Source organism: Macaca fascicularis, chromosome 4 (assembly GCF_037993035.2).
Source record: "Macaca fascicularis isolate 582-1 chromosome 4, T2T-MFA8v1.1".
In the NCBI taxonomy this organism is placed as follows: Eukaryota; Metazoa; Chordata; class Mammalia; order Primates; family Cercopithecidae; genus Macaca; species Macaca fascicularis.
In genome coordinates, this window is record NC_088378.1 from 172,935,835 (window position 1) to 173,007,923 (window position 72,089).

General features: G+C 48.4%; 1 long non-coding RNA gene across 1 annotated transcript; it reads left to right on the top strand.

The window, feature by feature from the left end:
- The first annotated feature begins 2,679 nt into the window (after positions 1-2,679).
- On the top strand, positions 2,680-24,773 carry LOC135970723 (uncharacterized). Its single transcript, XR_012434503.1, has 6 exons — positions 2,680-2,931; positions 5,403-5,471; positions 7,491-7,688; positions 7,943-8,034; positions 19,809-20,407; positions 21,910-24,773. It is a non-coding gene; the product is annotated as an uncharacterized lncRNA (long non-coding RNA).
- The last annotated feature ends 47,316 nt before the right edge of the window (positions 24,774-72,089 follow it).

Genomic DNA, 72,089 nt, shown 5'->3' on the forward strand with positions numbered 1-72,089 from the left:
TAGTCATCCTTCTCTTCTTGGTTGGTGCCGAGAGAGATAGAGAGAGACAGAGAGATCTTTTAAATGGGGATTTCTTTTATAGATGTAAATTTTCCTTACACAAGTGTAACTTCTTCTCTGTTTTCAGAACTTCCTTTTTTAGCATTTTTTTTCAAAGTAATCAGCTCAGAATAATTCTTATGCAAAAGGGACATATTTTGGGGTGGCATATTCTGGTTTCTTACCATCATATTTTGGGGTGGCATATTCTGGTCTTACACACTGTCTTCCACCAGCAATGAAAAGAGTTCTTGTTTTTCCTCCAGCAATTTGTCATTTTTTTAGAGTTTAGCCGTTCTAACAGATATAGACCAGCTGTGCTATCTCATTGTGGTGGTTTTCAGTTCTCTAGTATGTTGAGCATCTTTTTGTATGTTTACTTGCCATCTGTAGATTGTCTTTGGTGAGGTGTCTGTTCAGAACTGTGTGCATTTTTAATTGAGCTGTTTAACTTATTCTTTAGTTTTAAGAATTTTGTATATATTTTGAATACAAATTCTTTCTCAGATCTGTATTTTGCAAAATTTTTTTTCAATATGTGGCTTGTCTTTTTGTTCCCTTAACAAGGCCTTTTCCAGAGTATAAACTGTAAATATTAAGAAATCTACATTGTCATTTCTTCTGTGTATATCAACCTTGTGTGTCATTTGTTAAAAGTCATTACCAAACCCAAAGGCACATAGCTTTTCTTCCATAGTTTCTTCTAGAAATTGTATAGTTTTGCATTTTTAGTGTAAGGATGATTTTGAGTGATTATTTGTGTAAGTTGTAAAGTTTTCATTGACATGCATATCATTTCCTATGGTTTCCAATAATCGTTCCCTCACTATTTTTGGGAAGGACACAGGGTAGTGGGCTCTGTTAGAGCAGATAGATGGCTAGACATGAACAGGAGGCGGAGCTCCTGAAAAAGGGAAAGTCTGGGAAGGGTCACCTGGAGGGACCACGAAAAATTCACATTTAGTGGCATCTGTAATGCTGGAGTGGATGGGCACTTGTCAATTGTGAGTAGGAGGGAGAAGAGGTACCTATGCAGAAAGAAACACCCTACAACTCCTCTTAAGATGCCCCAGTCATCATTCACTCAGCAGTAATAATGTCACAATACTGCTGGCTACATGCTGATAAGGACAAAGGGGACATTCTTAAAAGAAACCTGGCACCATAAGTACAGATTAGGGCAGAGAAGGACATTCAAAAGAGATAGGCACAGTAGATACAAATGTGACTGCTGTCAGCCTGCCTGGGATGGCGGGAAGGAGCCTGGTGCCAGAGTGAGTTCGGATTGATCACCACACATGTGCCTCAACCAACAGTGAGGAGGTCCCACAAGCCTAAGTGGGGCAAGTTGGGGACCTAAGGCAGTAGCAGGAAAACCAGACAAAGAAAACAGGCGGAGACTTGAGACAGAGGCAGGAATGTGAAGAAGTCCAAAATAAAATTCCCTGCACAGGACTCTTAGGCTGCTTTCCTGCACGATCAGCCTACTCCTTCCTATTTTTCTACAATAAGCTCTTCACACTGTATTTTTTTCAATGAAGTTATCTGCCATCTTTGTACTGCCTCTTGGTGAAAATACTTCTTCCAAGTTAGACAAGAACTGGGACATCAGCTCTCCCCAGTAATAGCTCCGTTTCAGTTTGAATTTCCAGAACTGATGGCGCTTAATAACTGGCGCTCCAACGTTAAGTGATGCAGAAGGTGGCCAGTAGGGGGCGCCAGCCATCACACCTGGAGCAAGAGGGCCCTGCATAGTCCCCATCTGCCTGTAGGTGTTGTGCTGCAACGACACTGCCAGCAAGAGGGCCCGGCAGTGTCCCCAGCTGCCAGCAGGGGGCGTACGACGACTACATTGTGAGCAAGTGGATCCTGCAGTGTACTTAGCTGCCAGCAGGTGGCGCACGGGCACCACACCATGAGCAAGAGGACCCTGCAGCGTCCTGGTTGGCAGCAGGGGGCGTGCTGCCACCACACTGAGCAAGAGGATCCTGTAGTACCCCCAGCGGCCAGAAGGGGGCGTGCCCCCACTACAAGGCAAGCAAGAGGGCCCGGCAGTGTCCCCAGCTGCCAGCTGGGGAGCCAGCCGCCACTTCACTTGGAGCAAGAGGGCCGGGCAGTGTCCCCAGCTGCCAGCATCGGGAGTGCTGCCACTACACTGTGAGCAAGAGAGCCCTGCAACGTCCCCAACTGCCAGCAGGTGGCGTGCCATCACTATACTGCGAGCAAGAGGGCCCTGCAGTGCCCCGGCGCCAGCAGGGGGCGCTGGCCACCACTGTAAGAAAGAGGGCCCTGCAGTTGCTGTAGTCGCCAGCAAGGGGCACACTGGCACAGCACTGTCAGCAAGAGGGCCCTGTAGTGCGCGGCTGCAAGCAGAGGTCACCAGAGCCCGGCTTTTCAGATTACTGATGTTTCGCCCGTCTCCGCCGCTCCCCTCGCAGCATGCGTCTCTGCGCCTGCGCCTGCGCCGCGACCCTCCCCCCTCCCCCCCACCGCGCAGGCGTGGGACTGCGCTTGCGCCGCGCTGGCCTGCGACTCTGCGCCGGCCTGCGCCGCGCCTGGCGCGCGACTCTGGGCCTGCGCCCGCGCCTGGCGTGCGACTCTGCGCCAGCGCTGGTGCTGTACGTTTGTGAGGGCGGAGCTGAATTCTCCTCAGCCCAGACACTGAGAGCATCGCGAGGGCGGAGCTGTGTTCTCCTCTGCACAGACCTCGGGGGTACCGTGAAGACAGAGCAGCGTTCTACCCTGCCCAGACCCTGGCGTGGGGGGCACCGCGAGGGCGGAGCTGCGTTGTGCTCAGCACAGACGTTGGCGGCACCGCCTCGCTTTGGGACAACTCGGGGCCGCATCCACAGTGAATAAAATACTTCCTGTTTCTAGCCCTGAATAACGAAGGTCAGAGACTACTTAGAATGGTTCAGTGTGGAAAACGGGAAACCGAAATCCCCTCTGAATCCTGCGCACAGAGGTTCTCTCCACCCAAGGGTTAGGGTTAGGATTTTAGGGTTAGGGTTTTAGGGCTAGGGCGAGGGCGAGGGTGAGGGTTAGAGGGTTAGAGGTTAGGGGTTAGGGTCAGGGTCAGTTTCGGAGTCGGGGTCGGGTTAGGGGTTAGGGTTGGGGTTGGGTTAGGGTTTGGTTCCATGTTAGGATTAAGATTCGAGTTAGGGTTCGGGTTCTGTTTTGGGTTAGGTTTAGGGTTAGGGTTCGTGTTCGGGTTAGGGTTCGTATTTGTTTTCAGGTTAGGGTTCAAGCCGTTCTCTTGCCTCAGCCTCCCGAGTAGCTGGGGTTATAGGCACCCACCACCATGCCCAGCTAATTTTTTTATTTTTGGTAGCGACAGGGTTTCACCATGTTTCCCAGGCTTCTCTAGAACTCCTGACATCATGTAATCCACCTGCCTCCGCCTCCCAAAGTGCTGGGTTTACAGGCATGAGCCACTGTGCCCAGCCTTCACTTTCTTCTCTGAGTCAGAGATCTCTAGCAAGATAGCCTTTTCACAACTTTTATTGCAACGGAAGTATTTCAGAACTTTGTCAGGTTAAACTGTTACGGATATGTCTGTTTTTCTATGATACACTGAATTTAGGAATATATGACTCAGTAATGAAAGTTGATCTGGCATCACCCTTGGCATTTGAGTTCCTAGATGGAGAAGGGTCTGTTTTTCTGGCATGATCATGTCTTACAGGAATGCAGCACCCCAAGAGGACCCTAGCAATTGGGAGAATTTTGTTTACATGACACTAAACCCCAAATAACCTTAAATTCTAAATAAAAGTTCCAAGGGTAATTTGTATAAGGGTCTTGTTTTTTGTTTTTTGTTTTGAGATGGAGTCTCACTCTGTCACCCAGGCTGAAGTGCTGTGGCATGATCTTGGCTCACTGCAACCTCCACCTCCCGAGTTCAAGTGATTCTCCTGCCTTAGCCTCCAAAGTAACTGAAATTACAGGTGCCTGCCACTATGCCCAGCTAATTTTTTGTATTTTTAGTAGAGACGGGGTTTCACCATGTTGGCCAGGTTGGTCTCAAACTCCTGACCTCGTGATTTGCCCGTCCCAGCCTCCCAAAGTGCTGGGATTACAGGCGTGAGCCACTGCACCCAGCCAGTGCCTTGTTTTTAAAGAAAATAAATTATATGACAGGTTCGTTTCATATACATCTATATATATATAAACTATACTCGTGAACATTTTACTCAACATTTAAAAGTCTTTAAGACCTTTCAATACATAAATCTTACATAACAAAATCTAGCAAAAGTGTATAAAATCTAAACACATTTCTAAAAGAAAGGGTGAGGCTTTCAGGGTGGCTATGCTGTGTTGGATATGGGCAGTGTTCTCTCTCTCTTGTGGTTCTGCTTATATGGCAGTTCCAGCTCACAAGAGCCCTCGGAGCCTGTCTGTTGGCCTGCATCCTGTGGCATTTGGCAAGTGAGATCTGTTTAATATAAGGTGTCCATAAAGCCAAGATTATGATATCTAAAAATAATCAACACTAATTCCCCAGAAATTTTGTCTTTTTTGACCAAGCCACTGGTGCAACGTGGAGTCACTGCATTATATGCAAAAAGAATAATGCCCTCACTCCAGAGTCTGAACCAGAACTGACCCTTGGTGGTGATTCCCCCTTTATTCTAGGAGGTGTTAACATTAGCTATGGCAATGTAAAAACGGTGTTTCTGGACCTCCCGGGTTCACGCCATTCCCCTACCTCAGCCTCCCGAGTAGCTGGGACTACAGGCGCCTGCCACCTCGTCCGGCTGGTTTTTTTGTATTTTTTTAGTAGAGACGGGGTTTCACCGTGTTAGCCAGGATGGTCTCGATCTCCTGACCTCGTGATCCGCCCGTCTTGGCCTCCCAAAGTGCGAGGATTACAGGCTTGAGCCACCGCGCCTGGCTTTGCTTATTTCTTTTATAATAACTAAGTCATATAAATTGAGCTCACAAAAATATTTATATTAATAAAATTATAATTTATCATTTGTAATGTTTGAGTTTTTCTTGTACATTTTTATATAGCAAGAAAAACAGTTTTTACTTTTAAAAATGGTTTTTAAAAAATCAGAGCAAGCCTAAACCCCTTCATTTTATAAATACAATAACCTGAGGCTCTTCATTGCTGGTGACTCACACAGGCACACACTCAGCATTGCTGGATGTCAGCTCAGGATCCAGAATGCATTTGAACAATTCATGCTAAATTAATAAATGCACTTTAATATAGGCCCATATTAATCCCAAAATAACTAAACCTGTGGAATTTGTAAAATAAGATGTTTATGAATGAGGACATGGCATTTTGACTTAGTTCTGATTCCCACCTTTCTGAAAGCAGAATCTACAGTCTATTTTCCCATTGCTAGATTTCAGAGGAGAGCCTGGTGTCACTTACAGCAGACATTGCAGATGCCTCAGCATTTCGGATGATGACGGTAAAGACCTTCTTTGTTTCAAAAAAACCTTTGTTTTCCAGCTGAGAAAACACAGGTTGGATCTAAACTCAATCCTCCTATTGAAATATTTTAATGACACTGAAAGAGGTTGTTGCATTTGGCAGGTGCAGGTGGAGCTGTGCAGTCCTGCACTGAAGCCCTGCAGTCCTGACTTCTGAGTGGAGCTAGAGGAGAATTATATTAATGTGTTTGCACTACTTGCTCAATTGTAAAGCATAACAAATATATTTAAGGCATGTTTTTAAAATGAGAATAAAATGGTTTAACAATGTTTATACACCTATTTTAGTTATTACATTCTCTAATCTATTTTTATCCTCACAACCATGGAAGCGCTCCACCATCTCCATTTCAGAAAGTAGACAGTAACTGAACAACACTATCTTCTTTTAAAAAACATTTATTTCATTATGAAAGTTTATGGTTTATGTAATTAATACCTTTTTGTGGTCTGCATTCAATGGGTGTGGGCATCTGCACACTGTCGTGGGTCCACCATTGTGAAATCGCACACAGTGGTCTCACTGCCCTAAACAGCCAAGGCTCTCTGCCCATCCATCCTTTCCTCTCCCCAACCCCTGTCAACCACTGATTATTTTGCTATCTATGTAATTTTCCCTTTTCCAAAATGTCACATAATGCCCACAGCAATGAATGCGAGTTTCTTTTGCTCCACATCCTCACCAGCATTTGCTGTTTTTGGTCTTGTGGATTTTGGCCATTCTAATAGGTATGTAGTGGTATCTTACTGTTTTCTTAATTGGCAATTCCTAATAAGACATTATACAGAGCATCTTTTCATATACTTAATTTCCATCTGCATAAATGTTCAGCTTTTACCCATTTTTAATTGGGTTGTTTGTTTTCTCATTGAGTTTTAAGAGTTCTTTGCATATTTCAGATATGAATCCTTAGATATAGTTTGCAAATATTTTCTCACAGTCTCTGGTTTGTCTTTTTATTCTCTTAACAGTATCTTTCACAAAACTAAAGTTTTTTTATGTTAAAGTTCAAGTTCCCAATATTTTTCTTCATGAATAATGCTTTTGGTGTTGTATCTAAAAGAATCACCAAATCTGAGGTTATCTAGAGTTTTTCCTTATGTTATCTTCTAGGAGTTTGAAAATTTTGCATTTCATATATTGATCTAATATCTACTTTGCATTAACTTTTGTAAAAGGTGTAAGGTCTGTTTATAGATTTTTTTTTTTTTTTTTTTTTTTTTTTGCACATGGATGTCCATTTGTTCCAGCATCATTTGTTAAAAAGACTCTCCTCTCTCCATTGAATTGCCTTTGCTCCTTTGTCAGAGATCAGCTGGCTGTATTTCAGTCTGTTTCTGGGCTCTCTGTTTTGTTTCACTGACTTATGTGTATATGTCTTCTGTTTTGCCTTCAGTTTAAAAAAATGTAATTGCTACCTCAATTTGCTTATGAATTCTCATTTGTAAACAGAAGAGCGTAAATTAATGCCTGAGTATATTTTAGGGTAGATGTTGCCTTGAATACAATGAGCAGAATGAGTTATAATTTTAAAGTGAATATAAAAATTTGACCATAGTGGTAACAGATTTGCGAACTAGTGATATCAATGACAGTCCATTGCAATATTGCTTCATCCTTTGGCTCAGCTCTGCTTCACACCAGGTAACTACCAATCCCTTTTGTGATTAGTTCAAGGATTTCTGTGGGGTGGAAAGTAGAAATACGATATCAGTGGAGGGAGAGAAGGCAGTTTCCCAGACTGGGAGCAGTCAGATCTCCAGTGGGTCCCAACACTGCTCTGTGGCAATATCTAGAGGGTGATGGAAACAGAGACAGGGTGCAAATGAGGTGGGTGCTGGCCCTAGGGTTCCCAGTGTTTCCTGGTTCCCATGGTCTATAAGACGTCTGAAATGAGACCTTCCAGGCTTTGGGGGGCCCCTGTGGAATTGGAAAATGAGGAAGTGAGCAGTGACAATCTAGACTGATTATTAGAGGTACGTCTCTCATTTTTCAGTAACCAAGGAGCCTTTGATTAGTAGTGAAATTGTGGCACCCCAACAATGGTGGAGTGGAATATCCTGCTACTCTGGAGGGGTGATGGCTCAGGGTCAAGACTGAACTAATTAGAAAAAGAAATGCACTCCAGGAATATCAAGTCCAAAACGAAGCTCTTCAAACCATCTGGGAAGAGAAAACAGCATGACAAGGAAAGGTATATTTGTCTGATCCCAGGAATCAATATAAACATCCATGATAACCCCACCTATTTTTTAAATATATGATTTGGATGAAACAAGAGAAAGAGACTGATTGTTGCTGAGTCCCTGCTGCAGTCCCAACACAGCTGGAGATGCCCTGCTCCCCTGCTCCCCTGATCCCCTGCTCCCCCGCTCCCCCGCTCCCCCGCTCCCCCGTTCTCCTGTTCTCCTGCTCTCCTGCTCTCTTTATTTTGTTGATGCTCATGAGGACCCTGATGTCTGAGGAAGAAGGTTCCCGTCCAGCTCTGCCCCTGGTGTGTCACGTGCCGGCCTTGTCAACGCACACGAGAACCTGACAGGGTGAGTGTTATAACCCCAATCATAGAAAAGGAAACGTCTCTAAAGTCTTTAGCATCTTGCCCGAGTTCGGACACTTAGCAGAGGCCTGAGTTTAGATGCAGCCCCGTCTTGCTCTTTGACAGCCTCAGCACCACGTGCCCTGGGTGACCCACGCAGAGTCACTGACAACCCTCTTGGTTGGCTCATGGCACAGCGTGGAGCGAAATGGCCCACTGACTTTTCCAGACACTTTGACAATTCGTGATATAGTTTATGCGGTCACTCCCAGTGAGTTCTATTGTTCAGTTTAATAGAATACCTAATTCTGTGTTTATTATGAATAAAGGGAGATTTCTTGTGGTTTTTAAGAATATGAAGGATATCTATTTTGTATACAAGTTGGAAGTTCCAATACTATAGGAAGCATAAGTGCAGGTTTTAATGATGGGTCTTTTATAAGACTGAATTCACATCAAACTGAATCAGTAACTCCGGCTGTATGAACAGGGTGAGACATTAAACATTTAATGAAAAGAATTCCTTTCTTAGGTTACAGCAAGGACTAAATATGTCTAATTATCATTCCCGCTAAGAAGATGTATTGTGATATTTGCAGTTAATCACTCGTTCAGTTCCAAGGGTATTTATTAATTGTCTGCTCTGGGCATAACAACAATTGGAAGCAGTATGTTCACATGAAAAAAAACTTACCTGAGGCTCTAAGTCACAACTTTCCATGACCAGCACACATTTCTGATTTGAAATACATATCTAAAGCTTCAAATGCATAAATAGATATCCCAATCTAGAACTAAGTTAATAGTTGCTTAGAATTAATTGTTTAAATTATCCTGGGAACCAGAAAGATATGTCTACATGAAACAATAAAGGTTATATTAGAATTAATAAACTTTAGAAGACCATTTTAATCTTAATATATAAGCATACTAACTAGGCACACTGTTTAAATACATCTGCAACCTACTATTTTTAGATTTAGGTAAATCATTAATCCTTAAATTTGGAAGATTCCAGTGTTAGAGCTCTAGACTATGAAACTTGGAAGTTTTTCTAAAATTTTTGAGTTTTTATCCAGAAATACATATTTTCCTGGCACTGAGAACTGCAAGAAATTTCACTTGGAGTCTCCAAATAGTCAGCCATGTGTGATGTCAACATCAGTGTAATAGATACTATCACAAACATCCTGTGACTTTTATTTTTTTTATATACTTTAAGTTCTGGGATACATGAGCAGAACGTGCAGGTTTGTTACACAGGTATACACGTGCCATGGTGGTTTGCTACACCTGTCAACCTCTCATCTATGTTAGGTATTTCTCCTAATGCCATCCTTCCCCTAGGCCCCGACCCTGCAACAGGCCCCCGTGTGTGATGTTCCCCTCCCTGTGTCCATGTGTTCTCATTGTTCACCTCCCACTTATGAGTGAGAACATGCGGTGTTTGCTTTTCTGTTCCTGTGTTAGTTTGCCAAGAATGATGGTTTCCAGCTTCATCATGTCCCTGCAAAGGACATGAACTCATCCTTTTTTATGACTGCATAGTATTCCATGATGTATATGTGCCACATTTTCTTTATTCAGTCTATCATTGATGGGCATTTGGGTTGTTTCCCAGTCTTTGCTATTGTGAATAGTGCTGCAGTAAACATACGTGTGCATGTGTCTTTATAGTAGAATGATTTATAACCCTTTGGGTATATACCCAGTAATGGGATTGCTGGAGCAAATGGTATTTCTGGTTCTAGATCCTTGAGGAATTGCCACACTGTCTTCCACAATGGTTGAACTAATTTACAGTCTCACCAACAGTGTAAAAGTGTTCCTATTTCTCCACATCCTCTCCAGCATCTGTTGTTTCCTGACTTTTTAACGATCGCCATTCTAACTAACTTGAGTTGGTATCTCATGGTGGTTTTGATTTGCATTTCTCTAATGACCAGTAATGATGAGCCTTTGTTCATATGTTTCTTGGCCACATAAATGTCTTCTTTTGAGAAGTGTCTGTTCATATCCTTCACCCACTTCTTGATGGGTTTTTTTTCTCCTTGTAAATTTGTTTAAGTTCCTTGTAGATTGTGGATATTAGCCCTTTGTCTGATGGATAGATTGCAAACATTTTCTCCCATTCTGTAGGTTGCCTGTTCACTCTGATGAGAGTTTCTTTTGCTGTGCACACGCTCTTTCGTTTAATTAGATCCCATTTGTAAATTTTGGCTTTTGTTGTCGTTGCTTTTGGCGTTTTAGTCATGAAGTCTTTGGCCATGCCTATGTCCTGAATGATATTGCCTAGGTTTTCTTCTAGGGTTTTTATGGTTTTAGGTCTTATGTTTAAGTCTTTAATCCATCTTGAGTTAATTTTTGTATAAGGTGTAAGGAAGGGGTCTAGTTTCAGTTTTCTGCATATGGCTAGCCAGTTTTCCCAACACCATTTATTAAATAGGAAATCCTTTCCCCATTGCTTGTTTTTGTCAGGGTAGTCAGGCATCCTAAACTTTAAAATTTAAGAACTTACATTTTTTTTAAAGTAACTGGCAACTGACAATCATTTAAAAATCCATAACCTAAAAAAATAATAATTCCTCCTAAGTTTTCAACCAAGAGAAGTGAAAATCTGTTGACACAAAGGTCTGAATATAAGTATTCATAACAACTTTCTTCTTAATAGCCAAATATTTTTAAAATAGTCTATCACTGAAGAGTAGATAAGCTGTAATATATTCCTACAACGGTTACTGCCCAACATAAGAATGACATATACACTGGAAATCACATGGACGTATCTCAAAGGCATTAGAATACATGAAAGAAACTAGGTATAAGAGAATATTCTATATGATTCCATTTATATCAAATACTTCTTTTTTGAGATAACATCTCACTCTGTCACCAAGGCTGGAGTGCAGTGATGTGATCACAGATCACCGCAGCCTTGACCTCCCAGGCTCAGGTGATTCTTCAGCCTCCTGAGTATCTGGGACCAAAGGGGTTGGGACCAAAGGGGTGTGCCACCACACCTGGCTAATTTGTGTGTGTGTGTGTGTGTGTGTGTGTGTGTGTGTGTGTGTGTGTGTGTTTTAAGAGATGGGGTTTTGCCATGTTGCCCAGGCTGGTCTCAACTTCCTGGGCTCAAGTGATCCCCGCTTCTCAATCTAGTGCTAGGATTACAGACCTGAGTTATTGCATGTGGCCTGTATCATATTCTAAGACAAACAAAACTAGAGTGAAAGAAAGCAGCTGCCGGAAGCTGTGGTGTGGGGCAGGGGTCACTGACTACAGCAGCATGCAAGAGAATTTTGGGGGTAATGAAATGTATTTTAATGGTACTGTTGTGTATATGACTATATGTATATTTGTCAAAATGCATTGATTTGTACACTTAAAATTACTAAATTTTGTTATATGTAAATTAAACTCAATTAGATAATAAAAAATAAACTTTTGATCCTGAAAAAATACCTACCTACATACAAACTACCTCTGAAACAAACTACTTTTTCAGAATTTCTAATTTAAATATTCAGAAATATGAATGATGATGATGAATTTTAACAAGGCTTACATAATTCAATTCTGTTTTGGATCATGTCTGAGAAGCATATTAGCTGCTGGACTTATTTGGATTTCCTTACCTCCTTTGCATATGAAAAAATAAGAGGTTGAGACAGAAACAAGATATGTAATTTATGTACAATGAAACTTTCTACTGCCCAGGAGATGAGGCTTTCTATTGTCCAATGAATTGTGCCTGGCAGCACAATTCACTGCTTCACAATTCATCGTTCTTTTTACCCTCAGAGCATCCTTGAAATGGTTGACTCAACCATGAGAGAAACACTGTAAAAATTCTCAGATGCAAAGTCACAGTACCAGCTTCACAGAACACCTGCAGGTGCAAGTAACTAAAAATACAGCTCAATTTTACTTTAAATACAAGGGAATTTATTGACTCAGGTGGGTAGTTCAGAAGGAGGCCAGGCTTCAGTGTGAATCTGAGCACAGAAGCTCATGGATGCTACCAGGACTCAGTCTCTTCCCAATTTTCTGCTCTGCCTTCAGTGAAGTCAGAATAATTCTGCATGTGGCAAAATCTCCAGGAACAATTTCTGAGGTTGCATTCTTCACCAAAGAGGGAGCATGAACAAGCACACCCTTGTTCCTAACAACCTAGCGCAACTTGTATTTGACTCTAATTGGAACAACTCAGACCCCGCCCATCCCAAAGTCCATTAGGGGGACCAAGGGAGTGCTTTGTGGCACCTGGCATGAGCCTCAGTTATGCACTCACTTTGGAACCAGTAACTGTGACACAGGGTGAGACAGTGCTGGTTAAGTCAACCGGGACCCACCCCATGTTTCAAACCACGTGACTGAATAATTCAGGGCTCTGTTAGGAAGGAGAAAGGGGGATGCTTCTTAAATAGCACCCACCACTCAACTACAATTTAATTTGACAGGAACCCGGAGGCCCTGCCATAGAAATCTCTCACAGTTGCTTGGAATGAGAGCACTCAATACAAAAATCCTATGGTAGCAACCCTATGGCCTCAAGGGCGCCACGTAGTTGGTGTGGAGGGTGGGGCAAGGAGGGTGGGGAAGGGCTCAGGGTCTTCTGAAGATGAAGCCAAAGAACAGATGGCACTGACTTAGCAGAGTGGAAAATGTTTAACCCCAAGAGATTCCTACAGAGGCAGCTAAGCCACACCACAGACTCCTAGAAGGGCTTGTGTGAGGGTTCCCAAGTGTCTAGGTAAGCTGAGGAGATGGTGAGGCAGACACAGAGGGTCGGTTCAAAGCACATTGGGAAGACTGATCCCAAGACCCCTCAGTCCACACTGGCAGTCAAATGCTCCTCCCTGACATCAGAAAAAGAAACAATTTATTTTCTTCAGATACTGAAACAGAACTTTTCTAAGCTCCAGGACACTGGATAATGCTGCTTATGCAAAGACAGTATTTAGTGAAAGCCAATTTACTGAGCAGGGAGATCAGCGGATTCTTTCTCCCTCTTGGCTCCCAGAATGCTGGGATCAGCTTGTAGTCTTAGGAGATTGGCGATCTCTTTTTGGAGAGGATCTGCAGATACCAACATTTTCAGGGTTTCCTCAGGTCCAGGATTGCCAGGCTCCTGTGGACTCTTCCTTTGGGGAAGCAAAAGAAGACTCCATCTGTACACACAGAATGCATTAATTATATTTTCTTATTTTCTGTTTTCTTGATGCTCTAGCATCTAGTCTATACTGGGAAAAGATTGTCTTTCCCAGGACCAGCCAATTAAACTACCAATTCAGAACCCATACTCCTAACCACCTACTTTATCTAGCTCTGATACTGTAGGAGACAATACCGCCCTTCCTTAATCACCACAGGGTGAGGTACTAGACAACTAGAAATGGCCCCTATGCCCCAGAGCCTGCTGAAGCTATTAACGCTGGGCAGCCTAAGCCTGCCTGCCCTGCCTGCCCTTGCTGTCCCACAGAGACTACAGCAGAGGATCCTGCCCGTGCCTTCCCCTCTCCTGCCTCTGCCTGGGGCGTCCCTGTGCCTTCTATTTCTAGGGATCTATGAGTTTGAATGGGACAGTCACTTCCATGTCTCCAGGTCTTAACATCCCTGGTTAAAACAAATTCTGAGTACATTTTAAAACATAAGGCTTCCAATGTAATCTTTAAAACCCTTATATGGACAATTTTAAACATATATGTAAATAAACACGAATATAACCAACCCCTGTATATCTATAACCCTTCAGAACAACAAGAAACACATGGGCAATTCTGTTGTATTATGGCTAAAAGGTAGCCATGGACACGAAATGAAGACAAGAAGTCTTTGGAATAAGTGATCCCATCACAATGAATCAATTTTCCATTGGAACATATTTTTACAAAGTCACTGTTTTGAAAATATTTAGCCATGAATTGAAACAGAGTCTGTAAGGTTTTTTTTCCCGGTCTAAGGCGAACAGCATTTTAGAGAATGAACCAGGACACAACTACAGCACAAGAAAAAAGTATGATAATTAAGTTTACACATATGTGTGACTACTCTAACAGAAAACATGTAAAGAGCATTTGTTTTGATTTATATATCAATCTGTACTGTTTAATTTTTTGTGTCATAAATGCTCTTATTTAAAAAAACAGGACTAGTTAACAGTGTCAATTACTAGTAATTCGTGGTATAAATAATTAAACAAAGAAGTATTCAAAAATTATAACTGTTTTCAATAAAGTTTTATTTTACATCATTTTTTTTTACTTACTCAGAAATTGCCCCCCCAAAAATGCAGAGATTTCCCATGTAGCTGCAACCTAGTTTCATCTCTTATTAACATCTTCTATCAGTGTGTCTCACATGGCTTATTAATATCTTACATAATTTGTCATAGTTAATGAACCAATACTGATAGACTATTATTAACTAAAGTTCATATTTCATTTGGATGCCCTTGGTTCTGTCTTACTCTGACCCAGGATCCCATCCAGGATCACGCATGACATGTGGTCATCACGTCCCTGTGGGCTCTTCCTGGCTGTGACAGTGTGTCAGGCTTTCCATGTCATGATGACCTTGATAGTACTGAGGAGGATTGGTCAGGAATTTTGTAGAATGTCCCCCATTGTCACTGCATGTTCTCAAGGTGAACTGTCACCTTTTATGTTCACTTGAATCATTTGGAAGAGCTACTGTTTGTCAGGTTTCTCCACTGTGAAGTTATTTTTCCTCCTTGCCCATACTGCATGTGTTCTTTTGGAGCAAGTCACTGTGCAGAGCCCACACTTACGGAGTGAGGAGTTGGCTCCACATTATTGATGGCTGAGTGTCTACATCAATTACTTGGAATTCTTTTGCAAAGGAGATTTCTATGCAACTCTGTTTTCTTATTCACCTGTGTATACAAATACAGACACCTAGATAATTACTTTCAGCTTTAATTATTATTCAACACTACAATTCATTCCTGTGTTGGCCATCAGTAGCTGTTTTTATTGGCTATTATTTTTCTTTGATATATTTTAATTTTTTTTAGTGCTTACTTTCTGATACTTCAAGATTATCCCGACTCCTATATTTACTGTCCCAGTTCTAGTATCAGACATTTCTTCAAAGAGCCTCATTCCTTTCAGAATGGTAGGAAAACTTACATCTGGCTGCCGAATGAGCACATTGTTGAATGAGCACTTGTTCCTCATTAGCAATGCTAGGAAGTATATGTGTGTGTGTAACCTACCTATACACACCTAATTATAAAGTTTTCTATGTAGAACTGTGTGTATCTATATTAAACTAAACATAAGTTTACGTTCATGTCTCCACCTCTGATCTAATAGCACATGAATCATTCTAGCCTTCTCCCCTTGCTAATTTGTAACCTCCCACTTCAACAGTGAGAAACCTGGTTACTACCATCTGCGACTTATGTAAGTCATTGTTTTATTCCAGATACAGATACTGTGGTTTTACAATTGTTCACAATTGCTTCTGTTGGAAAGAATTTTATAAAATAGAATCCAGTGATGAAGTATAGTTTGTTTGCCTTCAGCATACGGATTCTATTAATTTTCAAAGGGACTTAGGTCAACACCATTTTCCCTACACCTTCAGTGAGTTTTTTCCTACATTTGTGTCTTAGTCTGTTTTGTGCTTCTGTAACAGAATACCTGAGGCTGGGTAATTTATAAATAAAAAAGGTCCTTTTGGCTCACAATACTGGTGGCTGGAATGTCTGAGATTGGGCAGTTGCATCTGGTGGAGTCTCAGTCTTTTTCCCCTCATGGTGGAAAGTGGAAGGGGAGCAAGGGGTGCACCAGAGATCACATAGCAAAAACGAAAGCAAGAGGGAAGCCAAGGAACCCAGACTCTTGTTAACTACCTACTCCTGCAGGAATTAATCCATTCCTGTGAGAGCAGAACTCACTCATCCCCATGGAGAACATTAATCTATTCATGAAGGATCCGTCCCCATGACCCAAACACTTTCCACTAGGCCCCACTGCCCCACACTGCCACATTGGGGGTCAAATTTCAACACAAGTTTTTGCAGGGACAAACCACATCCAAACCACAGTAATTTGTAGCATAGTTAAATTATTTTTCACATGATGTATTCTGTCCTGGGATACTCCACATCCTGAGTAATTTTATTTAATTTGAATAGAGTTTGATTTACCCATTTGGTTGTAAAATTCTGCATATTTTGACCAGTGCATTGTGGTAGGTATCCCACTATTAAAGTATCATATGAAATGCTTGAAACCCCCACCCCATGGAGCCAATGGTTTCCCATCTGTGTAGTTTGCTTTCTGCAGTGTCTCATTAAATGAGGTCACACTGTGTGTATTCTCCTCAGACTGTCTTCTTCCACTTAGCAATGTGCATACAAGATTCACTCATGTCTTTGTGTGAGTTGATAGCTTGTTCCTTTCTATGGCTAAATAGTATTCCATTGCATGAATGTACCACAGTTTGGTTATGCATTTTGGGGAGCAAAACCTACCTCTTCTAACTTTGTTCCAGGGTTGGAGACCTTCAAATTAACTGACAATAGATACATTAGTAGGAGAGACAATACTTGGCTTCTTATTCCACAAGTATTATTGTGGGACAAAATTCATCAGATGGCAGGATCCAGTTTACAAAGAGGTAAAAATAGCCCAAAAACAAGAAACAAGACTAGAATCTGATAACCCACAATAACTATAGCTTTCCTTAAAAAAAAATTTTTTTTCAAGACGGGGTCTGGCTCTGTCACCCAGGCTGGAGTGCAAAGGTGCAACAATCTCGGCTCACTGTAACCTCTACCTCCTTGGTGCAAGTGATCCTCCCTCCTCAGCCTCCTGATTAGCTGGGACTACAGGCACATATCATCGTGCCCATCTAATTTTTATATTTTTGGTAGAGACGGGGTTTCCAACATGTTGCCTAGGCTGATCTAGAACTCCTGGCCTCCCAAAGTGCTGGAATTATAGGCATGTGCCCCCATGCCCGGCCAAGTTATAGTTTTCCATTGAAACATAAAGTTATTATCTGTAGTAACCATCATTTTTGACCATAATCAAAGTAAGACTATTCTTGTTTTAAATTTAAGTATAGTTTTGTTAGATTTTGCTTGATTATTTACGTAAGTGCAGCAAGAACAGGAGACGACCACATAGGTGCTTTCAAGTTTCTTTGCTGGAAGTTTTCATACAGAATCTCAGATTTGACTTTTAAAGGCCTCATTCAGGCTAAAAGCCAAGCTAAGAACATACTATCAAATTTCAGCTGCAGTCCTTATAGCTTTGTGTGAATTCCTCTTTTCTTGAGTCCCCCCAAATATCCCTAAATTCCTGGGCCTACCAGGAAATGACCTTCTTTACTAACCTGTAAGGCTGTGAACCCTGTAATGTAAGTATCAGGCTGACTTTTCTCAGAGTGCTGTTGGGAACGAAGTTTTTGGTGTTCTAAAAAAAAAAAAAAAAAAAGAATTAACATGGGAACAAATAATCTCTTAGCAAGGCGAGCTTTACTTTCTGCAGAAAGGGCGCTACTCAATAGCTGTCCAGCCACAAGAGCACACCGAACAAAGGAGACAGAGTTACTTATAACCTGATGTGTCTACCCTACTGCTGTGTCCAGTTACCATTGGCTGGAATAGGACCTCACATTTTACACTTTACCCAATTGGCTATTAGTTTAAAACTTTCTTAATTAGGTAAGGGGAATAGAACAAAGAAAGAAAAGGAAGTTGCCAGGGATAGTTAAGGAAGCATCTCCAAATAAGGAATGGCATACAGTATGGGCTGGGGCTTGTCTAGTTCTGTCCAGGCATGCCAGAGCAAGCTAGAACAACTGATTTGGAACACACACACACACACACACACACACACACACACACACACAAATAGTGGATAGCAATCTTATAGTAAGAAATTGTGACTTTTTACAATCTTTGAAGAAGAACTTTCCCATTTCTCACAGTGCTTTGTAAGCATTGTCTCCATAATAGTCAACCTTACTTCCTTAAAATTGCTGGTCATAACTGATCTTAGGTACACTTCTAAAATATGATGTTCCAGTAAAAATCTTGATAATATAACCAAATTTTCCAATTATGTCCTGTTATAAGGTGAACAGATTCTTACTGGACTTTTGCTAATAACTATATCATCATGAAAAAAAGAGTATTCAGTAAGAATTTCAAAATTCTGGAGAGATTAGGCAGGGAAAAAAATGTAAACGCTTCATTTCTGTTTACAAAAGTATAATCTACCAAATTGTTGTAAGTTACAGTTAAATTAAGAGAAAGAGATTTCTTAAATTCAGAAACTAGAACATTAAAGAACCAGCAATGCTCTAAAAAGCTATAATATTATAATCAGTTTTCATCAGTTCATTCAGTGCCACGTAATCAATTCCAGTCTTGCTGGATCTTGGGTTAGCAGTCTCATGACCCCATCAATTTCTCCACCAGGCTTCTGGAGATCTTCACTGAGTCAAGTGTATGGTCTTAAAGTTATTTAAGCAATATCATCAGAAGTCTTTAACCAGAGTACCTGTCATACTCTTTTCCATGAGTATCAGAGGGAGTCCTGTATCGGAGATGAACATTCTGACCTGTAACTGATCGCAGGAGCTTTCAGGAAAGCATCAGGGGGAAATAATATCTAAATGACAAAGAGTATGAAATGGCTGTGATTATACCACAGTTGACAAGGATATTTGATTTTTTCTGTGGCATGCAACATTTATTTATTTATTTATTTATTTAGAAACAGAGTCTCGCTCTGTCACCCAGGCTTGAGTACAATGGCGTGATCTCAGCACACTGCAAGCTCCGCCTCCCAGGTTCACGCCATGCTCCTCCCTCAGCCTCCCGAGTAGCTGTGACTACAGGTGTCCACCACCACGCCCAGCTAATTTTTTGTATTTTTAGTAGAGATGGGGTTTCACCATGTTAGCCAGGATGGTCTTGATCTCCTGACCTTGTGATCCACCCACCTCGGCCTACCAAAGTGCTGGGATTACAGGCATAAGCCACTGCACCCGGCACAACATTTAAAATAATAATTGGAATTATGACTCATAACTCTATACTGGCACATAGCATGGATAAGGAGGACATTGACAAATTTCCAGGAATTTTATATAATTTCTGAAAACAACATTTTACTGATACAAATATAACACAGGGAAGGTTAGATATCTCTTTTTATTTGTATTTTTTGCAAGGTATTCTTTATAAAAAATACATCCTACTTTACTTGTGAATCATGCCCTACTTTTCTTGCATGCTTTGCATAGAGTTGTTTCTAGTTATTCTATTGCTTCTAGTAGTTTTATTTACACATATGGATTATAATTTTAATACTTAGTAATCTTTTATTTTCCAGAGAAAACTAACAAGTGAACAGTTATAAACTGTCATATATTAGCATTCCATAGTAGGTTAGAAAATGTATGAGTATACCATCTCCCAACATCTACATGGATGTGTTTCCTCATCGTACAATTTCTCATTGTGGTAGACAAAAACATGTTTATTAATGGTCCAAAATATCTTTAGTCTTTCTGTAAAAATAAGAAGCGAAAATTATATAAACTTTAATTATTTATGTTCAGTAATGTTTTAGTATTGTATCTTATTTATAAATGGTCTAGATATTTAATGCAAATCTTTTACTTAGCTTAACTTTAAGATTAAAAATTACCAAAAGTATTTTGGAAACTACTATTAAGCAGATTTACAGTAAACAAATTATTTTTGAAATAATGTTTTTCGCTTTTCACAAGATGGCACCGAAAGTGAAGAAGGAAGTTCCTGCCCCTCCTAAAGCCAAAGCCAAAGCCAAAGCTTTAAAGGCCAAGAAGGCAGTGTTGAAAGGTGTCCACAGCAACATACAGAAAAGAAGATCCGCATGTCATTCACCTTGAGGTGGCCCAAGACACTGCGACTCCGGAGGCAGCCCACATATCCTCGGAAGATCACCCCCAGGAGAAACAAGCTTGACCACTATGCTATCATCAAGTTTCCGCTGACCACTGAGTCGGCCATGAAGAAGATAGAAGAAAACAACATACTTGTGTTCATTGTGGATTTTAAAGCCAACAAGCACCAGATTAAACAGGCTGTGAAGAAGCTCTGGGACATGGATGTGGCCACAGTCAACATCCTGATTCGACCTGATAAAGAGAAGAAGGCATATGTTCGACTCGCTCCTGATTATGATGCTTTGGATGTTGCAACAAAATTGGGATCATCTAAACCGAGTCCAACTGACTAACTCTAAATATATGTATATCTTTTCACCATAAAAAAGAAATAATGTTTTTCATAAGAATGACAACTTAATTAGAATCAAATTTAAAAGCTTTAAGATTTTACGTTTCTAGTAAGTATAATATTAGCTTATTTGAGTAGAACTCAAGCAGAACAGGAATTTATGTTTGTTTTATATTCGATAGTGGTAACTTTGAAGACATAGTTGTTTTATTACACCAAAAATATTATATTAACCTTATTTAACTAAGTTTTATCCAAATCGTGTTAACTTAAAAAACATTTGACCAGTTCCTATATTTCTAGGAGTTTGGTGAATATTTATTTATAAATGCTTATGTTTTCGCAAGCCAAGTTAGAATAGAACACTTTTAAAGAATTTTATAAATGAATTTTGCAACCCTAACCTGAGTTAAGAAAATATCACATATACATAACACACATTAATAGACATACAAACACAAATAGAGATTTCATAGCTTTCATCCTGAAATTTCAGGCATGAATCAGGCATAAATATTCTGATGGTTAATTTTAGACATCTACTTGATTGGATTAAGAGACACACAGCTGGTAAAACACAATTTCTGGGCATATGTGTGAGGGTATTTCTGGAAGACACTGAGATAACCCTGACCCAATGTAGATGGGCACAGATATGGTTTTGCTGTGTCCCCACTCAGATCTCATCTTGAATTGTAGTTCTTATAATTCCTACATGTCGTGGGAGGGACCCAGTTGGAGGTGATTGAATCATGGTGGTGGTTACTGCCATGCTGTTCTCATGATAGTGAGTGAGTTCTCATGATCTGATGTTTTTATAAGGAGCTTTTCCCATTTGGCTCAGCACTTCTCCTTGTTGCTGCCATGTGAAGAAGGACGTCTTTGCTTCCCCTTCCACCATGGTTGTGAGGCCCCTCCAGCCATGTGGAACTGTCAGTGCATTAAACCTCTTTGTTCTTTATAAATTGCTCAGACTCGGGTATTTCTTCATAGCAGTGTATAAATGGATGAATACAGGCACCATCCAATTGGTTGAGAACCCAGATAGAACAAAAAGGAAGAGGAAAGGGGAATTATCTCCTTCTGAAATGGAAACATCCTTCTTCTCCTGCCCTTGACATCAGAACTTTAGGGTCTCAGGCCTTTGGCCTCAGAATGAGAGTTACACCATTGGCTTCCCTCATTCTGAGTCCTTTTGACCTGGACTGAGCCATGCTACACTTTCCTAGTTCTCCAACTTGGTGATAGGCTATCGTGGAACTTCTCAGCCTCCATAATTATGTGAACCAATTCCCCTAATGAGTCTTCTCTCATCTATCTATCTACATATATCACATTGATTCTGTCTTTCTGGAGAACCCTGACTAATGTGATTACAATAATACAAAATTTACTAGTTTATACACAAGACTTGGTTTTTGTCTTTGCCCCATTTTTTATTTGTATTATAACTGTGTTTCTGGAAAACAGAACAAGTTTTTACCTTCTTCATATGAGGGCTAAAGCTTTTTTCTCGCTAATAATTTTGGAGATTTGTAAGATTTTCTTTTGTTTTGACATACAATCTTACAGAGGCTGAGAAATAACTTTTTTTTCTGTTTTATTTTTCAGCCCCAGGTGTTTGCTTTTGCAGATTCTTGAGCATGTTGAGAGCCTCCAAGGCATGGAGCAGGGTGCCTAAAGTTTCAGTGATTGTAGGGAGTTGAGAGACTCAAATGGGAAGAGAAAGATCTAAAAGGAGGCAGTTTGGAAGATAAAAATTTTCTCAAAGGAGCCATTTAAGTTCTAAATAATTCTTATTCTTAGTAAAGTCATGCAAACAGGAAAGGAAGTAGACAGAATTAGCTCCATATTGGTGGAACACATAGTCAGCAGAGGTTTGAGAAGGGAGAATTTAGTCAACTGAGAAGTTCCCATGAAAAGAGCAAGATCAAGATCACAGAGACACCATGAAACAAAAAGCCAGGAATAACTTCCAACCCAAGAGGAGAACACAGAGGCCTCAAAACCAAAGCTAGGATAAGAAACTTGTATCCCAAGAGTTACCTTCCAGACAAAGAAGCCTGAGATTCCAACCCAGCTTCACAGAGTACTCACTCAAAATGTTACTGAAACTGTAGGCTTTTCAATGACTTAGCCATGCATGCAAAAGGCATTCCTTAAGGTGGTACAGAAGATGGAGCCCCCCTATCCAAAGATAGCCAAGGAGAAAGAAAGACCCCTGTTGGCAGAGCCAGTGGGCAAAGGCAACAGAAAAGGAGACAAGAATCCTAATGGAATGAGATTCTTTCAGATTTAGGATCATACAAACTCCTGAGAATTGGCAGGTTGACAGCCATAAATGGGCTACCAACATTTCTACTCATTGGATTACAAGTTCTTCAGCATCCAAAATGATTAACAAAATGACAATTTCATAAATTTGGAAAGGAGACATTTCTTTATTTTTATGGTTTTTTTTTTTTTTCTTTTTTTTTTAGAGTTTCACTCTTGTTACCGAGGCTGGAGTGCAATGGTGCGATCTCGGCTCACTGCAACCTCCACCTTCTGGGTTCAAGCGATTCTCCTGCCTCAGCCTCCCAATTAGCTGGGATTACAGATGCCCACCACCAAGCCTGACTAATTTTTTGTATTTTTAGTAGAGACAGGGTTTCATCATGTTGGCCAGGCTGGTCTCAAACGCCTGACCTCAGGTGATCCACCTGCCTTGGCCTCCCAAAGTGCTGGGATCACAGGCATGAGCCACCACACCCAATGAGAGATTTATTTCCTATAAAGAGTTGCAGCCTGCAGGATTGTCCTTCTCACAGACTGGGAAGCATAGCCTCCAGCCAGAAGCCAGAAACAGATGCTTCAAGGGAGATGTAAAGGAAATAGTAATTTATGCTGAGTGGAATTGGCAAAAACATATATTTAATAAACTCTAGGAGGAGTCATGAATATTTATGAAAGGAGAAATGCATGCTTGTGCAATTGAGTTTCTTGCTTCTTCATGGGTCCCATGTACAAAAGATGGCAGTGTTAGCACGATCCCAGGGTAGAGTTTTCAGCCCTCTGACATTAAAAGGTGAAGCAGAGGACATGAAAACTCGCTCTGTGCATCCTCTGTACACAGGCCAGAACCTCTCCATCATGGGTGGTCTCTTATTAGGCAAGAAAGGAGAGGTTGATATCAGTGGTGGCACCTTTGAAAGGGCTGGTTTCTGTTTAATCCTTAGGGAAGAAAGCCTCATCATGGTTAGCAAACGAGGGGGAATAACGCGGTGTATCTGACCCCCATCATCCCATCCTGGCCAAGCTGAGAACTCAGTTTTGAAAGTTACTCTGGGGTTCCCTCAGCCAAGAGTTGGTCTGTTCAGTCAGTTGGGAGCTTAGGATTTCATTTTCATTTATCAATGCTAATGGGAAAGAGTACACTGTCTTCATGGCAGCTGAATTTGCAAGAAACTCCTTGGATGGAGTTAATGGCAGCTGTATTTTTCTGGGAGCTCTGCTTTAATTGGATAAAGTAAGTTCTGGTAAGATTTCTTCCTTTATCTTCAGTATCTCAAATGTTTTCGTTTAAATAATCTTTATAAGAACTCTTGATGTCTGAGTGGATTCCCACACAGTCATCTACTATAAGACTTTCTGATTCTTTTTTTCCTTTGGTCATTATGAATAGAGCTTCTGTAAATAACTGCATGGTAGCTTTTATTTAGAAATAACATCAAAGTAGTTGTCAAAATACTTAGGAATGTGATTTTTGGATTGTAAGGTGAGAGTTGTTTAGCTTTGGAAAAAACTGCCCAACTTGTAATAGGGGAGGACAAACAATTTTCTGTGTTTTTGGAATTCTTAGATAGGACCCTCTGTAACAAACAACAGATTAAAATGAGAAAAACAGAAAAGTTTTAAAAACATGTATACCTTATTGATAAAACTCTTTAGTGATTTAGCTACCCTTCTCTTCTTGGTGCTGAGAGAGAGAGGTAGCTTTTAAATGGGGATTTCCTTTATAGATGTAAATTTTCCTTACACAAGGGTAACTTCTACTCTGTTTTCAGAACTTCCTTTGTTGGCTTTTTTTTTTTTTTTTTTTTCAAAATAATCAGCTTGGAATAATTCTTAAGCCAAAGGGACATATTTTTGGGTGGCATATTCTGGTTTCCTGCCATTATATTTTAGGGTGGCATATTTTGGTCTTATACACAGTGTCCCACCAGCAATGAAAAGAGTTCTTGTTTTTCCTCCAGCAATTTGTCATTTTTTAAAGAGTTTAGCAGTTGTAAGAGGTATAGACCAGCTGTGCTATCTCATTGTGGTTTTCAGTTATGTACTATGTTGAGCATCTTTTGGTATGTTTACTTGCCTTCTGTAGATCATCTTTGGTGAGGTGTTCGTTCAGATCTGTGTGCATTTTTAATTGGGCTGTTTAACTTATTGTTCAGTTTTAAGAATTTTGTATATATTTTGAATACAAAGTCTTTCTCAGATCTGTATTTTGCAAATATTTTCTTTCAATATGTGACATGTCTTTTTGTTCCCTTCACAAGGTATTTTCCAGAGTATAAACTTTAAATATTTATAAATATTAAGAAATTCACATTGTCGTTTCTTCTGGGTATATCAACCTTTTTTGCCATTTGTTAAAATTCATTACCAAACCCAAAGGCACATAGCTTTTCTTCTATAGTTTCTTCTAGAAATTGTATAGTCTTGCATTTTTAGTGTAAGGATGATTTTGAGTGATTATTTGTGTAAGTTGTAAAGTTTTCATCTACATGTATATCATTTTCTATGGTTTCCAATTCATTGTTCCTTCACTATTTTTGGGAAAGACACAGGATAGTAGGCTCTGTTAGAGTAGATAGACAGCTAGACATGAACAGGAGGTTGAGCTCCTGGAAAAGGGAAAGTCTGGGAAGGCTCACCTGGAGGGACCACCAAAAATTCACATATTAGTAGCATCTCTAATGCTGGAGTGGATGGGCACTTGTCAGTTGCGGGTAGGAGGGAGAAGAGGTACCTATGCAGAAAGAAACACCCTACAACTCCTCTTAAGATGCCCCAGTCATCATTCACTCTGCAGTAAAAATGTCACAATATTGCTAGCTACATGCTGATAAGGACAAATGGGACATTCACCACCAGCGACGGGGCTCCCAGAAGCCGGGGGGGCGGGCCGGGGGTGGCGGCTGGGAGCCCGATCACGGGGGGTGCCTGCACCCCCGGCAATGGGGCTCCCAGAAGCCGGGGGGTGGGCCGGGGGTGGCGGCTGGGAGCCCGATCGGGGGGCATGCCTGCACCCCCGGCGACGGGGCTCCCAGAAGCCGGGGGGGCGGGCTGGGGGTGGTGGCTGGGAGCCTGATAGGGGGTCATGCCTGCACCCCCGGCGACGGGGCTCCCAGAAGCCAGGGGGGCCGGCTGGGGGTGGCTGCTGGGAACCTGATCTGGATATTTGGAAGAGTATCACAAGGGGTTGTACAGTGTCTGTGATACTGAGATTAATATCAGTCTCTCGGCCTTGGAATATTGAGAAGGATGAAACAGGGTGAATGTCCACCCTGTGCCACATTGCGAGTAATATCAGCCTGTCCCCTCCATGGATATTAGGAACAATATCCCAGACTGGGTGTACGCCTCCTGCTGTACAGAGTGCAATATCATCCTCTCCCTCCCAGGATAGTAATTACAATATCACTGGGCGGGAGCACACAGCCTGCGAATTATTATCATCCTCTCCCCCTCCGCATACTAGGAACAGTATCTCAGAAGAGCTGTACCCTCAGTGCCATATTCGGACTAACAGCATAGGCTTCTTCCGTGAATATTAGGAGCAATATTACCGGGTAGCTATCCATTCATTGCTATGTTTGGAGTCATGTGATACTCTACCCCGCTTTATATTAGGATCAGCATCACGTGGTGAGTGTACACCTACTGTGATATTAAAACTAAAATCCGGCCGGGCACGGTGGCTCAAGCCTGTAATCCCAGCACTTTGGGAGGCCGAGATGGGCGGATCACGAGGTCAGGAGATCGAGACCATCCTGGCTAACATGGGGAAACCCCGTCTCTACTAAAAAATACAAAAAACTAGACAGGCGAGGTGGCGGGCGCCTGTAGTCCCAGCTACTCGGGAGGCTGCTGAGGCAGGAGAATGTCGTGAACCCGGGAGGTGGAGCTTGCAGTGAGCTGAGATCCGGCCACTGCACTCCAACCTGGCTGACAGAGCGAGACTCCATCTCAAAAAAAAAAAAAAAAAAAAAAAAAAAAAAAACTAAAATCCTGCTTTCCGTCCCTGGATATTAAGAACAGCATCACAAGTAGGTTTACACTTCCTGTGGAATTAGGAACAATAATATGATTATTAATCATCAATGATCGATTTTAATAATTATGAATGATACTAAAAATTTATAGGATACCATTATTAATTACGGATAATGATTTTAAATACATGATTATGCATGCTTTCAATTAATTATTAATATTAATGTCATCAAATAATATTAGTTCCTAATACTAATTATTATTTGATTCCCAGCATCACTGGGTATTGATTTAAGTCACATTAATTGCTAATATAATATTCTTATTAATAGTGATACTACTAATAATTATTGTTACAAATCATTAACATTTTAAACCAGTATTAATTTTTACTCTCTTTATTGTGATCATTAATATCAATAATTATTATTAATATTAATATAATTACTAATATTAATGATTAATAGACTTGTTCCTGATATCCACCGGGGAGAGGACAATGTTAATTTCTATATCACAGACGGTGTACACCCCCCATAATAGTGTTTCGAACTTCTGCTTGGGAGAGGAGGATATGACAATCAGTACCACTGGAAGTAGAAACAACCCTGGGATACTGTTATGGATATTCAGGGAGGAAGAGGCTGATATGACTCCTAATACAGAGGGGGTTACTCCCTCTGAGGATGTGCACACTGGGGGTGTACAATCGTCTGAGAAGGAGATGAAAATTTTCAGATGGGGAGATGATATTACTCACAATATCAGAAAGAGGCTGTGAGTCCACAAGGCTCCCAGAAGCCAGGGGGGTGGGCCGGGGGTGGCAGCTGGGAGCCCGATTGCGGGGGGGTGCCTGCACCCTCGGCGATGGGGCTCCCAGAAGCTAGGGGGCGGGCCGGGGTTGGCGGCTGGGAGCCCGATCTTGGGGAGTGCCTGACCCCCCGGCGATGGGGCTCCCAGAAGCCAGGGGGGCGGCCAGGTGGTGGTGGCTGGATCGAACCAGTTTTGACCAGATCAAACCAGATCAGACCTGATGGAACCGATTTTGACCGGATCAAACCGATTTTGACCGTATCAGACTGGATCAAACCGGATCGAACCGGATCAGACCGGTTCAAGCCGGTTGTGACCAGATCAGACCGTATCAAACCAGATTAGACCGGTTCAAACCGGATCAAACCGGATGAGACCGGATCAAACCGGATCAGACCGGATGGAACCGCTTTTGACCGGATCAGACAGGATCAAATCGGATCATACCGGATAAAAGCGGATCAAACCGGATCAGACCGGTTCAGACCGGATCAGACTGGATCAGACCGGGTCAGACCGGATCAGACCGGATCAGACTGGATCAGACCGGGCCAGACAGGATCAGAATGGATCAAACTGGATCAGACCGGATCAAACCGCATCAGACCGAATCACACGGGTTCAAACCGGTTTTGACCGGCTCAGACCGGATCGGACCGAATCAAACCGGATCGAACCGGTTCAGACCAGATTAAACCGGATCTGACCGGATGAAACAGGTTTTGAGCGGATCAGACCGGATCACACCGGATACAAGCGGATCAAACCGGATCAGACTGGTTCAGACCGGAGCAGAATGGATCAGACCGGGTGAGACCAGTTCGAAACGGATCAAACCGGATCAGACCGGTACAAACCGGATCATACCGGATCAAACCAGACCAGACCAGTTCAAACCGGTTTTGACCAGATCAAAACGGATCAGACCGGTTCAAGCCGGAGCAAACCGGATCAGACCGGATCAAACTGGATCAGACCAGTTAAAACCGGTTTTGACCGGCTCAGACCGGATCAGACCGGATCAAACCGCATCAAACCGGTTTTCACTGGCTCAGACCGGATCAGACTGGATCAAACCGCATCAGACCGGTTCAAGCCGGGTGTGACCGCCTCAGACCGCATCAAACCGGATCAGACCGTTTCAAACCGGATCGAACCAGATCAGACCGGATCAAACCGCATCAGACTGCGTCAAGCCGGTTTTGACCGGCTCAGACCGGATCAAAGCGAATCACACCGGTTCAATCCGGATCGAACCGGATCAGACCGGATCAGACCAGTTCAAACCGGTTTTGACCGGTTCAGACCGGATCAAACCGGATCAGATCGGTTCAATCCGGATCGAACCGGATCAGACCGGATCAAACTGGATCAGACCAGTTCAAACCGGTTTTGACCGGATCAAACCGGATCAGACCGATTTAAACCGGATGCAGCCGGATCAGACCGGATCAGACCAGTTCAAACCGGTTTTGACCGGCTCAGACCGGATCAGACCGGATCAAACCGTATCAAACCGGTTTTCACCGGCTCAGACCGGATCATACCGGATCAAACCGCATCAGACCGGTTCAAGCCGGTTGTGACCGCCTCAGACCGGATCAAATCGGATCACACCTGTTCAAACCGTATCGAACCGGATCAGAGCGGATCAAACCGGAGCAGACTAGTTCAAACCGGTTTTGACCGGATCAAACCGGATCAGACCGGTTCAAACCGGGTCGAAACGGATCAGACTGGATCAAACCGCATCAGACCAGTTCAAACCTGTTTTGACCGGATCAGATCGGATCAGACCGGTTTGAAACGGATCAAACAGGATCAGACCGGTAAAAACCGGATCAGACCGGATCAAACCGGATCAGACCAGTTCAAACCGGTTTTCACCGGCTCAGAGTGAATCAAACCAGATCAGACCGGTTCAAACCGGAACGAACCGGATCAGACCGGATCAAACCGGATCAGACCATTTAAAATCGGTTTTGACTGGCTCAGACCAGATCAGAACGGATCAAACCGCATAAAACCGGTTTTCACCAGATCAGACCGGATCAGACCGGATCAAACTGGATCAGACAGGATCAAACTGGATCAGAAAAGTTCAAACCGGATCCAACGGAATCAAACCGTATCAGACCAGTTCAAACCGGATCCAACTGGATCAAACCGGATCAGACCGGATCAAACCGGATGGAACCGGATCAAACCAGCTGAAACCGGTTCAAACCGGCTGAAACCGGATCAAACCGGCTCAAACCGGATGAAACCGGTTCAGACCGGATCAAACCGGATGGAACCGGATGAAACTGGCTCAAACTGGTTCAAACTGGATCAAACCGGTTCAGACCGGGTCAAACCGGATGGAACCGGATCAAACCAGCTGAAACCGGTTCAGACCGGATCAAACCGGATGGAACCGGATGAAACTGGCTCAAACTGGTTCAAACCGGATCAAACCGGATCAAACCGGATGGAACTGGATCAAACCAGCTGAAACCGGCTGAAACCGGATCAAACCGGATCAAACCGGTTCAAACCGGATCAGACCGGATGAAACCGGTTCAGACCGGATCAAACCGGAGTAACCGGATGAAACTGGCTCAAACTGGTTCAAACCGGATCAAACCGGTTCAGACCGGATCAAACCAGATGGAACCGGATCAAACCAGCTGAAACCGGTTGAAACCGGCTGAAACCGGATCAAACCGGCTCAAACCGGTTCAGACCGGATCAAACCGGATGGAACCGGATGAAACTGGCTCAAACTGGTTCAAACTGGATCAAACCGGTGCAGACCGGGTCAAACCGGATGGAACCGGATCAAACCAGCTGAAACCGGTTGAAACCGGCTGAAACCGGATCAAACCGGCTCAAACAGGTTCAAACCGGATCAGACCGGATGAAACCGGTTCAGACCGGATCAAACCGGATGGAACCGGATGAAACTGGCTCAAACTGGTTGAAAGCGGATCAAACCGCTTCAAACCGGATCAAACCGGATGGAACCGGATCAAACCAGCTGAAACCGGTTGAAACCGGCTGATACCGGATCAAACCGGATCAAACCGGCTCAAACCGGTTCAAACCGGATCAGACCGGATGAAACCGGTTCAGACCGGATGAAACCGGTTCAGACCGGATCAAACCGGATGGAACCGGATGAAACTGGCTCAAACTGGTTCAAACCGGATCAAACCGGATCAAACCGGATGGAACTGGATCAAACCAGCTGAAACCGGTTGAAACCGGCTGAAACCGGATCAAACCGGATCAAACCGGTTCAAACCGGATCAGTCCGGATGAAACCGGTTCAGACCGGATCAAACCGGATGGAACCGGATCAAACGAGCTGAAACCGGTTCAAACCGGCTGAAACCGGATCAAACCGGCTCAAACCGGTTCAAACCGGATCAGACCGGATGAAACCGGTTCAGACAGGATCGAACCGGATGGAACCGGATCAAACGAGCTGAAACCGGTTCAAACCGGCTGAAACCGGATCAAACCGGCTCAAACCGGTTCAGACCGGATCAAACCGGATGGAACCGGATGAAACTGGCTCAAACTGGTTCAAACTGGATCAAACCGGTTCAGACCGGGTCAAACCGGATGGAACCGGATCAAACCAGCTGAAACCGGTTCAAACCGGCTGAAACCGGATCAAACCGGCTCAAACCGGTTCAATCCGGACCAGACCGGATGGAACCGGATCAAACCAGCTGAAACCGGTTGAAACCGGCTGATACCGGATCAAACCGGCTCAAACCGGCTCAAACCGGATCAGACCGGATGAAACCGGTTCAGACCGGATGAAACCGGTTCAGACCGGATCAAACCGGATGGAACCAGATGAAACTGGCTCAAACTGGTTCAAACCGGATCAAACCGGATCAAACCGGATGGAACTGGATCAAACCAGCTGAAACCGGCTGAAACCGGTTCAAACCGGATCAAACCGGTTCAAACCGGATCAGACCGGATGAAACCGGTTCAGACCGGATCAAACCGGATGGAACCGGATCAAACCAGCTGAAACCGGTTCAAACCGGCTGAAACCGGATCAAACCGGCTCAAACCGGTTCAAACCGGATCAGACCGGATGAAACCGGTTCAGACCGGATCAAACCGGATGGAACCGGATCAAACCAGCTGAAACCGGTTCAAACCGGCTGAAACCGGATCAAACCGGCTCAAACCGGTTCAAACCGGATCGAACCGGTTCAGACCGGATCAAACCGGATGGAACCGGATCAAACCAGCTGAAACCGCTTCAAACCGGCTGAAACCGGATCAAACCGGCTCAAACCGGTTCAAACCGGATCGAACCGGTTCAGACCGGATCAAACCGGATGGAACCGGATCAAACCAGCTGAAACCGGTTCAAACCGGCTGAAACCGGATCAAACCGGCTCAAACCGGTTCAATCCGGATCAGATCGGATGAAACCGTTTCAGACCGGATCAAACCAGCTGAAACCGGTTGAAACCGGCTGAAACCGGATCAAACCGGCTCAAACAGGTTCAAACCGGATCAGACCGGATGAAACCGGTTCAGACCGGATCAAACCGGATGGAACCGGATGAAACTGGCTCAAACTGGTTCAAACCGGATCAAACCGGTTCAATCCGGATCAGACCGGATGAAACCGTTTCAGACCGGATCAAACGAGCTGAAACCGGTTGAAACCGGCTGAAACCGGATCAAACCGGCTCAAACCGGTTCAAACCGGATCAGACCGGATGAAACCGGTTCAGACCGGATCAAACCGGATGGAACCGGATCAAACCAGCTGAAACCGGTTCAAACCGGCTGAAACCGGATCAAACCGGCTCAAACCGGTTCAAACCGGATCGAACCGGTTCAGACCGGATCAAACCGGATGGAACCGGATCAAACCAGCTGGAACCGGTTCAAACCGGCTGAAACCGGATCAAACCGGCTCAAACCGGATCAAACCGGCTCAAACCGGTTCAAACCGGATCGAACCGGTTCAGACCGGATCAAACCGGATGGAACCGGATCAAACCAGCTGAAACCGGTTCAAACCGGCTGAAACCGGATCAAACCGGATCAGACCGGATGAAACCGGTTCAGACCGGATCAAACCGGATGGAACCGGATGAAACTGGCTCAAACTGGTTCAAACCGGATCAAACCGGTTCAAACCGGATCAAACCGGATGGAACTGGATCAAACCAGCTGAAACCGGTTGAAACCGGCTGAAACCGGATCAAACCGGTTCAAACCGGATCAGACCGGATGAATCCGGTTCAGACCGGATCAAACCGGATGGAACCGGATCAAACGAGCTGAAACCGGTTCAAACCGGCTGAAACCGCATCAAACCGGCTCAAACCGGTTCAAACCGGATCAGACCGGATGAAACCGGTTCAGACCGGATCAAACCAGCTGAAACCGGATCAAACCGGCTGAAACCGGATCAAACCGGATCAGACCGGATGAAACCGGTTCAGACCGGATGAAACCGGTTCAGACCAGATCAAACCGGATGGAACCGGATGAAACTGGCTCAAACTGGTTCAAACCGGATCAAACCGGATCAAACCGGATGGAACTGGATCAAACCAGCTGAAACCGGTTGAAACCGGCTGAAACCGGATCAAACCGGATCAAACCGGTTCAAACCGGATCAGACCGGATGAAACCGGTTCAGACCGGATCAAACCGGATGGAACCGGATCAAACCAGCTGAAACCGGTTCAAACCGGCTGAAACCGGATCAAACCGGCTCAAACCGGATGAAACCGGTTCAGACCGGATCAAACCGGATGGAACCGGATCAAACCAGCTGAAACCGGTTCAAACCGGCTGAAACCGGATCAAACCGGCTCAAACCGGTTCAAACCGGATCGAACCGGTTCAGACCGGATCAAACCGGATGGAACCGGATGAAACTGGCTCAAACCGGTTCAAACTGGATCAAACCGGCTCAGACCGGGTCAAACCGGATGGAACCGGATCAAACCAGCTGAAACCGGTTGAAACCGGCTAAAACCGGATCAAACCGGCTCGAACCGGTTCAAACCGGATCAGACCGGATGAAACCGGTTCAGACCGGATCAAACCGGATGGAACCGGATCAAACAAGCTGAAACCGGTTCAAACCGGGTGAAACCGGATGAAACCGGCTAAAACCGGTTCAAACCGGATCGAACCGGTTCAGACTGGATCAAACCGGATGGAACCGGATCAAACCAGCTGAAACCGCTTCAAACCGGCTGAAACCGGATCAAACGGGATCAGACCGGTTCAAACCGGATCAGACCGGATGAAACCGTTTCAGACCGGATCAAACCGGCTGTAACCGGTTGAAACCGGCTGAAACCGGATCAAACCGGCTCAAACCGGTTCAAACCGGATCAGACCGGATGAAACCGGTTCAGACCGGATCAAACCGGATGGAACCGGATGAAACTGGCTCAAACTGGTTCAAACCGGCTGAAACCGGATCAAACCGGCTCAAACCGGATGAAACCGGTTCAGACCGGATCAAACCGGATGGAACCGGATCAAACCAGCTGAAACCGGTTCAAACCGGCTGAAACCGGATCAAACCGGCTCAAACCGGTTCAAACCGGATCGAACCGGTTCAGACCGGATCAAACCGGATGGAACCGGATGAAACTGGCTCAAACCGGTTCAAACTGGATCAAACCGGTTCAGACAGGGTCAAACCGGATGGAACCGGATCAAACCAGCTGAAACCGGTTGAAACCGGCTGAAACCGGATCAAACCGGCTCAAACCGGTTCAAACCGGATCAGACCGGATGAAACCGGTTCAGACCGGATCAAACCGGATGGAACCGGATCAAACCAGCTGAAACCGCTTCAAACCGGCTGAACCGGATCAAACGGGATCAGACCGGATGAAACCGGTTCAGACCGGATCAAACCGGAAGGAACCGGATGAAACTGGCTCAAACTGGTTCAAACTGGATCAAACCGGTTCAGACCGGGTCAAACCGGATGGAACCGGATCAAACCAGCTGAAACCGGTTCAGACCGGATCAAACCGGATGGAACCGGATGAAACTGGCTCAAACTGGTTCAAACCGGATCAAAGCGGATCAAACCGGATGGAACTGGATCAAACCAGCGGAAACCGGTTCAAACCGGCTGAAACCGGATCAAACCGGCTCAAACCGGTTCAAACCGGATCGAACCGGTTCAGACCGGATCAAACCGGATGGAACCGGATCAAAGCAGCTGAAACCGGTTCAAACCGGCTGAAACCGGATCAAACCGGACCAGACCGGATGAAACCGGTTCAGACCGGATCAAACCGGATGGAACCGGATCAGACCGGATGAAACCGTTTCAGACCGGATCAAACCGGATGGAACCGGATGAAACTGGCTCAAACTGGTTCAAACCGGATCAAACCGGTTCAAACCGGATCAAACCGGATGGAACTGGATCAAACCAGCTGAAACCGGTTGAAACCGGCTGAAACCGGATCAAACCGGATCAAACCGGTTCAAACCGGATCAGACCGGATGAAACCGGTTCAGACCGGATCAAACCGGATGGAACCGGATCAAACCAGCTGAAACCGGTTCAAACCGGCTGAAACCGGATCAAACCGGCTCAAACCGGATGAAACCGGTTCAGACCGGATCAAACCGGATGGAACCGGATCAAACCAGCTGAAACCGGTTCAAACCGGCTGAAACCGGATCAAACCGGCTCAAACCGGTTCAAACCGGATCAGACCGGATGAAACCGGTTCAGACCGGATCAAACCGGATGGAACCGGATCAAACCAGCTGAAACCGGTTCAAACCGGGTGAAACCGGATGAAACCGGCTCAAACCGGTTCAAACCGGATCGAACCGGTTCAGACTGGATCAAACCGGATGGAACCGGATCAAACCAGCTGAAACCGCTTCAAACCGGCTGAAACCGGATCAAACGGGATCAGACCGGATGAAACCGGTTCAGACCGGATCAAACCGGATGGAACCGGATGAAACTGGCTCAAACTGGATCAAACTGGATCAAACCGGTTCAGACCGGGTCAAACCAGATGGAACCGGATCAAACCAGCTGAAACCGGTTGAAACCGGCTGATACCGGATCAAACCGGATCAAACCGGCTCAAACCGGTTCAAACCGGATCAGACCGGATGAAACCGGTTCAGACCGGAGGAAACCGGTTCAGACCGGATCAAACCGGATGGAACCGGATGAAACTGGCTCAAACTGGTTCAAACCGGATCAAACCGGATCAAACCGGATGGAACTGGATCAAACCAGCTGAAACCGGCTGAAACCGGATCAAACCGGATCAAACCGGTTCAAACCGGATCAGACCGGATGAAACCGGTTCAGAACGGATCAAACCGGATGGAACCGGATCAAACCAGCTGAAACCGGTTGAAACCGGCTGAAACCGGATCAAACCGGCTCAAACCGGTTCAGACCGGATCAAACCGGATGGAACCGGATGAAACTGGCTCAAACTGGTTCAAACTGGATCAAACCGGTTCAGACCGGGTCAAACCGGATGGAACCGGATCAAACCAGCTGAAACCGGTTCAAACCGGCTGAAACCGGATCAAACCGGCTCAAACCGGTTCAATCCGGATCAGATCGGATGAAACGGTTTCAGACCGGATCAAACCAGCTGAAACCGGTTGAAACCGGCTGAAACCGGATCAAACCGGCTCAAACCGGTTCAAACCGGATCAGACCGGATGAAAACGGTTCAGACCGGATCAAACCGGATGGAACCGGATGAAACTGGCTCAAACTGGTTCAAACCGGATCAAACCGGTTCAAACCGTATCAAACCGGTTGGAACTGGATCAAACGAGCTGAAACCGGTTGAAACCGGCTGAAACCGGATCAAACCGGATCAAACCGGTTCAAACCGGATCAGACCGGATGAATCCGGTTCAGACCGGATCAAACTGGATAGAACCGGATCAAACGAGCTGAAACCGTTTCAAACCGGCTGAAACCGCATCAAACCGGCTCAAACCGGTTCAAACCGGATCAGACCGGATGAAACCGGTTCAGACCGGATCAAACCAGCTGAAACCGGTTCAAACCGGCTGAAACCGGATCAAACCGGATCAGACCGGATGAAACCGGTTCAGACCGGATCAAACCGGATGGAACCGGATGAAACTGGCTCAAACTGGTTCAAACCGGATCAAACCGGATCAAACCGGATGGAACTGAATCAAACCAGCTGAAACCGGTTGAAACCGGCTGAAACCGGATCAAACCGGATCAAACCGGTTCAAACCGGATCAGACCGGATGAAACCGGTTCAGACCGGATCAAACCGGATGGAACCGGATGAAACTGGCTCACACTGGTTCAAACCGGCTGAAACCGGATCAAACCGGCTCAAACCGGTTCAAACCGGATCGAACCGGTTCAGACCGGATCAAACCGGATGGAACCGGATGAAACTGGCTCAAACCGGTTCGAACTGGATCAAACCGGTTCAGACCGGGTCAAACCGGATGGAACCGGATCAAACCAGCTGAAACCGTTTCAGACCGGATCAAACCGGATGGAACCGGATGAAACTGGCTCAAACTGGTTCAAACCGGATCAAACCGGATCAAACCGGATGGAACTGGATCAAACCAGCTGAAACCGGTTCAAACCGGCTGAAACCGGATCAAACCGGCTCAAACCGGTTCAAACCGGATCGAACCGGTTCAGACCGGATCAAACCGGATGGAACCGGATCAAAGCAGCTGAAACCGGTTCACACCGGCTGAAACCGAATCAAACCGGATCAGACCGGATGAAACCGGTTCAGACCGGATCAAACCGGATGGAACCGGATCAGACCGGATGAAACCGGTTCAGACCGGATCAAACCGGATGGAACCGGATCAAACCAGCTGAAACCGGTTCAAACCGGCTGAAACCGGATCAAACCGGCTCAAACCGGTTCAAACCGGATCGAACCGGTTCAGACCGGATCAAACCGGATGGAACCGGATCAAACCAGCTGAAACCGGTTCAAACCGGCTGAAACCGGATCAAACCGGATCAGACCGGATGAAACCCGTTCAGACCGGATCAAACCGGATGGAACCGGATCAGACCGGATGAAACCGGTTCAGACCGGATAAAACCGGATGGAACCGGATGAAACTGTCTCAAACTGGTTCAAACCGGATCAAACCGGTTCAGACCGGATCAAACCGGATGGAACCGGATCAAACCAGCTGAAACCGGTTGAAACCGGCTGAAACCGGATCAAACCGGCTCAAACCGGTTCAGACCGGATCAAACCGGATGGAACCGGAAGAAACTGGCTCAAACTGGTTCAAACTGGATCAAACCGGTTCAGACCGGGTCAAACCGGATGAAACCGGATCAAACCAGCTGAAACCGGTTCAAACCGGCTGAAACCGGATCAAACCGGCTCAAACCGGTTCAAACCGGATCAGACCGGATGAGACCGGTTCAGACCGGATCAAACCGGATGGAACCGGATCAAACCAGCTGAAACCGGTTCAAACCGGCTGAAACCGGATCAAACCTGATCGAACCGGTTCAGACCGGATCGAACCGGTTCAGACCGGATCAAACCGGATGGAACCGGATGAAACTGGCTCAAACTGGTTCAAAGCGGATCAAACCGGTTCAGACCAGGTCAAACCGGATGGAACCGGATCAAGCCAGCTGAAACCGCTTCAAACCGGCTGAAACCGGATCAAACCGGCTCAAACCGGTTCAATCAGGATCAGATCGGATGAAACCATTTCAGACTGGATCAAACCAGCTGAAACCGGTTGAAACCGGCTGAAACCGGATCAAACCGGCTCAAAACGGTTCAAACCGGATCAGACCGGATGAAACCGGTTCAGACCGGATCAAACCGGATGGAACCGGATCAAAGCAGCTGAAACCGGTTCAAACCGGCTGAAACCGGATCAAACCGGATCAGACCGGATGAAACCGGTTCAGACCGGATCAAACCGGATGGAACCGGATCAGACCGGATGAAACCGGTTCAGACCGGATCAAAACGGATGGAACCGGATGAAACTGGCTCAAACTGGTTCAAACCGGATCAAACCGGTTCAAACCGGATCAAACCGGATGGAACTGAATCAAACCAGCTGAAACCGGTTGAAACCGGCTGAAACCGGATCAAACCGGATCAAACCGGTTCAAACCGGATCAGACCGGATGAAACCGGTTCAGACCGGATCAAACCGGATGGAACCGGATCAAACCAGCTGAAACCGGTTCAAACCGGCTGAAACCGGATCAAACCGGCTCAAACCGGATGAAACCGGTTCAGACCGGATCAAACCGGCTGAAACCGGATCAAACCGGCTCAAACCGGTTCAAACCGGATCGAACCGGTTCAGACCGGATCAAACCGGATGGAACCGGATGAAACTGGCTCAAACCGGTTCAAACTGGATCAAACCGGTTCAGACCGGGTCAAACCGGATGGAACCGGATCAAACCAGCTGAAACCGGTTGAAACCGGCTGAAACCGGATCAAACCGGCTCAAACCGGTTCAAACCGGATCTGACCGGATGAAACCGGTTCAGACCGGATCAAACCGGATGGAACCGGATCAAACAAGCTGAAACCGGTTCAAACCGGGTGAAACCGGATGAAACCGGCTAAAACCGGTTCAAACCGGATCGAACCGGTTCAGACTGGATCAAACCGGATGGAACCGGATCAAACCAGCTGAAACCGCTTCAAACCGGCTGAAACCGGATCAAACGGGATCAGACGGGATGAAACCGGTTCAGACCGGATCAAACCGGATGGAACCGGATGAAACTGGCTCAAACTGGTTCAAACTGGATCAAACCGGTTCAGACCGGGTCAAACCGGATGGAACCGGATCAAACCAGCTGAAACCGGTTCAGACCGGATCAAACCGGATGGAACCGGATGAAACTGGCTCAAACTGGTTCAAACCGGATCAAACCGGATCAAACCGGATGGAACTGGATCAAACCAGCTGAAACCGGTTCAAACCGGCTGAAACCGGATCAAACCGGCTCAAACCGGTTCAAACCGGATCGAACCGGTTCAGACCGGATCAAACCGGATGGAACCGGATCAAACCAGCTGAAACCGGTTCAAACCGGCTGAAACCGGATCAAACGGGATCAGACCGGATGAAACCGGTTCAGACCGGATCAAACCGGATGGAACCGGATGAAACTGGCTCAAACTGGTTCAAACTGGATCAAACCGGTTCAGACCGGGTCAAACCGGATGGAACCGGATCAAACCAGCTGAAACCGGTTCAAACCGGCTGAAACCGGCTCAAACCGGTTCAAACCGGATCAGACCGGATGAAACCGGTTCAGACCGGATCAAACCGGATGGAACCGGATGAAACTGGCTCAAACCGGTTCAAACTGGATCAAACCGGTTCACACCAGGTCAAACCGGATGGAACCGGATCAAACGAGCTGAAACCGGTTCAAACCGGCTGAAACCGGATCAAACCGGCTCAAACCGGTTCAAACCGGATCAGACCGGATGAAACCGGTTCAGACAGGATCGAACCGGATGGAACCGGATCAAACGAGCTGAAACCGGTTCAAACCGGCTGAAACCGGATCAAACCGGCTCAAACCGGTTCAGACCGGATCAAACCGGATGGAACCGGATGAAACTGGCTCAAACTGGTTCAAACTGGATCAAACCGGTTCAGACCGGGTCAAACCGGATGGAACCGGATCAAACCAGCTGAAACCGGTTCAAACCGGCTGAAACCGGATCAAACCGGTTCAAACTGGATCAAACCGGTTCAGACCGGGTCAAACCGGATGGAACCGGATCAAACCAGCTGAAACCGGTTGAAACCGGCTGAAACCGGATCAAACCGGCTCAAACCGGTTCAAACCGGATCTGACCGGATGAAACCGGTTCAGACCGGATCAAACCGGATGGAACCGGATCAAACAAGCTGAAACCGGTTCAAACCGGGTGAAACCGGATGAAACCGGCTAAAACCGGTTCAAACCGGATCGAACCGGTTCAGACTGGATCAAACCGGATGGAACCGGATCAAACCAGCTGAAACCGCTTCAAACCGGCTGAAACCGGATCAAACGGGATCAGACGGGATGAAACCGGTTCAGACCGGATCAAACCGGATGGAACCGGATGAAACTGGCTCAAACTGGTTCAAACTGGATCAAACCGGTTCAGACCGGGTCAAACCGGATGGAACCGGATCAAACCAGCTGAAACCGGTTCAGACCGGATCAAACCGGATGGAACCGGATGAAACTGGCTCAAACTGGTTCAAACCGGATCAAACCGGATCAAACCGGATGGAACTGGATCAAACCAGCTGAAACCGGTTCAAACCGGCTGAAACCGGATCAAACCGGCTCAAACCGGTTCAAACCGGATCGAACCGGTTCAGACCGGATCAAACCGGATGGAACCGGATCAAACCAGCTGAAACCGGTTCAAACCGGCTGAAACCGGATCAAACGGGATCAGACCGGATGAAACCGGTTCAGACCGGATCAAACCGGATGGAACCGGATGAAACTGGCTCAAACTGGTTCAAACTGGATCAAACCGGTTCAGACCGGGTCAAACCGGATGGAACCGGATCAAACCAGCTGAAACCGGTTCAAACCGGCTGAAACCGGCTCAAACCGGTTCAAACCGGATCAGACCGGATGAAACCGGTTCAGACCGGATCAAACCGGATGGAACCGGATGAAACTGGCTCAAACCGGTTCAAACTGGATCAAACCGGTTCACACCAGGTCAAACCGGATGGAACCGGATCAAACGAGCTGAAACCGGTTCAAACCGGCTGAAACCGGATCAAACCGGCTCAAACCGGTTCAAACCGGATCAGACCGGATGAAACCGGTTCAGACAGGATCGAACCGGATGGAACCGGATCAAACGAGCTGAAACCGGTTCAAACCGGCTGAAACCGGATCAAACCGGCTCAAACCGGTTCAGACCGGATCAAACCGGATGGAACCGGATGAAACTGGCTCAAACTGGTTCAAACTGGATCAAACCGGTTCAGACCGGGTCAAACCGGATGGAACCGGATCAAACCAGCTGAAACCGGTTCAAACCGGCTGAAACCGGATCAAACCGGCTCAAACCGGTTCAATCCGGACCAGACCGGATGGAACCGGATCAAACCAGCTGAAACCGGTTGAAACCGGCTGATACCGGATCAAACCGGATCAAACCGGCTCAAACCGGATCAGACCGGATGAAACCGGTTCAGACCGGATGAAACCGGTTCAGACCGGATCAAACCGGATGGAACCAGATGAAACTGGCTCAAACTGGTTCAAACCGGATCAAACCGGATCAAACCGGATGGAACTGGATCAAACCAGCTGAAACCGGCTGAAACCGGATCAAACCGGATCAAACCGGTTCAAACCGGATCAGACCGGATGAAACCGGTTCAGACCGGATCAAACCGGATGGAACCGGATCAAACCAGCTGAAACCGGTTCAAACCAGCTGAAACCGGTTCAAACCGGCTGAAACCGGATCAAACCGGCTCAAACCGGTTCAAACCGGATCAGATCGGATGAAACCGTTTCAGACCGGATCAAACCAGCTGAAACCGGTTGAAACCGGCTGAAACCGGATCAAACCGGCTCAAACAGGTTCAAACCGGATCAGACCGGATGAAACCGGTTCAGACCGGATCAAACCGGATGGAACCGGATCAAACCAGCTGAAACCGGTTGAAACCGGCTGAAACCGGATCAAACCGGCTCAAACCGGTTCAGACCGGATCAAACCGGATGGAACCGGATGAAACTGGCTCAAACTGGTTCAAACTGGATCAAACCGGTTCAGACCGGGTCAAACCGGATGGAACCGGATCAAACCAGCTGAAACCGGTTCAAACCGGGTGAAACCGGATGAAACCGGCTCAAACCGGTTCAAACCGGATCGAACCGGTTCAGACCGGATCAAACCGGATGGAACCGGATCAAACCAGCTGAAACCGGTTCAAACCGGCTGAAACCGGATCAAACGGGATCAGACCGGATGAAACCGGTTCAGACCGGATCAAACCGGATGGAACCGGATGAAACTGGCTCAAACTGGTTCAAACTGGATCAAACCGGTTCAGACCGGGTCAAACCGGATGGAACCGGATCAAACCAGCTGAAACCGGTTCAAACCGGCTGAAACCGGCTCAAACCGGTTCAAACCGGATCAGACCGGATGAAACCGGTTCAGACCGGATCAAACCGGATGGAACCGGATGAAACTGGCTCAAACCGGTTCAAACTGGATCAAACCGGTTCACACCAGGTCAAACCGGATGGAACCGGATCAAACCAGCTGAAACCGGTTCAAACCGGCTGAAACCGGATCAAACCGGCTCAAACCGGTTCAAACCGGATCAGACCGGATGAAACCGGTTCAGACAGGATCGAACCGGATGGAACCGGATCAAACGAGCTGAAACCGGTTCAAACCGGCTGAAACCGGATCAAACCGGCTCAAACCGGTTCAGACCGGATCAAACCGGATGGAACCGGATGAAACTGGCTCAAACTGGTTCAAACTGGATCAAACCGGTTCAGACCGGGTCAAACCGGATGGAACCGGATCAAACCAGCTGAAACCGGTTCAAACCGGCTGAAACCGGATCAAACCGGCTCAAACCGGTTCAATCCGGACCAGACCGGATGGAACCGGATCAAACCAGCTGAAACCGGTTGAAACCGGCTGATACCGGATCAAACCGGATCAAACCGGCTCAAACCGGATCAGACCGGATGAAACCGGTTCAGACCGGATGAAACCGGTTCAGACCGGATCAAACCGGATGGAACCGGATGAAACTGGCTCAAACTGGTTCAAACCGGATCAAACCTGATCAAACCGGATGGAACTGCATCAAACCAGCTGAAACCGGCTGAAACCGGATCAAACCGGATCAAACCGGTTCAAACCGGATCAGACCGGATGAAACCGGTTCAGACCGGATCAAACCGGATGGAACCGGATCAAACCAGCTGAAACCGGTTCAAACCAGCTGAAACCGGTTCAAACCGGCTGAAACCGGATCAAACCGGCTCAAACCGGTTCAATCCGGACCAGACCGGATGGAACCGGATCAAACCAGCTGAAACCGGTTGAAACCGGCTGATACCGGATCAAACCGGATCAAAACGGCTCAAACCGGATCAGACCGGATGAAACCGGTTCAGACCGGATCAAACCGGATGGAACCGGATGAAACTGACTCAAACTGGTTCAAACCGGATCAAACCGCATCAGACCGGATGAAACCGGTTCAGACCGGATCAAACCGGATGGAACCGGATCAGACCGGATGAAACCGGTTCAGACCGGATCAAACCGGATGGAACCGGATGAAACTGGCTCAAACTGGTTCAAACCGGATCAAACCGGTTCAGACCGGATCAAACCGGATGGAACCGGATCAAACCAGCTGAAACCGGTTGAAACCGGCTGAAATCGGATCAAACCGGCTCAAACCGGTTCAGACCGGATCAAACCGGATGGAACCGGATGAAACTGGCTCAAACTGGTTCAAACCGGATCAAACCGGTTCAGACCGGGTGAAACCGGATGGAACCGGATCAAACCAGCTGAAACCGGTTCAAACCGGCTGAAACCGGATCAAACCGGATCAGAACGGATGAAACCGGTTCAGACCGGATCAAACAGGATGGAACCGGATGAAACTGGCTCAAACCGGTTCATACTGGATCAAACCGGTTCAGACCGAGTCAAACCGGATGAAACCGGATAAAACCAGCTGAAACCGGTTCAAACCGGCTGAAACCGGATCAAACCGGCTCAAACCGGTTCAAACCGGATCAGACCGGATGAAACCAGTTCAGACCGGATCAAACCGGATGGAACCGGATCAAACCAGCTGAAACCGGTTCAAACCGGCTGAAACCGGATCAAACCTGATCGAACCGGTTCAGACCGGATCAAACCGGATGGAACCGGATCAAACCAGCTGAAACCGGTTCAAACCGGCTGAAACCGGATCAAACCGGCTCAAACCGGTTCAAACCGGATCGAACCCGTTCAGACCGGATCAAACCGGATGGAACCGGATGAAACTGGCTCAAACCGGTTCAAACCGGATCAGACCGGATGAAACCGGATCAAACCAGCTGAAACTGGTTCAAACCGGCTGAAACCGGATCAAAACGGCTCAAACCGGTTCAGACCGGATCAAACCGGATGGAACCGGATGAAACTGGCTCAAACTGGTTCAAACTGGATCAAACCGGTTCAGACCGGGTCAAACCGGATGGAACCGGATCAAACCAGCTGAAACCGGTTCAAACCGGCTGAAACCGGATCAAACCGGCTCAAACCGGTTCAATCCGGACCAGACCGGATGGAACCGGATCAAACCAGCTGAAACCGGTTGAAACCGGCTGATACCGGATCAAACCGGATCAAACCGGCTCAAACCGGATCAGACCGGATGAAACCGGTTCAGACCGGATGAAACCGGTTCAGACCGGATCAAACCGGATGGAACCAGATGAAACTGGCTCAAACTGGTTCAAACCGGATCAAACCTGATCAAACCGGATGGAACTGCATCAAACCAGCTGAAACCGGCTGAAACCGGATCAAACCGGATCAAACCGGTTCAAACCGGATCAGACCGGATGAAACCGGTTCAGACCGGATCAAACCGGATGGAACCGGATCAAACCAGCTGAAACCGGTTCAAACCAGCTGAAACCGGTTCAAACCGGCTGAAACCGGATCAAACCGGCTCAAACCGGTTCAATCCGGACCAGACCGGATGGAACCGGATCAAACCAGCTGAAACCGGTTGAAACCGGCTGATACCGGATCAAACCGGATCAAAACGGCTCAAACCGGATCAGACCGGATGAAACCGGTTCAGACCGGATCAAACCGGATGGAACCGGATGAAACTGACTCAAACTGGTTCAAACCGGATCAAACCGGATCAGACCGGATGAAACCGGTTCAGACCGGATCAAACCGGATGGAACCGGATCAGACCGGATGAAACCGGTTCAGACCGGATCAAACCGGATGGAACCGGATGAAACTGGCTCAAACTGGTTCAAACCGGATCAAACCGGTTCAGACCGGATCAAACCGGATGGAACCGGATCAAACCAGCTGAAACCGGTTGAAACCGGCTGAAATCGGATCAAACCGGCTCAAATCGGTTCAGACCGGATCAAACCGGATGGAACCGGATGAAACTGGCTCAAACTGGTTCAAACCGGATCAAACCGGTTCAGACCGGGTGAAACCGGATGGAACCGGATCAAACCAGCTGAAACCGGTTCAAACCGGCTGAAACCGGATCAAACCGGATCAGAACGGATGAAACCGGTTCAGACCGGATCAAACAGGATGGAACCGGATGAAACTGGCTCAAACCGGTTCATACTGGATCAAACCGGTTCAGACCGAGTCAAACCGGATGAAACCGGATAAAACCAGCTGAAACCGGTTCAAACCGGCTGAAACCGGATCAAACCGGCTCAAACCGGTTCAAACCGGATCAGACCGGATGAAACCAGTTCAGACCGGATCAAACCGGATGGAACCGGATCAAACCAGCTGAAACCGGTTCAAACCGGCTGAAACCGGATCAAACCTGATCGAACCGGTTCAGACCGGATCAAACCGGATGGAACCGGATCAAACCAGCTGAAACCGGTTCAAACCGGCTGAAACCGGATCAAACCGGCTCAAACCGGTTCAAACCGGATCGAACCCGTTCAGACCGGATCAAACCGGATGGAACCGGATGAAACTGGCTCAAACCGGTTCAAACCGGATCAGACCGGATGAAACCGGATCAAACCAGCTGAAACTGGTTCAAACCGGCTGAAACCGGATCAAAACGGCTCAAACCGGTTCAATCCGTATCAGACCGGATGAAACCGGTTCAGACCGGATCAAACCGGATGGAACCGGATGAAACTGGCTCAAACTGGTTCAAACCGGATCAAACCGGTTCAAACCGGATCAAAACGGATGGAACTGGATCAAACCAGCTGAAACCGGTTGAAACCGGCTGAAACCGGATTAAACCGGATCAAACCGGTTCAAACCGGATCAGACCGGATGAATCCGGTTCAGACCGGATCAAACCGGATGGAACCGGATCAAACGAGCTGAAACCGGTTCAAACCGGCTGAAACCGCATCAAACCGGCTCAAACCGGTTCAAACCGGATCAGACCGGATGAAACCGGTTCAGACCGGATCAAACCAGCAGAAACCGGTTCAAACCCGCTGAAACCGGATTAAACCGGATCAGACCGGATGAAACCGGTTCAGACCGGATGAAACCGGTTCAGACCGGATCAAACCGGATGGAACCGGATGAAACTGGCTCAAACTGGTTCAAACCGGATCAAACCGGATCAAACCGGATCAAACCGGTTCAAACCGGATCAGACCGGATGAAACCGGTTCAGACCGGATCAAACCGGATGGAACCGGATCAAACGAGCTTAAACCGGTTCAAACCGGCTGAAACCGGATCAAACCGGCTCAGACCGGTTCAAACCGGATCAGACCGGATGAAACCGGTTCAGACCGGATCAAACCGGATGGAACCGGATCAAACCAGCTGAAACCGGTTCAAACCGGGTGAAACCGGATGAAACCGGCTCAAACCGGTTCAAACCGGATCGAACCGGTTCAGACCGGATCAAACCGGATGGAACCGGATCAGACCGGATGAAACCGGTTCAGACCGGATCAAACCGGATCAAACCGGATGGAACCGGATCAAACCAGCTGAAACCGGTTCAAACCGGCTGAAACCGGATCAAACCGGCTCACACCGGTTCAAATCGGATCAGACCGGATGAAACGGGTTCAGACCGGATCAAACCAGCGGAAACCGGTTCAAACCGGCTGAAACCGGATCAAACCGGATCAGACCGGATGAAACCGGTTCAGACCGGATGAAACCGGTTCAGACCGGATCAAACCGGATGGAACCGGATAAAACTGGCTCAAACTGGTTCAAACCGGATCAAACCGGATCAAACCGGATGGAACTGGATCAAACCAGCTGAAACCGGTTCAAACCGGCTGAAACCGGATCAAACCGGCTCAAACCGGTTCAATCCGGATCAGACCGGATGAAACCGGTTCAGACCGGATCAAACCAGCTGAAACCGGTTGAAACCGGCTGAAACCGGATCAAACCGGCTCAAACCGGTTCAAACCGGATCAGACCGGATGAAACCGGTTCAGACCGGATCAAACCGGATGGAACCGGATGAAACTGGCTCAAACCGGTTCAAACTGGATCAAACCGGTTCACACCAGGTCAAACCGGATGGAACCGGATCAAACGAGCTGAAACCGGTTCAAACCGGCTGAAACCGGATCAAACCGGCTCAAACCGGTTCAAACCGGATCAGACCGGATGAAACCGGTTCAGACAGGATCGAACCGGATGGAACCGGATCAAACGAGCTGAAACCGGTTCAATCCGGCTGAAACCGGATCAAACCGGCTCAAACCGGTTCAGACCGGATCAAACCGGATGGAACCGGATGAAACTGGCTCAAACTGGTTCAAACTGGATCAAACCGGTTCAGACCGGGTCAAACCGGATGGAACCGGATCAAACCAACTGAAACCGGTTCAAACCGGCTGAAACCGGATCAAACCGCCTCAAACCGGTTCAATCCGGACCAGACCGGATGGAACCGGATCAAACCAGCTGAAACCGGTTGAAACCGGCTGATACCGGATCAAACCGGATCAAACCGGCTCAAACCGGATCAGACCGGATGAAACCGGTTCAGACCGGATGAAACCGGTTCAGACCGGATCAAACCGGATGGAACCGGATGAAACTGGCTCAAACTGGTTCAAACCGGATCAAACCGGATCAAACCGGATGGAACTGGATCAAACCAGCTGAAACAGGCTGAAACCGGATCAAACCGGATCAAACCGGTTCAAACCGGATCAGACCGGATGAAACCGGTTCAGAACGGATCAAACCGGATGGAACCGGATCAAACCAGCTGAAACCGGTTCAAACCGGCTGAAACCGGATCAAATCGGCTCAAACCGGTTCAAACCGGATCAGACCGGATGAAACCGGTTCAGACCGGATCAAACCGGATGGAACCGGCTCAAACCAGCTGAAACCGGTTCAAACCGGCTGAAACCGGATCAAACCGGCTCAAACCGGTTCAAACCGGATCGAACCGGTTCAGACCGGATCAAACCGGATGGAACCGGATCAAACCAGCTGAAACTGGTTGAAACCGGCTGAAACCGGATCAAACCGGATCAAACCGATTCAAACCGGATCAGACCGGATGAATCCGGTTCAGAACGGATCAAACCGGATGGAACCGGATCAAACGAGCTGAAACCGGTTCAAACCGGCTGAAACCGCATCAAACCGGCTCAAACCGGTTCAAATCGGATCAGACCGGATGAAACCGGTTCAGACCGGATCAAACCAGCTGAAACCGGTTCAAACCGGCTGAAACCGGATCAAACCGGATCAGACCGGATGAAACCGGTTCAGACCGGATCAAACCGGATGGAACCGGATGAAACTGGCTCAAACTGGTTCAAACCGGATCAAACCGGATCAAACCGGATGGAACTGGATCAAACCAGCTAAAAACCGGTTGAAACTGGCTGAAACCGGATCAAACGGGCTCAAACCGGTTCAAACCGGATCAGACCGGATGAAACCGGTTCAGACCGGATCAAACCGGATGGAACCGGATGAAAGCAGCTGAAACCGGTTCAAACCGGCTGAAACCGGATCAAACCGGATCAGACCGGATGAAACCGGTTCAGACCGGATCAAACCGGATGGAACCGGATCAGACCGGATGAAACCGATTCAGACCGGATCAAACCGGATGGAACCGGATGAAACTGGCTCAAACTGGTTTAAACCGGATCAAACCGGTTCAAACCGGATCAAACCGGATGGAACTGAATCAAACCAGCTGAAACCGGTTGAAACCGCCTGAAACCGGATCAAACCGGATCAAACCGATTCAAACCGGATCAGACCGGATGAATCCGGTTCAGACCGGATCAAACCGGATGGAACCGGATCAAACGAGCTGAAAACGGTTCAAACCGGCTGAAACCGCATCAAACCGGCTCAAACCGGTTCAAACCGGATCAGACCGGATGAAACCGGTTCAGACCGGATCAAACCAGCTGAAACCGGTTCAAACCGGCTGAAACCGGATCAAACCGGATCAGACCGGATGAAACCGGTTCAGACCGGATGAAACCGGTTCAGACCGGATCAAACCGGATGGAACCGGATGAAACTGGCTCAAACTGGTTCAAACCGGATCAAACCGGATGGAACTGGATCAAACCAGCTAAAAACCGGTTGAAACTGGCTGAAACCGGATCAAACCGGCTCAAACCGGTTCAAACCGGATCAGACCGGATGAAACCGGTTCAGACCGGATCAAACCGGATGGAACCGGATCAAAGCAGCTGAAACCGGTTCATACCGGCTGAAACCGGATCAAACCGGATCAGACCGGATGAAACCGGTTCAGACCGGATCAAACCGGATGGAACCGGATCAGACCGGATGAAACCGATTCAGACCGGATTAAACCGGATGGAACCGGATGAAACTGGCTCAAACTGGTTCAAACCGGATCAAACCGGTTCAGACCGGATCAAACCGGATGGAACCGGATCAAACCAGCTGAAACCGGTTGAAACCGGCTGAAACCGAATCAAACCGGCTCAAACCGGTTCAGACCGGATCAAACCGGATGGAACCGGATGAAACTGGCTCAAACTGGTTCAAACTGGATCAAACCGGTTCAAACCGGATCAAACCGGATGGAACTGAATCAAACCAGCTGAAACCGGTTGAAACCGGCTGAAACCGGATCAAACCGGATCAATCCGGTTCAAACCGGATCAGACCGGATGAAACCGGTTCAGACCGGATCAAACCGGATGGAACCGGATCAAACCAGCTGAAACCGGTTCAAACCGGCTGAAACCGGATCAAACCGGCTCAAACCGGATGAAACCGGTTGAGACCGGATCAAACCGGATGGAACCGGATCAAACCAGCTGAAACCGGTTCAAACCGGCTGAAACCGGATCAAACCGGCTCAAACCGGTTCAAACCGGATCGAACCGGTTCAGACCGGATCAAACCGGATGGAACCGGATGAAACTGGCTCAAACCGGTTCAAACTGGATCAAACCGGTTCAGACCGGGTCAAACCGGATGGAACCGGATCAAACCAGCTGAAACCGGTTGAAACCGGCTGAAACCGGATCAAACCGGCTCGAACCGGTTCAAACCGGATCAGACCGGATGAAACCGGTTCAGACCGGATCAAACCGGATGGAACCGGATCAAACAAGCTGAAACCGGTTCAAACCGGGTGAAACCGGATGAAACCGGCTAAAACCGGTTCAAACCGGATCGAACCGGTTCAGACTGGATCAAACCGGATGGAACCGGATCAAACCAGCTGAAACCGCTTCAAACCGGCTGAAACCGGATCAAACGGGATCAGACCGGATGAAACCGGTTCAGACCGGATCAAACCGGAAGGAACCGGATGAAACTGGCTCAAACTGGTTCAAACTGGATCAAACCGGTACAGACCGGGTCAAACCGGATGGAACCGGATCAAACCAGCTGAAACCGGTTCAGACCGGATCAAACCGGATGGAACCGGAGGAAACTGGCTCAAACTGGTTCAAACCGGATCAAACCGGATCAAACCGGATGGAACTGGATCCAACCAGCTGAAACCGGTTCAAACCGGCTGAAACCGGATCAAACCGGCTCAAACTGGTTCAAACCGGATCGAACCGGTTCAGACCGGATCAAACCGGATGGAACCGGATCAAAGCAGCTGAAACCGGTTCAAACCGGCTGAAACCGGATCAAACCGGCTCAAACCGGTTCAATCCGGATCAGACCGGATGAAACCGGTTCAGACCGGATCAAACCAGCTGAAACCGGTTGAAACCGGCTGAAACCGGATCAAACCGGCTCAAACCGGTTCAAACCGGATCAGACCGGATGAAACCGGTTCAGACCGGATCAAACCGGATGGAACCGGATGAAACTGGCTCAAACCGGTTCAAACTGGATCAAACCGGTTCACACCAGGTCAAACCGGATGGAACCGGATCAAACGAGCTGAAACCGGTTCAAACCGGCTGAAACCGGATCAAACCGGCTCAAACCGGTTCAAACCGGATCAGACCGGATGAAACCGGTTCAGACAGGATCGAACCGGATGGAACCGGATCAAACGAGCTGAAACCGGTTCAATCCGGCTGAAACCGGATCAAACCGGCTCAAACCGGTTCAGACCGGATCAAACCGGATGGAACCGGATGAAACTGGCTCAAACTGGTTCAAACTGGATCAAACCGGTTCAGACCGGGTCCAACCGGATGGAACCGGATCAAACCAGCTGAAACCGGTTCAAACCGGCTGAAACCGGATCAAACCGCCTCAAACCGGTTCAATCCGGACCAGACCGGATGGAACCGGATCAAACCAGCTGAAACCGGTTGAAACCGGCTGATACCGGATCAAACCGGATCAAACCGGCTCAAACCGGATCAGACCGGATGAAACCGGTTCAGACCGGATGAAACCGGTTCAGACCAGATCAAACCGGATGGAACCGGATGAAACTGGCTCAAACTGGTTCAAACCGGATCAAACCGGATCAAACCGGATGGAACTGGATCAAACCAGCTGAAACCGGCTGAAACCGGATCAAACCGGATCAAACCGGTTCAAACCGGATCAGACCGGATGAAACCGGTTCAGAACGGATCAAACCGGATGGAACCGGATTAAACCAGCTGAAACCGGTTCAAACCGGCTGAAACCGGATCAAATCGGCTCAAACCGGTTCAAACCGGATCAGACCGGATGAAACCGGTTCAGACCGGATCAAACCGGATGGAACCGGCTCAAACCAGCTGAAACCGGTTCAAACCGGCTGAAACCGGATCAAACCGGCTCAAACCGGTTCAAACCGGATCGAACCGGTTCAGACCGGATCAAACCGGATGGAACCGGATCAAACCAGCTGAAACCGGATCAAACCGGCTGAAACCGCATCAAACCGGCTCAAACCGGTTCAAATCGGATCAGACCGGATGAAACCGGTTCAGACCGGATCAAACCAACTGAAACCGGTTCAAACCGGCTGAAACCGGATCAAACCGGATCAGACCGGATGAAACCGGTTCAGACCGGATGAAACCGGTTCAGACCGGATCAAACCGGATGGAACCGGATGAAACTGGCTCAAACTGGTTCAAACCGGATCAAACCGGATGGAACTGGATCAAACCAGCTAAAAACCGGTTGAAACTGGCTGAAACCGGATCAAACGGGCTCAAACCGGTTCAAACCGGATCAGACCGGATGAAACCGGTTCAGACCGGATCAAACCGGATGGAACCGGATGAAAGCAGCTGAAACCGGTTCAAACCGGCTGAAACCGGATCAAACCGGATCAGACCGGATGAAACCGGTTCAGACCGGATCAAACCGGATGGAACCGGATCAGACCGGATGACACCGATTCAGACCGGATCAAACCGGATGGAACCGGATGAAACTGGCTCAAACTGGTTTAAACCGGATCAAACCGGTTCAAACCGGATCAAACCGGATGGAACTGAATCAAACCAGCTGAAACCGGTTGAAACCGCCTGAAACCGGATCAAACCGGATCAAACCGATTCAAACCGGATCAGACCGGATGAATCCGGTTCAGACCGGATCAAACCGGATGGAACCGGATCAAACGAGCTGAAACCGGTTCAAACCGGCTGAAACCGCATCAAACCGGCTCAAACCGGTTCAAACCGGATCAGACCGGATGAAACCGGTTCAGACCGGATCAAACCAGCTGAAACCGGTTCAAACCGGCTGAAACCGGATCAAACCGGATCAGACCGGATGAAACCGGTTCAGACCGGATGAAACCGGTTCAGACCGGATCAAACCGGATGGAACCGGATGAAACTGGCTCAAACTGGTTCAAACCGGATCAAACCGGATGGAACTGGATCAAACCAGCTAAAAACCGGTTGAAACTGGCTGAAACCGGATCAAACCGGCTCAAACCGGTTCAAACCGGATCAGACCGGATGAAACCGGTTCAGACCGGATCAAACCGGATGGAACCGGATCAAAGCAGCTGAAACCGGTTCAAACCGGCTGAAACCGGATCAAACCGGATCAGACCGGATGAAACCGGTTCAGACCGGATCAAACCGGATGGAACCGGATCAGACCGGATGAAACCGATTCAGACCGGATTAAACCGGATGGAACCGGATGAAACTGGCTCAAACTGGTTCAAACCGGATCAAACCGGTTCAGACCGGATCAAACCGGATGGAACCGGATCAAACCAGCTGAAACCGGTTGAAACCGCCTGAAACCGAATCAAACCGGCTCAAACCGGTTCATACCGGATCAAACCGGATGGAACCGGATGAAACTGGCTCAAACTGGTTCAAACTGGATCAAACCGGTTCAAACCGGATCAAACCGGATGGAACTGAATCAAACCAGCTGAAACCGGTTGAAACCGGCTGAAACCGGATCAAACCGGATCAAACCGGTTCAAACCGGATCAGACCGGATGAAACCGGTTCAGACCGGATCAAACCGGATGGAACCGGATCAAACCAGCTGAAACCGGTTCAAACCGGCTGAAACCGGATCAAACCGGCTCAAACCGGATGAAACCGGTTCAGACCGGATCAAACCGGATGGAACCGGATCAAACCAGCTGAAACCGGTTCAAACCGGCTGAAACCGGATCAAACCGGCTCAAACCGGTTCAAACCGGATCGAACCGGTTCAGACCGGATCAAACCGGATGGAACCGGATGAAACTGGCTCAAACCGGTTCAAACTGGATCAAACCGGTTCAGACCGGGTCAAACCGGATGGAACCGGATCAAACCAGCTGAAACCGGTTGAAACCGGCTGAAACCGGATCAAACCGGCTCGAACCGGTTCAAACCGGATCAGACCGGATGAAACCGGTTCAGACCGGATCAAACCGGATGGAACCGGATCAAACCAGCTGAAACCGCTTCAAACCGGCTGAACCGGATCAATCGGGATCAGACCGGATGAAACCGGTTCAGACCGGATCAAACCGGAAGGAACCGGATGAAACTGGCTCAAACTGGTTCAAACTGGATCAAACCGGTTCAGACCGGGTCAAACCGGATGGAACCGGATCAAACCAGCTGAAACCGGTTCAGACCGGATCAAACCGGATGGAACCGGATGAAACTGGCTCAAACTGGTTCAAACCGGATCAAAGCGGATCAAACCGGATGGAACTGGATCAAACCAGCGGAAACCGGTTCAAACCGGCTGAAACCGGATCAAACCGGCTCAAACCGGTTCAAACCGGATCGAACCGGTTCAGACCGGATCAAACCGGATGGAACCGGATCAAAGCAGCTGAAACCGGTTCAAACCGGCTGAAACCGGATCAAACCGGATCAGACCGGATGAAACCGGTTCAGACCGGATCAAACCGGATGGAACCGGATCAGACCGGATGAAACCGTTTCAGACCGGATCAAACCGGATGGAACCGGATGAAACTGGCTCAAACTGGTTCAAACCGGATCAAACCGGTTCAAACCGGATCAAACTGGATGGAACTGGATCAAACCAGTTGAAACCGGTTGAAACCGGCTGAAACCGGATCAAACCGGATCAAACCGGTTCAAACCGGATCAGACCGGATGAAACCGGTTCAGACCGGATCAAACCGGATGGAACCGGATCAAACCAGCTGAAACCGGTTCAAACCGGCTGAAACCGGATCAAACCGGCTCAAACCGGATGAAACCGGTTCAGACCGGATCAAACCGGATGGAACCGTATCAAACCAGCTGAAACCGGTTCAAACCGGCTGAAACCGGATCAAACCGGCTCAAACCGGTTCAAACCGGATCAGACCGGATGAAACCGGTTCAGACCGGATCAAACCGGATGGAACCGGATCAAACCAGCTGAAACCGGTTCAAACCGGGTGAAACCGGATGAAACCGGCTCAAACCGGTTCAAACCGGATCGAACCGGTTCAGACTGGATCAAACCGTATGGAACCGTATCAAACCAGCTGAAACCGCTTCAAACCGGCTGAAACCGGATCAAACGGGATCAGACCGGATGAAACCGGTTCAGACCGGATCAAACCGGATGGAACCGGATGAAACTGGCTCAAACTGGTTCAAACTGGATCAAACCGGTTCAGACCGGGTCAAACCGGATGGAACCGGAACAAACCAGCTGAAACCGGTTGAAACCGGCTGATACCGGATCAAACCGGATCAAACCGGCTCAAACCGGTTCAAACCGGATCAGACCGGATGAAACCGGTTCAGACCGGATGAAACCGGTTCAGACCGGATCAAACCGGATGGAACCGGATGAAACTGGCTCAAACTGGTTCAAACCGGATCAAACCGGATCAAACCGGATGGAACTGGATCAAACCAGCTGAAACCGGCTGAAACCGGATCAAACTGGATCAAACAGGTTCAAACCGGATCAGACCGGATGAAACCGGTTCAGACCGGATCAAACCGGATGGAACCGGATCAAACCAGCTGAAACCGGTTGAAACCGGCTGAAACCGGATCAAACCGGCTCAAACCGGTTCAGACCGGATCAAACCGGATGGAACCGGATGAAACTGGCTCAAACTGGTTCAAACCGGATCAAACCGGTTCAAACCGTATCAAACCGGTTGGAACTGGATCAAACCAGCTGAAACCGGTTGAAACCGGCTGAAACCGGATCAAACCGGATCAAACCGGTTCAAACCGGATCAGACCGGATGAATCCGGTTCAGACCGGATCAAACTGGATAGAACCGGATCAAACGAGCTGAAACCGGTTCAAACCGGCTGAAACCGCATCAAACCGGCTCAAACCGGTTCAAACCGGATCAGACCGGATGAAACCGGTTCAGACCGGATCAAACCAGCTGAAACCGGTTCAAACCGGCTGAAACCGGATCAAACCGGCTCAAACCGGTTCAAACCGGATCAGACTGGATGAAACCGGTTCAGACCGGATCAAACCGGATGGAACCGGATGAAACTGGCTCAAACTGGTTCAAACCGGATCAAACCGGTTCAAACAGTATCAAACCGGATGGAACTGGATCAAACCAGCTGAAACCGGTTGAAACCGGCTGAAACCGGATCAAACCGGATCAAACCGATTCAAACCGGATCAGACCGGATGAATCCGGTTCAGACCGGATCAAACCGGATGGAACCGGATCAAACGAGCTGAAACCGGTTCAAACCGGCTGAAACCGCATCAAACCGGCTCAAACCGGTTCAAACCGGATCAGACCGGATGAAACCGGTTCAGACCGGATCAAACCAGCTGAAACCGGTTCAAACCGGCTGAAACCGGATCAAACCGGATCAGACCGGATGAAACCGGTTCAGACCGGATCAAACCGGATGGAACCGGATGAAACTGGCTGAAACTGGTTCAAACCGGATCAAACCGGTTCAAACGGGATCAAACCGGATGGAACTGAATCAAACCAGCTGAAACCGGTTGAAACCGGCTGAAACCGGATCAAACCGGCTCAAACCGGTTCAAACCGGATCGAACCGGTTCAGACCGGATCAAACCGGATGGAACCGGATGAAACTGGCTCAAACCGGTCAAACTGGATCAAACCGGTTCAGACCGGGTCAAACCGGATGGAACCGGATCAAACCAGCTGAAACCGGTTGAAAACGGCTGAAACCGGATCAAACCGGCTCAAACCGGTTCAAACCGGATCAGACCGGAAAAAACCGGTTCAGACCGGATCAAACTGGATGGAAACGGATCAAACCAGCTGAAACCGGTTGAAACCGGCTGAAACCGGATCAAACCGGATCAAACCGGTTCAAACCGGTTCAAACCGGATCGAACCGGTTCAGACTGGATCAAACCGGATGGAACCGGATCAAACCAGCTGAAACCGCTTCAAACCGGCTGAAACCGGATCAAACGGGATCAGACCGGATGAAACCGGTTCAGACCGGATCAAACCGGATGGAACCGGATGAAACTGGCTCAAACTGGTTCAAACTGGATCAAACCGGTTCAGACCGGGTCAAACCGAATGGAACCGGATCAAACCAGCTGAAACCGGTTCAGACCGGATCAAACCGGATGGAACCGGATGAAACTGGCTCAAACTGGTTCAAACCGGATCAAACCGGATCAAACCGGATGGAACTGGATCAAACCAGCTGAAACCGGTTCAAACCGGCTGAAACCGGATCAACCCGGCTCAAACCGGTTCAAACCGGATCGAACCGGTTCAGACCGGATCAAAGCGGATGGAACCGGATCAAAGCAGCTGAAACCGGTTCAAACCGGCTGAAACCGGATCAAACCGGATCAGACCGGATGAAACCGGTTCAGACCGGATCAAACCGGATGGAACCGGATCAGACCGGATGAAACCGGTTCAGACCGGATCAAACCGGATGGAACCGGATGAAACTGGCTCAAACTGGTTCAAACCGGATCAAACCGGTTCAAACCGGATCAAACCGGATGGAAATGGATCAAACCAGCTGAAACCGGTTGAAACCGGCTGAAACCGGATCAAACCGGATCAAACCGGTTCAAACCGGATCAGACCGGATGAAACCGGTTCAGACCGGATCAAACCGGATGGAACCGGATCAAACCAGCTGAAACCGGTTCAAACCGGCTGAAACCGGATCAAACCGGCTCAAACCGGATGAAACCGGTTCAGACCGGATGGAACCGGATCAAACCAGCTGAAACCGGTTGAAACCGGCTGATACCGGATCAAACCGGATCAAACCGGCTCAAACCGGATCAGACCGGATGAAACCGGATCAGACCGGATGAAACCGGTTCAGACCGGATCAAACCGGATGGAACCGGATCAGACCGGATGAAACCGGTTCAGACCGGATCAAACCGGTTCAAACCGGATCAAACCGTATGGAACCGGATCAAACCAGCTGAAACCGGTTGAAACCGGATCAAACCGGATCAAACCGGTTCAAACCGGATCAGACCGGATGAAACCGGTTCAGACCGGATCAAACCGGATGCAACCGGATCAAACCAGCTGAAACCGGTTCAAACCGGCTGAAACCGGATCAAACCGGTTCAAACCGGATCAGACCGGATGAAACCGGTTCAGACCGGATCAAACCGGATGGAACCGGATCAAACCAGCTGAAACCGGTTCAAACCGGCTGAAACTGGATCAAACCGGATCGAACCGGTTCAGACCGGATCAAACCGGATGGAACCGGATCAAACCAGCTGAAACCGGTTCAAACCGGCTGAAACCGGATCAAACCGGATCAGACCGGATGAAACCGGTTCAGACCGGATGAAACCGGTTCAGACCGGATCAAACCGGATGGAACCGGATGAAACTGGCTCAAACTGGTTTAAACCGGATCAAACCGGATCAAACCGGATCAAACCGGTTCAAACCGGATCAGACCGGATGAAACCGGTTCAGACCGGATCAAACCGGATGGAACCGGATCAAACGAGCTGAAACCGGTTCAAACCGGCTGAAACCGGATCAAACCGGCTCAAACCGGTTCAAACCGGATCGAACCGGTTCAGACCGGATCAAACCGTATGGAACCGGATCAAACCAGCTGAAACCGGCTGAAACCGGATCAAACCGGCTGAAACCGGTTCAAACCGGATCAGACCGGATGAAACCGGTTCAGACCGGATCAAACCGGATGGAACCGGATCAAACCAGCTGAAACCGGTTCAAACCGGCTGAAACCGGATCAAACCGGATCGAACCGGTTCAGACCGGATCAAACCGGATGGAACCGGATCAAACCAGCTGAAACCGGTTGAAACCGGCTGAAACCGGATCAAACCGGCTCAAACCGGTTCAGACCGGATCAAACCGGATGGAACCGGATGAAACTGGCTCAAACTGGTTCAAACTGGATCAAACCGGTTCAGACCGGGTCAAACCGGATGGAACCGGATCAAACCAGCTGAAACCGGTTCAAACTGGATCAAACCGGTTCAGACCGGGTCAAACCGGATGGAACCGGATCAAACCAGCTGAAACCGGTTCAAACCGGCTGAAACCGGATCAAACCGCCTCAAACCGGTTCAATCCGGACCAGACCGGATGGAACCGGATCAAACCAGCTGAAACCGGTTGAAACCGGCTGATACCGGATCAAACCGGATCAAACCGGCTCAAACCGGATCAGACCGGATGAAACCGGTTCAGACCGGATGAAACCGGTTCAGACCAGGTCAAACCGGATGGAACCGGATGAAACTGGCTCAAACTGGTTCAAACCGGATCAAACCGGATCAAACCGGATGGAACTGGATCAAACCAGCTGAAACCGGCTGAAACCGGATCAAACCGGATCAAACCGGTTCAAACCGGATCAGACCGGATGAAACCGGTTCAGAACGGATCAAACCGGATGGAACCGGATCAAACCAGCTGAAACCGGTTCAAACCGGCTGAAACCGGATCAAATCGGCTCAAACCGGTTCAAACCGGATCAGACCGGATGAAACCGGTTCAGACCGGATCAAACCGGATGGAACCGGCTCAAACCAGCTGAAACCGGTTCAAACCGGCTGAAACCGGATCAAACCGGCTCAAACCGGTTCAAACCGGATCGAACCGGTTCAGACCGGATCAAACCGGATGGAACCGGATCAAACCAGCTGAAACTGGTTGAAACCGGCTGAAACCGGATCAAACCGGATCAAACCGATTCAAACCGGATCAGACCGGATGAATCCGGTTCAGAACGGATCAAACCGGATGGAACCGGATCAAACGAGCTGAAACCGGTTCAAACCGGCTGAAACCGCATCAAACCGGCTCAAACCGGTTCAAATCGGATCAGACCGGATGAAACCGGTTCAGACCGGATCAAACCAACTGAAACCGGTTCAAACCGGCTGAAACCGGATCAAACCGGATCAGACCGGATGAAACCGGTTCAGACCGGATGAAACCGGTTCAGACCGGATCAAACCGGATGGAACCGGATGAAACTGGCTCAAACTGGTTCAAACCGGATCAAACCGGATGGAACTGGATCAAACCAGCTAAAAACCGGTTGAAACTGGCTGAAACCGGATCAAACGGGCTCAAACCGGTTCAAACCGGATCAGACCGGATGAAACCGGTTCAGACCGGATCAAACCGGATGGAACCGGATGAAAGCAGCTGAAACCGGTTCAAACCGGCTGAAACCGGATCAAACCGGATCAGACCGGATGAAACCGGTTCAGACCGGATCAAACCGGATGGAACCGGATCAGACCGGATGACACCGATTCAGACCGGATCAAACCGGATGGAACCGGATGAAACTGGCTCAAACTGGTTTAAACCGGATCAAACCGGTTCAAACCGGATCAAACCGGATGGAACTGAATCAAACCAGCTGAAACCGGTTGAAACCGCCTGAAACCGGATCAAACCGGATCAAACCGATTCAAACCGGATCAGACCGGATGAATCCGGTTCAGACCGGATCAAACCGGATGGAACCGGATCAAACGAGCTGAAACCGGTTCAAACCGGCTGAAACCGCATCAAACCGGCTCAAACCGGTTCAAACCGGATCAGACCGGATGAAACCGGTTCAGACCGGATCAAACCACCTGAAACCGGTTCAAACCGGCTGAAACCGGATCAAACCGGATCAGACCGGATGAAACCGGTTCAGACCGGATGAAACCGGTTCAGACCGGATCAAACCGGATGGAACCGGATGAAACTGGCTCAAACTGGTTCAAACCGGATCAAACCGGATCAAACCGGATGGAACTGGATCAAACCAGCTAAAAACCGGTTGAAACTGGCTGAAACCGGATCAAACCGGCTCAAACCGGTTCAAACCGGATCAGACCGGATGAAACCGGTTCAGACCGGATCAAACCGGATGGAACCGGATCAAAGCAGCTGAAACCGGTTCAAACCGGCTGAAACCGGATCAAACCGGATCAGACCGGATGAAACCGGTTCAGACCGGATCAAACCGGATGGAACCGGATCAGACCGGATGAAACCGATTCAGACCGGATTAAACCGGATGGAACCGGATGAAACTGGCTCAAACTGGTTCAAACCGGATCAAACCGGTTCAGACCGGATCAAACCGGATGGAACCGGATCAAACCAGCTGAAACCGGTTGAAACCGCCTGAAACCGAATCAAACCGGCTCAAACCGGTTCATACCGGATCAAACCGGATGGAACCGGATGAAACTGGCTCAAACTGGTTCAAACTGGATCAAACCGGTTCAAACCGGATCAAACCGGATGGAACTGAATCAAACCAGCTGAAACCGGTTGAAACCGGCTGAAACCGGATCAAACCGGATCAAACCGGTTCAAACCGGATCAGACCGGATGAAACCGGTTCAGACCGGATCAAACCGGATGGAACCGGATCAAACCAGCTGAAACCGGTTCAAACCGGCTGAAACCGGATCAAACCGGCTCAAACCGGATGAAACCGGTTCAGACCGGATCAAACCGGATGGAACCGGATCAAACCAGCTGAAACCGGTTCAAACCGGCTGAAACCGGATCAAACCGGCTCAAACCGGTTCAAACCGGATCGAACCGGTTCAGACCGGATCAAACCGGATGGAACCGGATGAAACTGGCTCAAACCGGTTCAAACTGGATCAAACCGGTTCAGACCGGGTCAAACCGGATGGAACCGGATCAAACCAGCTGAAACCGGTTGAAACCGGCTGAAACCGGATCAAACCGGCTCGAACCGGTTCAAACCGGATCAGACCGGATGAAACCGGTTCAGACCGGATCAAACCGGATGGAACCGGATCAAACCAGCTGAAACCGCTTCAAACCGGCTGAACCGGATCAATCGGGATCAGACCGGATGAAACCGGTTCAGACCGGATCAAACCGGAAGGAACCGGATGAAACTGGCTCAAACTGGTTCAAACTGGATCAAACCGGTTCAGACCGGGTCAAACCGGATGGAACCGGATCAAACCAGCTGAAACCGGTTCAGACCGGATCAAACCGGATGGAACCGGATGAAACTGGCTCAAACTGGTTCAAACCGGATCAAAGCGGATCAAACCGGATGGAACTGGATCAAACCAGCGGAAACCGGTTCAAACCGGCTGAAACCGGATCAAACCGGCTCAAACCGGTTCAAACCGGATCGAACCGGTTCAGACCGGATCAAACCGGATGGAACCGGATCAAAGCAGCTGAAACCGGTTCAAACCGGCTGAAACCGGATCAAACCGGATCAGACCGGATGAAACCGGTTCAGACCGGATCAAACCGGATGGAACCGGATCAGACCGGATGAAACCGTTTCAGACCGGATCAAACCGGATGGAACCGGATGAAACTGGCTCAAACTGGTTCAAACCGGATCAAACCGGTTCAAACCGGATCAAACTGGATGGAACTGGATCAAACCAGTTGAAACCGGTTGAAACCGGCTGAAACCGGATCAAACCGGATCAAACCGGTTCAAACCGGATCAGACCGGATGAAACCGGTTCAGACCGGATCAAACCGGATGGAACCGGATCAAACCAGCTGAAACCGGTTCAAACCGGCTGAAACCGGATCAAACCGGCTCAAACCGGATGAAACCGGTTCAGACCGGATCAAACCGGATGGAACCGTATCAAACCAGCTGAAACCGGTTCAAACCGGCTGAAACCGGATCAAACCGGCTCAAACCGGTTCAAACCGGATCAGACCGGATGAAACCGGTTCAGACCGGATCAAACCGGATGGAACCGGATCAAACCAGCTGAAACCGGTTCAAACCGGGTGAAACCGGATGAAACCGGCTCAAACCGGTTCAAACCGGATCGAACCGGTTCAGACTGGATCAAACCGTATGGAACCGGATCAAACCAGCTGAAACCGCTTCAAACCGGCTGAAACCGGATCAAACGGGATCAGACCGGATGAAACCGGTTCAGACCGGATCAAACCGGATGGAACCGGATGAAACTGGCTCAAACTGGTTCAAACTGGATCAAACCGGTTCAGACCGGGTCAAACCGGATGGAACCGGAACAAACCAGCTGAAACCGGTTGAAACCGGCTGATACCGGATCAAACCGGATCAAACCGGCTCAAACCGGTTCAAACCGGATCAGACCGGATGAAACCGGTTCAGACCGGATGAAACCGGTTCAGACCGGATCAAACCGGATGGAACCGGATGAAACTGGCTCAAACTGGTTCAAACCGGATCAAACCGGATCAAACCGGATGGAACTGGATCAAACCAGCTGAAACCGGCTGAAACCGGATCAAACTGGATCAAACAGGTTCAAACCGGATCAGACCGGATGAAACCGGTTCAGACCGGATCAAACCGGATGGAACCGGATCAAACCAGCTGAAACCGGTTCAATCCGGCTGAAACCGGATCAAACCGGCTCAAACCGGTTCAAACCGGATCGAACCGGTTCAGACCGGATCAAACCGGATGGAACCGGATCAAACCAGCTGAAACCGGTTGAAACCGGCTGAAACCGGATCAAACCGGCTCAAACCGGTTCAGACCGGATCAAACCGGATGGAACCGGATGAAACTGGCTCAAACTGGTTCAAACCGGATCAAACCGGTTCAAACCGTATCAAACCGGTTGGAACTGGATCAAACCAGCTGAAACCGGTTGAAACCGGCTGAAACCGGATCAAACCGGATCAAACCGGTTCAAACCGGATCAGACCGGATGAATCCGGTTCAGACCGGATCAAACTGGATAGAACCGGATCAAACGAGCTGAAACCGGTTCAAACCGGCTGAAACCGCATCAAACCGGCTCAAACCGGTTCAAACCGGATCAGACCGGATGAAACCGGTTCAGACCGGATCAAACCAGCTGAAACCGGTTCAAACCGGCTGAAACCGGATCAAACCGGCTCAAACCGGTTCAAACCGGATCAGACTGGATGAAACCGGTTCAGACCGGATCAAACCGGATGGAACCGGATGAAACTGGCTCAAACTGGTTCAAACCGGATCAAACCGGTTCAAACAGTATCAAACCGGATGGAACTGGATCAAACCAGCTGAAACCGGTTGAAACCGGCTGAAACCGGATCAAACCGGATCAAACCGATTCAAACCGGATCAGACCGGATGAATCCGGTTCAGACCGGATCAAACCGGATGGAACCGGATCAAACGAGCTGAAACCGGTTCAAACCGGCTGAAACCGCATCAAACCGGCTCAAACCGGTTCAAACCGGATCAGACCGGATGAAACCGGTTCAGACCGGATCAAACCAGCTGAAACCGGTTCAAACCGGCTGAAACCGGATCAAACCGGATCAGACCGGATGAAACCGGTTCAGACCGGATCAAACCCGATGGAACCGGATGAAACTGGCTGAAACTGTTTCAAACCGGATCAAACCGGTTCAAACGGGATCAAACCGGATGGAACTGAATCAAACCAGCTGAAACCGGTTGAAACCGGCTGAAACCGGATCAAACCGGATCAGACCGGATGAAACCGGTTCAGACCGGATCAAACCGGATGGAACCGGATGAAACTGGCTGAAACTGGTTCAAACCGGATCAAACCGGTTCAAACGGGATCAAACCGGATGGAACTGAATCAAACCAGCTGAAACCGGTTGAAACCGGCTGAAACCGGATCAAACCGGCTCAAACCGGTTCAAACCGGATCGAACCGGTTCAGACCGGATCAAACCGGATGGAACCGGATGAAACTGGCTCAATCCGGTCAAACTGGATCAAACCGGTTCAGACCGGGTCAAACCGGATGGAACCGGATCAAACCAGCTGAAACCGGTTGAAAACGGCTGAAACCGGATCAAACCGGCTCAAACCGGTTCAAACCGGATCAGACCGGAAAAAACCGGTTCAGACCGGATCAAACTGGATGGAAACGGATCAAACCAGCTGAAACCGGTTGAAACCGGCTGAAACCGGATCAAACCGGATCAAACCGGTTCAAACCGGTTCAAACCGGATCGAACCGGTTCAGACTGGATCAAACCGGATGGAACCGGATCAAACCAGCTGAAACCGCTTCAAACCGGCTGAAACCGGATCAAACGGGATCAGACCGGATGAAACCGGTTCAGACCGGATCAAACCGGATGGAACCGGATGAAACTGGCTCAAACTGGTTCAAACTGGATCAAACCGGTTCAGACCGGGTCAAACCGAATGGAACCGGATCAAACCAGCTGAAACCGGTTCAAACCGGATCAAACCGGATCAAACCGGATGGAACTGGATCAAACCAGCTGAAACCGGTTCAAACCGGCTGAAACCGGATCAACCCGGCTCAAACCGGTTCAAACCGGATCGAACCGGTTCAGACCGGATCAAAGCGGATGGAACCGGATCAAAGCAGCTGAAACCGGTTCAAACCGGCTGAAACCGGATCAAACCGGATCAGACCGGATGAAACCGGTTCAGACCGGATCAAACCGGATGGAACCGGATCAGACCGGATGAAACCGGTTCAGACCGGATCAAACCGGATGGAACCGGATGAAACTGGCTCAAACTGGTTCAAACCGGATCAAACCGGTTCAAACCGGATCAAACCGGATGGAAATGGATCAAACCAGCTGAAACCGGTTGAAACCGGCTGAAACCGGATCAAACCGGATCAAACCGGTTCAAACCGGATCAGACCGGATGAAACCGGTTCAGACCGGATCAAACCGGATGGAACCGGATCAAACCAGCTGAAACCGGTTCAAACCGGCTGAAACCGGATCAAACCGGCTCAAACCGGATGAAACCGGTTCAGACCGGATGGAACCGGATTAAACCAGCTGAAACCGGTTGAAACCGGCTGATACCGGATCAAACCGGATCAAACCGGCTCAAACCGGATCAGACCGGATGAAACCGGATCAGACCGGATGAAACCGGTTCAGACCGGATCAAACCGGATGGAACCGGATCAGACCGGATGAAACCGGTTCAGACCGGATCAAACCGGTTCAAACCGGATCAAACCGTATGGAACCGGATCAAACCAGCTGAAACCGGTTGAAACCGGATCAAACCGGATCAAACCGGTTCAAACCGGATCAGACCGGATGAAACCGGTTCAGACCGGATCAAACCGGATGCAACCGGATCAAACCAGCTGAAACCGGTTCAAACCGGCTGAAACCGGATCAAACCGGTTCAAACCGGATCAGACCGGATGAAACCGGTTCAGACCGGATCAAACCGGATGGAACCGGATCAAACCAGCTGAAACCGGTTCAAACCGGCTGAAACTGGATCAAACCGGATCGAACCGGTTCAGACCGGATCAAACCGGATGGAACCGGATCAAACCAGCTGAAACCGGTTCAAACCGGCTGAAACCGGATCAAACCGGATCAGACCGGATGAAACCGGTTCAGACCGGATGAAACCGGTTGAGACCGGATCAAACCGGATGGAACCGGATGAAACTGGCTCAAACTGGTTCAAACCGGATCAAACCGGATCAAACCGGATCAAACCGGTTCAAACCGGATCAGACCGGATGAAACCGGTTCAGACCGGATCAAACCGGATGGAACCGGATCAAACGAGCTGAAACCGGTTCAAACCGGCTGAAACCGGATCAAACCGGCTCAAACCGGTTCAAACCGGATCGAACCGGTTCAGACCGGATCAAACCGTATGGAACCGGATCAAACCAGCTGAAACCGGCTGAAACCGGATCAAACCGGCTGAAACCGGTTCAAACCGGATCAGACCGGATGAAACCGGTTCAGACCGGATCAAACCGGATGGAACCGGATCAAACCAGCTGAAACCGGTTCAAACCGGCTGAAACCGGATCAAACCGGATCGAACCGGTTCAGACCGGATCAAACCGGATGGAACCGGATCAAACCAGCTGAAACCGGTTGAAACCGGCTGAAACCGGATCAAACCGGCTCAAACCGGTTCAGACCGGATCAAACCGGATGGAACCGGATGAAACTGGCTCAAACTGGTTCAAACTGGATCAAACCGGTTCAGACCGGGTCAAACCGGATGGAACCGGATCAAACCAGCTGAAACCGGTTCAAACCGGCTGAAACCGGATCAAACCGGCTCAAACCGGTTCAATCCGGATCAGATCGGATGAAACCGTTTCAGACCGGATCAAACCAGCTGAAACCGGTTGAAACCGGCTGAAACCGGATCAAACCGGCTCAAACCGGTTCAAACCGGATCAGACCGGATGAAACCGGTTCAGACCGGATCAAACCGGATGGAACCGGATGAAACTGGCTCAAACTGGTTCAAACCGGATCAAACCGGTTCAAACCGGATCAAACCGGTTCAAACCGGATCGAACCGGTTCAGACCGGATCAAACCGAATGGAACCGGATGAAACTGGCTCAAACTGGTTCAAACTGGATCAAACCGGTTCAGACCCGGTCAAACCGGATGGAACCGGATCAAACCAGCTGAAACCGTTTCAAACCGGCTGAAACCGGATCAAACCGGCTCAAACCGGTTCAATCCGGATCAGATCGGATGAAACCGTTTCAGACTGGATCAAACCAGCTGAAACCGGTTGAAACCGGCTGAAACCGGATCAAACCGGCTCAAACCGGTTCAAACCGGATCAGACCGGATGAAACCGGTTCAGACCGGATCAAACCGGATGGAACCGGATGAAACTGGCTCAAACTGGTTCAAACCGGATCAAACCGGTTCAAACAGTATCAAACCGGATGGAACTGGATCAAACCAGCTGAAACCGGTTGAAACCGGCTGAAACCGGATCAAACCGGATCAAACCGATTCAAACCGGATCAGACCGGATGAATCCGGTTCAGACCGGATCAAACCGGATGGAACCGGATCAAACGAGCTGAAACCGGTTCAAACCGGCTGAAACCGCATCAAACCGGCTCAAACCGGTTCAAACCGGATCAGACCGGATGAAACCGGTTCAGACCGGATCAAACCAGCTGAAACCGGTTCAAACCGGCTGAAACCGGATCAAACCGGATCAGACCGGATGAAACCGGTTCAGACCGGATCAAACCGGATGGAACCGGATGAAACTGGCTGAAACTGGTTCAAACCGGATCAAACCGGTTCAAACGGGATCAAACCGGATGGAACTGAATCAAACCAGCTGAAACCGGTTGAAACCGGCTGAAACCGGATCAAACCGGATCAAACCGGTTCAAACCGGATCAGACCGGATGAAACCGGTTCAGACCGGATCAAACCGGATGGAACCGGATCAAACCAGCTGAAACCGGTTCAAACCGGCTGAAACCGGATCAAACCGGCTCAAACCGGATGAAACCGGTTCAGACCGGATCAAACCGGATGGAACCGGATCAAACCAGCTGAAACCGGTTCAAACCGGCTGAAACCGGATCAAACCGGCTCAAACCGGTTCAAACCGGATCGAACCGGTTCAGACCGGATCAAACCGGATGGAACCGGATGAAACTGGCTCAAACCGGTCAAACTGGATCAAACCGGTTCAGACCGGGTCAAACCGGATGGAACCGGATCAAACCAGCTGAAACCGGTTGAAACCGGCTGAAACCGGATCAAACCGGCTCAAACCGGTTCAAACCGGATCAGACCGGAAAAAACCGGTTCAGACCGGATCAAACCGGATGGAACCGGATCAAACCAGCTGAAACCGGTTGAAACCGGCTGAAACCGGATCAAACCGGATCAAACCGGTTCAAACCGGTTCAAACCGGATCGAACCGGTTCAGACTGGATCAAACCGGATGGAACCGGATCAAACCAGCTGAAACCGCTTCAAACCGGCTGAAACCGGATCAAACGGGATCAGACCGGATGAAACCGGTTCAGACCGGATCAAACCGGATGGAACCGGATGAAACTGGCTCAAACTGGTTCAAACTGGATCAAACCGGTTCAGACCGGGTCAAACCGAATGGAACCGGATCAAACCAGCTGAAACCGGTTCAGACCGGATCAAACCGGATGGAACCGGATGAAACTGGCTCAAACTGGTTCAAACCGGATCAAACCGGATCAAACCGGATGGAACTGGATCAAACCAGCTGAAACCGGTTCAAACCGGCTGAAACCGGATCAACCCGGCTCAAACCGGTTCAAACCGGATCAAACCGGTTCAGACCGGATCAAAGCGGATGGAACCGGATCAAAGCAGCTGAAACCGGTTCAAACCGGCTGAAACCGGATGAAACCGGATCAGACCGGATGAAACCGGTTCAGACCGGATCAAACCGGATGGAACCGGATCAGACCGGATGAAACCGGTTCAGACCGGATCAAACCGGATGGAACCGGATGAAACTGGCTCAAACTGGTTCAAACCGGATCAAACCGGTTCAAACCGGATCAAACCGGATGGAACTGGATCAAACCAGCTGAAACCGGTTGAAACCGGCTGAAACCGGATCAAACCGGATCAAACCGGTTCAAACCGGATCAGACCGGATGAAACCGGTTCAGACCGGATCAAACCGGATGGAACCGGATCAAACCAGCTGAAACCGGTTCAAACCGGCTGAAACCGGATCAAACCGGCTCAAACCGGATGAAACCGGTTCAGACCGGATCAAACCGGATGGAACCGGATCAAACCAGCTGAAACCGGTTCAAACCGGCTGAAACCGGATCAAACCGGCTCAAACCGGTTCAAACCGGATCGAACCGGTTCAGACCGGATCAAACCGGATGGAACCGGATCAAACCAGCTGAAACCGGTTCAAACCGGCTGAAACCGGATCAAACCGGATCAGACCGGATGAAACCGGTTCAGACCGGATCAAACCGGATGGAACCGGATCAGACCGGATGAAACCGGTTCAGACCGGATCAAACCGGATGGAACCGGATGAAACTGGCTCAAACTGGTTCAAACCGGATCAAACCGGATCAAACCGGATGGAACCGGATGATACTGGCTCAAACTGGTTCAAACTGGATCAAACCGGTTCAGACCGGGTCAAACCGGATGGAACCGGATCGAACCGGCTCAAACAGGTTCAAACCGGATCAATCCGGTTAAGACCGGATGAAACCGGTTAGGCCGGGTCAAACCCGATGGAACAAGATCAAACCAGCTGAAACCGGTTGAAACCGGGTCAAACAGGTTCAAACCGGCTCAAACCGGTTCAAACCGGATCAGACCGGATGAAATCGGTTCAGACCGGATCAAACCGGATGGAAACGGATCAAACCGGCTCAAACCGGATAAATCCGGTTCAGACCGGATGAAACTGGATGGAACCGGATCAAACCGGCTCAAACCGGTTCAAACCGGATCAAAGCGGTTCAGACCGGAGCAAACCGGATGGAACCGGATGAAACCAGCTGGAACCGGTTCAAACCGGCTGAAACCGGATCAAACCGGCTCAAACTGGTTCAAACCGGACCAGACCGCTTCTGACCGGAACAAACCGTTTCAGACCGGATCAAACCGGATGTAACCAGATCAAACCGGCTCAAACCGGTTCAAACCGGATCAAACCGGCTCCGGCCGGATCAAACCAGATGGAACCGGATCAAACCGACTCAAACCGGTTCAAACCAGATCAGACACGATGAAACCGGTTCAGACCGGATCAAACCGGATGGAGCCGGATCAAACCGGATGGAACAGGATCAAACCAGTTGAAACCGGTTCAAACCGGCTCAAACCGGTTCAAACCGGATCAAACCAGATGAAACCGGTTCAGACCGGATCAAACTGGATGGAACCGGATCAAACCGGCTCAAACTGGTTCAAACCGGACCAGACCGCTTCTGACCGGAACAAACCGTTTCAGACCGGATCAAACCGGATGTAACGAGATCAAACCGGCTCAAACCGTTTCAAACCGGATCAAACCGGCTCCGGCCGGATCAAACCAGATGGAACCGGATCAAACCGACTCAAACCGGTTCAAACCAGATCAGACACGATGAAACCGGTTCAGACCGGATCAAACCGGATGGAGCCGGATCAAACCGGATGGAACAGGATCAAACCAGTTGAAACCGGTTCAAACCGGCTCAAACCGGTTCAAACCGGATCAAACCAGATGAAACCGGTTCAGACCGGATCAAACTGGATGGAACCGGATCAAACCGGGTCAAACTGGTTCAAACCGGATAAATCCGGTTCAGACCGGATGAAACTGGGTGGAACCGGATCAAACCAGCTCAAACCCGTTCCAACCGGATCAGACCGGATGAAACCGGTTCAGACCGGATCAAACAGGATAGAACCGGATGAAACTGGCTCAAACGGCTTCAAACCGGATCAAACCGACTCAGACCGGATCAAACCGGATGGAACCGTATCAAACCGGCTGAAACCGGTTCAAACCGGCTGAAACGGGATCAAACGGGCTCAAACTGGTTCAAACCGGATCAATCTGCTTCAGACTGGATGAAACCGGTTAGGCCGGTTCAAACCGGATGGAACCAGATGAAACCACCTGAAACCGGCTCAAACCGGCTGAAACCAGTTCAAATCGGATCAGACCCGATGAAACCGGTTCAGACCGGATCAAACCGGAATGGAACCGGATCAAACCAGCTGAAACCGGCTCAAGCTGACTCAAACCGGTTCAAACCGGATCAAACCGCTTCAAACCGAATCAA